The sequence below is a fragment of the Euprymna scolopes genome, chromosome 45 (genome assembly GCF_053919585.1).
Source record: "Euprymna scolopes isolate OS-2025 chromosome 45, ASM5391958v1, whole genome shotgun sequence".
NCBI classification, from domain to species: domain Eukaryota; kingdom Metazoa; phylum Mollusca; class Cephalopoda; order Sepiida; family Sepiolidae; genus Euprymna; species Euprymna scolopes.
The window spans coordinates 67,874,932-67,947,020 of NC_136526.1; the positions used below are offsets into that span (position 1 = coordinate 67,874,932).

General features: G+C 36.5%; 1 protein-coding gene across 1 annotated transcript; it reads right to left on the reverse strand.

The window, feature by feature from the left end:
• Positions 1–3,686: 3,686 nt before the first annotated feature.
• On the reverse strand, positions 3,687–30,416 carry LOC145269874 (protein N-terminal glutamine amidohydrolase-like). The gene is made up of 6 exons (XM_080125620.1): positions 30,228–30,416; positions 16,088–16,187; positions 10,755–10,805; positions 9,129–9,274; positions 7,072–7,196; positions 3,687–3,818 (listed from the first exon to the last, which is right to left on the reverse strand). Exons 1-6 carry the CDS (start codon positions 30,365–30,367, stop codon positions 3,703–3,705), a joined length of 678 nt encoding a protein of 225 aa, XP_079981746.1. The 5' UTR covers positions 30,368–30,416; the 3' UTR covers positions 3,687–3,702.
• Positions 30,417–72,089: the final 41,673 nt, after the last annotated feature.

Genomic DNA, 72,089 nt, shown 5'->3' on the forward strand with positions numbered 1-72,089 from the left:
AGACGTGAAACATGAAGGGGAGATGTATTATCGAGGAGGAGGATATAGTCAACATTTTGGAAGTGTAAAGTTCATTATACTAGATGGGACAGCATGCTGATACATAGAAACTTGAAAGACAAAAACATTAACTTGATCCAAATGACGAAGACAAAGGCTTACAATTTATTCTTCCAGTTGGTGATGGGATTGATGAGAATCCGATGCTCGGCTAAATTGTCTCGTTTTCCTCCTCTTCACTTCCTCGGGAGCTTCGGCCAACTCTCTCTCTCCAACTGAACTCAAACTGAACTGTCTCCCCCTATAGTCTTAACTGTATACTTTTAATTTGTTTTTACATAAGTAATGTGTTGCTACACAGTCATGAGCATGTTTTGGTCTTCTAGTATTTAGTAACTAGAGATCTTCAGGCAATCACGCTTACGTTGCAAGGAATCAGTAATGAATCTGAAAGTCATCTTGCAGTAAGAAAGTTTTTATGAAGAAGGAGACAAGGGTGGGGTTCAGCTGTGCATAAAACAGGGTTTATTGGATTTTGTCCATGTTGGGGTTAGGGAATGAAAGCAAGGTTTGGGGTTAAAAAAAGTTAAGTTGTGGATAGAGTTGGGTTATTGTATGTGGATAGTGTTGGAATCGTACTTAGGGTTTTTGAGAAAGTGAAAAAGGAGGTGCGATTTGTAATGCCTACAATATATTGAAATTTCCTGTTTTTTATTTAGGAGTTTATATCTATCCTTAAATTTCATTTAAGCAGAGGAGACAAGGTGAATTAAGTGATTTGCAAATTTCTTTTTAGATTTCCCTGTTAACAATTGGTGTTACGCTTTCACTAGTTAGTTCATTGTAATATGAAGCTAATGATGTTTTATCCTTATAATTGGGGTTTAGGAAGGAACTTTTATGGCCTGTATATCTCTGTTTAAAAGTATAGCTCGTTTGACCCATGTAGAATCTGCCAGTGGTGGAGGTCCTCCTTAGCCCTAATACTAGCTAGATAAATTATGGAGGTTGTGAGGCAGTTTTGTTTAAGGAGGCATTTAGATTAATCGATACAATTGCAACGTTTTATTATTTTATTCCCGATTGTATTTTGTCATTCTTTAAGAGTTTATATTTTTTAAAAATATTTTTTCCAAATTATTTCTGCAACTATAGCTTAATTTGATAGTGTTTTTGTTTAATATTTTGTGGAGCATGTTGCTTGTGTATGGGGGAGGGAATGCAGCTTAATGAGATTTATGAATTTTTTTTCAAGGTTGGTTTTTACCATTTGATTAAAAGAGTGGGGGGAGTAAACCAAATGATGATTCTTTTACGAGTTTTTCTAGATGTGGGTGCTTTACTTGAGGGTTTTATATATTCTAAACTGCTTTCTTTATATTCACCGTTTACTAAAGCCTTGTAAAAATCCTTATGTTTATCGAAAATTTCCTTGGATGAGGAGTTTGAACTAATTTTTCTACTAATAGATTTGGGGATATGTTTAATGATAGTTTTAGAATGATTCGAGAGGGGGGGTTGAACATACAAAGGGTTACTACTTTCTTTCTTATAGGGTTCATAAGTTCCTTTGTTGTGGTTTAGTGTAACATCTAGGAAGTGGATTATTTTAATATTTGAGGTAATTTCAACTTCAGGGTTAATTCTCTTGAATTTTTATAATTTTTTTCGATCCGATCACACTTGGGGGTCATCAGCATTTTTTAAGAAAAGAAGGTCATTGTCTATATATATGCTGCTCGTGTCAACTTCTATGTCCTTAGTTAGATTGTATAAGATGTATAGTCCTATTAAATCTGTCATTTCTGGAGAGTCCAGAGAGCACATTGGAACATCAAGAGGTCCAGCTTGATTCTTAATCCATTACGCGTTTCTACTAATTAAAAGTGTTCCTGCATTTTCTAATGATTTCCTTGAAGATGTCGATAAGGAGCGAGGCAAATTCCATTGCATCATTCAACAGTTTTTTTGTGATAGATGGGTAGTAATTATCAAATTGTATAAAGGCACATTCATCCTTGTTTTTTATTAAGATTATATGTTTTTGATCTGAAGGTTAATCTTTTCTAAGATTTTTCTTTACTAATTTTACCGATATTAGGTCTTGTAGGGTTGATCAGCCTAGTGGTTGGGTTATTGCTGAAGTCCTGTTTGTGGTCCTTTATGAGGATATATGCTTGCTTATTTGCTAGTTTTTTGACTATTACTAATTTCAAGTTTATCAGTGATGGATTTACTGTCAGCGTTAATTTTCCCTACTAAATCAGAATTTGCTTTTTTGTAATGACTTGTAATACTTTGTTCTCATAATTTAAGGTATTCCGGTTTGCTTACCTTCTAAAAGTTGTGGGTTTTATCCTCCTTAACAAGGATTTCTTTTGTGTTTGGAATTTTTTTCCACTATTTTATCTAATCCCTTTTGAAAGTTGTTTTTTCTTTCATGGAAGGTAATATCCCGACCATTTTTGTCGGATCCACCTCGAAGTAATCCAAATGTTCCACATGGGATGCTGATTCTTGGATTGTAAAACTGTAGGGATCCCTGTGACTTTTATTTACTGAATTGTTGAGAAAAAAATGCGCCTTCCGTCTCATCCTTCTGAGTAGATCTATTTTCATTATGAGGATGAGTTTGTAATTCCATTGGGTTGTGGAATGTTTTTAAGTGAGGTGTTAAAATTGATTTTTTTCATTGCTTATAGGTGGAAAATCCTGCGTTATTATAGTGCTCAACTGATTAGGACCTAAGACAATTCAGAGTTATTTTCCAGAGGTAACCAATGAAGTATAATGTGGTTAATGCAAGAGTGCTCAATACCAATAATAACTGTATATATTGATTCTATATATGTTTGTGATGTAAGAATGCGGCCAAACATGTACATGGAATACATTGTCCCGTTATTCCTGCTTTGACCTAACTGTTTTTATAGTTATTTCTAACTACAATGGATAATTCCACTGCATTCCTGGAATCGCATCTAAATAAAAAATATGTATTCTTTTTTAACTTTCGATCACTATGTTCGATTCCAGAATTCTCCTTTAATAAGAATTATCCAGTGCGGCCACAGCAGAGATTGAACTCACTACATGAATTTGTAGTGTAATTCAAATCTTGTTGGTAGCTGAATACGTGATGGTATTTTTTTAAATTTTTTTTTTTTTTAAAATCGAGGGTATTTTTTATCGTGACGCCATCACTAGATGGGATTCCATCTACTTTTGAGAGAAGGATAGACCGCGCCAGTTTCTCAACCCAGTATTTTATCTCGCAGTACATACACCTCGCCTACCCAAATGGTCACCCATCTGGTACTGCCCAGGCTCAACATTGCTTCACTTTGGTGATCTGGCGAGAACCGGCGTGTCAACGTGATTGAGCCGTATATAAATAATAATTATATACGACCCTAATTACTTTGTTTCTGTAAATACCGGGATTTGTGCCCTTCAGAATACAACAAATGTAATAAAAAGGTAGGATACACGCCTAGAGCAAATTTACAAATTTACGAGAAAAAAAGTGAAGGAACTGATTAGTCTTGTCAACATTTCCGGTAGTGCTGTGCCGGAAATTAGGAAATCAGCTGATTATAACCTAAATATTTTTCTGAGAGAGAAAGCAATAACTTGTTTGAGATAATGCATTTGCACAACGCTTAAAAAAAAAAAGAAACAAAAAATAAATATGCAATATTTTTATGATAACAATGGCTGTGAAAATTTGTGGGTAAAATCTTCCAGATTGAGAACGTTTCCAAAACCAACAGTTGGTTCTTCCATGCTGATAAAGTCTTGAATATTGTCATCGGTTTCTGAAAAAGAGAAAGCAGACAAAGATTAAAAAAACAAGTTTGATGATGTAGCAAATAAGAGAAAGAAAAAAAGATGGAAAATTGGGGTTTAGAGTTAAGTTAGGGATGAGGATGGAGTAGAGAAAATGCAAAAAAATGGGCGACACAAAGTCGGCAGCAAACAGTGTCGGATAAAAAAATTGCATTATACTTAATTATTTTTTGCATAAATATATAAAATGTTATTGTTTCATTGTTTTGAATTTATATTTATTATTTATATATATATTTATAAAATATTTTTTAAATATATATTTATAAAATATTTTTTAAATATGTATTTATAAAATATTTTTTAAATATATATTTAAAAAATATTTTTTAAATATACATTTATAAAATATTTTTTAAATATACATTTATAAAATATTTTTTAAATATACATTTATAAAATATTTTTTAAATATACATTTATAAAATATTTTTTTAATATACATTTATAAAATATTTTTTAAATATACATTTATAAAATATTTTTTAAATATACATTTATAAAATATTTTTTAAATATACATTTATAAAATATTTTTTAAATATGTATTTATAAAATATTTTTTAAATATGTATTTATAAAATATTTTTTAAATATGTATTTATAAAATATTTTTTAAATATGTATTTATAAAATATTTTTTAAATATGTATTTATAAAATATTTTTTAAATATGTATTTATAAAATATTTTTTAAATATGTATTTATAAAATATTTTTTAAATATATATTTATAAAATATTTTTTAAATATGTATTTATAAAATATTTTTTAAATATGTATTTATAAAATATTTTTTAAATATACATTTCTAAAATATTTTTTAAATATACATTTATAAAATATTTTTTAAATATACATTTATAAAATATTTTTTAAATATATATTTATAAAATATTTTATAAATATACATTTATAAAATATTTTTTAAATATACATTTATAAAATATTTTTTAAATATATATTTATAAAATATTTTATAAATATATATTTATAAAATATTTTTTAAATATATATTTATAAAATATTTTTTAAATATATATTTATAAAATATTTTTTAAATATATATTTATAAAATATTTTTTAAATATATATATATAAAATATTTTTTTAAATATATATTTATAAAATATTTTTTTAAATATATATTTATAAAATATTTTTTAAATATATATTTATAAAATATTTTTTAAATATACATTTATAAAATATTTTTTAAATATATATATATAAAATATTTTTCTTAGAACAGAATCTAAAAAAGCTCATAATAAAGTTTGATTTTCTGGTTTATGCATACAAGTGATACCCCCCTCCCACCCATTTTTAAAAAAAATTTTTCAGCAAATTATTATCGAATGGACACTAATCTACCAGATCAGAAAGAAAAAGCATTTTTTTTAAAAGTCATAGATACTAGTCTAGATTATAAAAAAAAAAAATGAAAAAAAAAAAGTCAATATTTAAATATTTGTAGAGGGTGCTCAATTTCTAATGCAACCTTCTAGTAAATCGATCACCCATTTTAGAACCATTCATCGTTTTTAGACTGAATTTTGCGAATTTAGCTTTTTTTTGTTTTTAAAGCAGTTTAGAATTTCGCTTAAAATTTGCGTGTTTATTTTATATACATATTTATCGTTATTTTCAAGTATCGTCACCCAACATTTACAAAAGTTTTGATCGGATTCATTTTTTTTGACCAGATTCATTTTTTTTGACCAGATTCATTGGTGATCTAATGGGGACATCTGCTACCAGACAAAGTTAAAAAAAAAAATCGTCAACCTGATAGTTTGTGCTCTTTCAACCAAACTCCAGTACTTGTCCCATCGACGAAATGTGCCTATTTTGCATAAATTTTAATGGAAAGTGCTCTGACAAACTCCAAGCTCTGATGAATTCCAAGCCCTTATACACCCTTGACGTAAATACCCCCACCAAACCCGACAAGCAACAAAATCCCACCCCTTCACAGTAGAGATCCGTAGATGCTGGAAAGCCTTTTACTCAAATAGTTTCTTCCTTTGAACTGCTAGGCGTTAGACTTCCATCTCGGATATCTGCTTCCCTGACTATATAGACATGCAGAAGTTCAAATGTAATGCAAACTGAGATCTTGCTGCTCAACTCCCTACATAGTGAATTCGCATACTAATTTGTCGTAGTAATGTAACAAATAGCAAATACCACAAAAAGACAAAGGGTGTGTTCTTTCAGCCAGCTGCACATGAAAAGAAGAAAAGAGAAAACGCAAGACGTGTACATAGTTTTTGTACATTGCAGAACATGTAGCCCCCTACATCCAAGTAGCACTGTGCTTCGAGGTGAAACAGCAATTAATCTGTTTCTTCGTTGCCGTTTCTTGCTGTGGTTAACACCTGATTTATAGACGCTGAAGTTGGATAGCATGCGAACGGAACATAAGATACTTTCTTCTTGTAGTTTCGCTTGTGGTAAGCAGAAGTAAACACTAACTTACAGCTTGGAGGGGGGAGGGGCGACCCACAAACATGCACTGTGTTCTCTTGCTTTCCAAAGACCAAAATCTCTCATTGAATGGAAATTCTGCCACAATTTCCAAGTCAAAAAATTCTCTCTTCTTTGATTCGGTCGACCTTTTTTGATACCAGACAATGATGTCATTCTTTGACGTCCGCCATATATATATATATATAGGAAGTCTCGAAATAAAGACGAAACGTTGATGAACACATAATATGGTTTGTTCCTTTTTACTTCTCTCTCTATATATATATATATATATATAATATATATGGTGATTAAGCTACACTGAATATTCCGCGTTTCATCCACTCTAGGATTCTTCAGGCTTAAGCCTGAAGAATCCTAGAGTGGATGAAACGCGGAATATTCAGTATAGCTTAATCGCCATATACATTTTATAACTTACTAACTAGCTCTACCTACGTATTGAGCACTTCTGAAGTAAATACTTAAAGTTTACGCATAAATCTATACTTTCGTATATTAATTTTATGTGAGTAAATTAAGTAGTTTTATATATATATATATATATATATATATATATATATATATATATATATATATATATATACATACACCTAGTTAACCTACTCGCTATCATTGGGCTTTAATCTATCACATAAAAATCCTCCTATTCATTTCACTAAGAGACTGTAGAGATGAACAGGGAGTTGTTCTTTTTTTTTTTTTTGTTAGAGGGGCAGTAGCACTTACCTTCAGTCCTGATACAAGGGTAAGGGGGCGGCTTGCTTCTCCATTGCCCATTTTCATCCAACATGTGTTTACGATTTGATGCAAATTTCAGTAAATATGTTGGAGCATCCACTACTCGAAATTGTCTTGAAACAAAACAAATCATAAAAATTCAAACACATTTCTTCAACAAGATCATGAGGCAAGCAAAACTACTAATCTATATATATATAAAAGGCAAAATGTGTGTGTGTATGTATGTTCGCTTTTTGTGTACGTCTGCAAAAGACTTTTTTTCATCGGCCTTCTAAAACTTTTTATATCACGTCAAAATGATAATATTTACGCCTTAACAATGGGGGTCGTGTGTGTATTTAATTTGTCCAACTTTTCCCAGCTCGTCGATGGAGCGGGGAAAACAGTAACTGGCTTGCAGCGCAAAACTAGGTCAAACATCACGCCACTTCCTCGCATCTGTATATTTTACTTTATAAACCTTAATTTAACATGCTTATCACTTCCTCTCACCTTTTGGCCGAGATAGTTAGATCACCCCCCCCCCTTTCGTTTCCATTTTTGCGTCAAGGTTTCAATCCTACCTTCCGACTAAAACTTTTTTTTTCTTTTACACCTCCAAACATCCGGACAACGTTTTTTTTTTTTTTTTTTAACACACACACCTCCAAACAACCGCGCAATGCCGGGTACCCCCTGCTAGTCTATAAATATGAAGGCGAAAATGTATGTTAGTGAGTGCATTTTTTCTGTATGTCCGCCAAAGGCTTTTTTCACCGGGCTTCTTGCTTGGCTCACTCCTTAAAACTTTTTATATAATGTCTAAATTATAATATCTATGAATTATAACCGGGGGTCGCGTCTATTTTTAATTTGCCCGACTTTTACGCCAGATTTTCAAGATTTTTTCCCCCCCCCACCCAATCGCCGCGTTTTTGTTATGTTTTTCAGTATAAAAAAAAAACGAAAATTGGCTTGCAGCCACATCATGTTTCAAGGTCAAACATCACGCGACGTAACTTTCTCACACCTGTCAATTTCACTTTATAAACGTTAACTTAAGACATTTATCACTTGCTCTCCCCTCATGACTGAGATGTTTAGGTTTCAGGGTTTTTTCCCTTTCGTTTCCACCTTCGCGGCAAGGCTTCAGAGTTCAAGCCTCCCTTCCTACTAAAACTTTTTCTTTTACACCTCCAAACACCCGGCCAGCGTTTTTTTTTTTTTTTAAAAACAGGGTTGTTTTGAACTACCCCTCCCAACACACACACCTCCATACACCCGGGCAACGCTGGGTATCCCCCGCTAATCTATATATAGAAAAGGCAAAATGTGTGCGTGTTTGTATGTCTCGCAAAAACTTTCCACACAGGCCACGGATTGTATAATTTTGAAGCTCGAACCTTCAGCTGACAAATATCGAAAAATTGGCTAAAAACATTCATTCCTTCACCCTCAACTGGGCAGTTTTGTACAAGGAGGGGTAGCAAAAAAAAAAAAAAAAAAAAAAAAAAAAAATCAAAAAAAAAAAAAATCGTTCCTTCATTTTCCTTTTCTACTGCTACTATGACGATGATGTCATGTTTGACCTAGAAAACGTTGACATTAGTTTAAACAACCTGCTGTTTTTTTTAAACATTTACTTTTGTCACTTTTCAATTCTCTGTCCCTTTGGCGTCGGGGTAATGTGTCGGACCTTTTTTTCCGCCTCGAGACTTCAGGTTCGAGCCTACCTCCCTACCAAAACTTTTTTTTTTCTTTTACACCTCCAAACACTCGGGCAATGTTATATTTAAAAAATTTAAACAGGGTTATTACTTCTTTAGGAAAACCATTATGGGAACTGAAATAGGGGAAAATTTATATAGTAAGAAAACTATTATAGTCAATTAAAAAGCAAAAAAAAATCTATTATGGTCAAAGAAATTGGGGGAAAAACTATTATGGTCAAAGAAATTGGGGAAATTTCTATTTAATATATAAGATTATGTGCAAGATGGGTAGAGAATGTGATGAGGAGAATCAGAAGAGAAAAAAGTGTCAAGTGTCAGCAAACCTCTCACCTGTGATATTCGGGCTGTAACAAAGTGTCAGCTCTGATGGCCTCCTTCAGGTACATCTCAAATTGACACGGGAACGGCAGACAACTGTCAAAATCATACACATAACTGCGAGGTCCATTCGTCCACAGGAAGATGACATGGTAGTCCTGCAAAAATCAATAAAGTTTCATTGTCAAAAGTTCATGGAAGATACAGATTTTATGAGGAACATTTTATATATCAAATACGATGTGCTAACCATTATGGGCGTGTGCGAAAATCAGAAGGATAGCTGACTAGCAAAAATATTAGCAACAGCAGCCGTTAAAGCACATATGCAAATTAAGAAAACAATAAAAACAAATAAGGAAAAACAAATATAAAGAAGGAACAAAGAAACAGAACTATAAACACATCGAAAATGCAAGGTTCAAAAGAGAGTCGCCAATCTGATAGGCCCTGAACTGGCATCTAAGCTTCAGCCTCTGTCCCATCGACGAAACGTTGCATCCCTCTGCCTGTTCTACAAGTATTTTAATGGTGAATGCTCTGACGAACTGCAGACACTTGTGCCCCCACGACGTAGACACCCTCCACAAACCCGACAAGCAGCTAAATCCCACGCCCACACAGTAGAGATCCCTAGATGTAAAAGATCTTTCTATTCCAGTAGTTTCTTCCCCAGAACTGCTAGACTCTGCAATTCTATTCCAGGTCCCTGCTTCCCTAACTGTACTGACATGCAGAAGTACAAGTGTAATGTGAACCGACATCTTGCTGCCCAAATCCCAGCATAGTGGCCCAGTAGTTGCTGCCCCTGATAGTTGCCCCCTACACCAAAGTGGCAATGTGCCTTGTTTGGGGTAAAAAACGAGGCATAAAAAAAAAAAAAAATGACTAAGTTCAGGATTCGAAATGAAATGAAAAGGAAAAAACACTAAAAGGAAATATTAGAAAAACAAGTGAAGCATGCATGGTCCCCCGTGAGTTGCTGCCCCTGATAGTTGCCCCCTACACCAAAGTGGCAATGTGCCTTGTTTGGGGTAAAAAACGAGGCATAAAAAAAAAAAAAAAATGACTAAGTTCAGGATTCGAAATGAAATGAAAAGGAAAAAACACTAAAAGGAAATATTAGAAAAACAAGTGAAGCATGCATGGTCCCCCGTGAGTTGCTGCCCCTGATAGTTGCCCCCTACACCAAAGTGGCAATGTGCCTTGTTTGGGGTAAAAAACGAGGCATAAAAAAAAAAAAAAAATGACTAAGTTCAGGATTCGAAATGAAATGAAAAGGAAAAAACACTGAAAACCATAAAACCTGGGACAATCTTCTAATAAGGATACATTTCAGCACATTCCGTTTTCGTTATCTTCAATTGCTATCGACAAGTAACCTAAGGATTATTATCAAAAATACAAATTATGCAAACAAAAATAAATTCCTCATTTTGGTCTTTTTGGTACCAGCATTTTCACAGCCCATAAAAAAAAATTTGAATTCTCTCCCACCCTTAACTGCAAAATATTTGGATAACTAATTTTCCCACCACCATCTCTCATCAACTGTCCTCCCACCATCAACTACAAAATATTTGGATACTTTTTTTTTTTTTTTAAAACGCTTAACATTAAAAGAAAAGATAGTCATACCCAAACAACTGGTCCTTCAGATTTCTGAAGTTTTTGCTGCCATATTGGAACCTAGAATAAAAAAACAAAAAAAAACACTGAAGTAAAAGCAAAAATTAAATGTGCTAAAAATAAATTATGTAAAAGCAATAAAAATTGTTTTATTATTTTTCTTTTTTTAAACATTAAACCATAACCCCCCCCCCAAAAAAAAAACAACAAAAAAGAAACAAATGTCAAATCGGTTGACAAGGTCACTGAAAAAATGGTGTACCATTCTGCCACTTCGGCAACTCAACTGCCAATGCAATTGTCTACTTGTATAAGAACCAAAATGGAGTACTGTTTCCACATCTGGGCATAAGCTGCTCGGAGAACCTATCCTGCCTTGACAGGGTTAAAAGTTAGTTTTGGAACCTAATAGGTGATGTCATTTTCTCTTCCTTGCAAACTATTTCCCATGGAACAGATACTACAAGTCTGTTCTATCACCATTTTCATGACAAGTGCTCATCTGAACTTCAACCTATGATCCCCCTTCCAAAACTTTCACAAATTTTCTAGAATTGCCTGTGGAACCGTTCCGCAAGCCTGCTTTCTGGCTGACTATAATATAATAATCTTCAAGTCCAATGTAAACAAGTTTTTGTTGAGCCGTCTCCTTGAATAATCAAATTATACCCAAGTTTCACCACTAACGCTCATTAAACTGCTGTCCTTGTGACAAACGTATATTCATTAACCCTTATCCTTGAGTGGCCTTCAGGTTTTGATAAGTGGGGAGTTGCTATATAAAAAAAAAACATTCAAGTTTAAATCTACCAACTACTTGTGCATCTGTTAGTACCAAGTCTGCACATCTGGGCAGGAGCTGCTAGAATTGACAGAGTTCAAAATAGACTTTGTAGCCTAGTAAGTAATGTCTTTTCTCTTCTCTGCAACCTTTCCCACAGAAGAGACGCTACGAGCCGGTCTCTGCTTTATCGTTATTTTCAAGGCAAGTGCTCATTTGAACTCCAATCTATAGTCCTCCCCTGGCCTGAATTTCACGGAAAGCACTCGTCTAGCTGAAAACACTATCAATAATTTGACCCACTCGTTATCTGTGCCTAAAGCTAAACATAGATTCCATGAACAAAGCTTCTTTAGAGTTGCACACCTGTGGAACTCTGTTCCATTTTCCTGCTTTCCAGCTGACTACAATATGGTTGTCTTCAAGTCTAACATAAACAAGTTCTTGATGAGCCATTCACTTAAGTAATCCAATTTACCAAATTTCCACTATTTACTACAATATTTTCCCCATTGACTACAGTACACTCATTAACCCTTATCCTTGAGTGGCTTCTGGACTTTGGTGAGTGGTGACTCCTTTTTAAAAAAAAAAAAAAGAAAAAAAAAAAAGAAGATGATCCTTAATTGTTGTCGCCCACGTCTTTAGCTGTCCACAGGCAGAGAGAACATTGTGAATGAGGTCTCACTCCGGTGGATAAGCCACATGTTGAAACCACTGGAGAATCGTTGAAGAACAGACGGATACGTAGGCTTAGTCTTCGGTGGAGAATAAAAACCGAAATGGAATCTCCATGGCGGCAGCGTAAAATACTGCAAAGACAGTTGTTGTTGAAGACCTCCAGTTCGTGAAAATCCACCATTCTTGTAAGCCGCATCTCAAAGTCATAGAGAACTTTCCAGCTGACTACAATACGGATGTCTTCAAGTTCAATGTAAACAAGTTCTCAATGAGCTGTTCCACTTAAGTGAACAAATTTACCAAATTTCCATAACTAACAATTACTATATTGTCCAATTGACTACTGTACACTCTTGAGCCTGTATCCTCAAGTAGCCTCTAGGCCTTGATAAGCGGTGATGCCTATGTAAAAAAAAAAAAAAATCAACGGTTTCCACGATCGTCTGTATCCAAGCATGTTTCCTGTCGAGATCACAGAGATCGGTTGAGATGGAAGAATGCAGACCGTGCTGATTCTATTTGATGCGCAACCTCATTGGCTGCCTGGTTGTCGGTCAATTCATGACGCACCCATTTATCAACTTTTTTTTGTCTTTCCAATCTCTCTCAAGTGGTTGGAAATCATATATGTTACGTCTAATTCAGAAGCAAGTTCTACAAACAGTTGTTAATTGATTGTTATCAACATCCGACAATGGCCAACCAGTACGTGAATCCTCTTCAAGACTCATTGCCGCCACAAAATTTCTTAAACCACCATTGTGCATTGGTTAACATTTGCTCTCAGACAACACTGTAAAATCATTAAATCAATGCAAAATAAAGGTTCTTTATTTTTGTGAAATAGGGAGATCACCAGTTATCAAGGCACAGGGCCATTCTCGGTAAGGATTAAGTGTTAAGTAGATAGTCAGAGTTATATAGGGCCAGATTATCTAAGAGGACGTTCAATAGGAGTTTATTAACATTGTTATAGTCAGCAGGCAAGCAGACCCATGGTATTGCGTTCCACAGATAGACAAACTCTGCTCATGGAATTTTTGTTTAATTTTAGACACAAATAGAGAATGCGGGAAGTTGTTAGTGGTAATTGCAGCTAGGTGTGTACTTGTCACAAACATTTTATGGGGGAGGAACCATAGATTGGAGCTCAGCCGAGTACCTACTATAAAAATAACGATAGACCATAATGTAATGTCTCTTAAGTGAGAAAGAGGGCGGTGAAAAGATCATTGCTCACTAAATTTTGAAGACGGTTTTGCACCCTGCTAAGGCAGGAAAGAGTACTTGACAGAGTTCAAAATAGACTTCGTAGCCTCGTAGGAGATGTCCTTTTCTCTTCCCTGCAACCTCTATCTCACAGAAGAGATGTTGCGAGTTTGTCTCTGATGTATCGTTATTTTCATGGAAAGTGTTCGACTGAGCTTCAATCTATGGTCCCCCCTCGCCAAACTTTCACAAGAAACACTCGTCTAGCTGTAAACACTATCAATAATTCCCCCCACTCTTTATCTGTGCCTAAACCTAAACGTAGATTCCATGAACAAAGCTTTTTTCTTAGAACTGCACGCCTGTGGAATTGTCTTCCGTTTTCCTGCTTTCCAGCTGACTACAATATGGTTGTGTTCAAGTCTAAAGTAAATAAGTTCTTGATGAGCCGTTCCATATAAGTTATCAAATTTACCGAATTTTCATTACTAATGATTACTGTATTGTCCAATTTCTACTGTACACTCTTTAACCCTTATCCTTGAGTGGCCTCTTGGCCTTGATAATGTGGTGATGCCTGTGTAAAAAAAAAAAAAAAAGTACTTTTAGGAGTTGCACCCCAGACGGGAGGTGAAAAGATCATTGTTCACTAAATTTTGAAGACGATTTTGCACCCTGCTAAGGCAGGAAAGAGTACTTTTAGGAGTTGCACCCCAGATGTGGCAACAGTACACCATCAAAGATGTATTTGACTTGTATTGCATCGGGAGTAAGATAGTTTCTGGAGCAATTGAAGATCAAATCATTTTTCCAGTGATTTTGGCAATGCATCCGAGGAAGGTAATGCATCCGAGGAAGGTCTTCCATTTCATGCGCATTCGTGAAACAGTTGACAGAAAGCTTCTTTCTTAGAACTGCACGCCTGTGGAATTGTCTTCCATTTTCCTGCTTTCCGGCTGACTACAATATGGTTGTCTTCAAGTCTAACGTAAACAAGTTCTTTATGAGCCGTTCCATATAAGTTAACAAATTTACCGAATTGATTACTATATTGTCCAATTTCTACCGTGCACTCTTTAACCCTTATCCTCGAGTGGCCTCTTGGCCTTGATAATGTGGTGATGGCTATGAAAAAAAAAAAGATAAAAATCCAATGACCCCCCCCCACCCCCGTACAAACTTTTCAATTTTTACCCCTTCCATCTATCCAGCACGGCCATAGCCAAAATTGAACTCACTATACGAATTTGTAGTGGAATTTGAATCTTGTCGATAGCTATCAAGTGTATTTTTATTGTGACGCCATCACTAGATTGGGTGCCTACCACGGCTTAAGAGAGTCCCATCTACCCTTGAGAAAAGGATAAACCACGCCAGTTTAACTCGTCGTGCATACAGTGCCTAGCCTTCCCAAATAGTCACCCATCTGGTACTGGCCAGGCTTGACGTTGCTTAACTTCGGTGATCTGGCGAGAACCGGTGTGTCAACGTGATTGTGCCGTGTGCAAAATCTCATTGTATTTAAATATTGTGTTTACCCCTTAGCAGCCCTTTTTTTCTTTTACAAGTTTTCCACGTGTCTTAATACCCTATATGCCAAATTTCAATCTGTAGATCAAAAATTCGTTGAGTATATAGGTTGAGAAGTGTTCTCACACAAACATTCTCACTTTTATAGATATACTAGCGAGGGGTACCTGGCGTTGCCCGGGTGTTTGGAGGTGTGTGTGGTTTTGGGTAAATCAAAACTCCGGCGGTGGGGGGTTAAAAAAAAAAAAAAATGTTTTGGTAGATAAGTATGAGGATCGAACCCGATCCCGAACCCTTGAGGCAAAATTAAAGTGTGAAAAAAAAAAAAAAAAAAAAAAAAAGAGTGCGACGGTTTTAACCATTGGGCCACCGCGAGATGCTAACGGAAAGACGTTTGAATTTACTTAATTACTTGGATTTGGCAGGTGCAGGTTTTAATGACTTAATGAAGTCAACTTTTGACTGCGGGGTAGCATTTCATTTAGTGCAGGAATGCTTCCCCCCCCCCCCCCAAGACGTTGGGGGTAGGGGGAAACATTATAGGAAAAGGCTTAACCTACATGCGGCGAGCAAAAACTGTTGAATATTTATCTTCCCGAAGTCGAGCAAATTAAATAGACAGGCGAGCTCCGTTGTTAAATCTGAGATATTACGATTTACATGTGATATAAAAAGTTTTAAAAAGTTGTTAGGCGACCGACCGCTTCTCTGAAAAAAAGCCTTTCTTGGACATAGACAAAAAGCGAACATACATTTTCGCTTTTATATATATAGATAAAGAGACGATACATTGCAAGCTGTAGCAAATTGAGATAAGATGGTGGAATACAACTTTGCAGATAAACAATGGTGAAAAGGGCCAAGATCACAGTGTAGTATCTGTTCTGATACTACACCTCACCTTTTCTGACCTCAATCAGTGGAAGAGAAATCCTTCTAAACTGAGGCAAATTTTATTTTTTGCTCTTATCCAGAGTGCTTCTTTTTTGGGGAGCTGGATTTTTCCCACTTTAAAAACCAACTTTGTGTTTAACTCTGCTCTCGTGGGGAGGCAAGTAAATAGGAAGAATGGTGAAAAAGTCTTTTGCGTATATGAGTGTGCGACCCCCCCGGGGGGGAGGGAGGTGTCAAAGATACTCACGGCTCTGTTTCTGTTTGATATAAATACTGCATAGCACGACGTTAATTCTTCCGGACGATTTGCTTTCACGTGTTCACATAATTTCCAAACGTTCTCTTCACTAACAAAAAAACAAAAAACAAAAACAACATAAAAATTTTAAGTCAACGATTTTAAGCATTACAGGGTGACCCCCCCCCAAAAAAAAAGAAAAGAAAAAAAAACGGGCCCCAACTCTAATTAAGCCCCGTTTCTTAGTGTTTTGTCCGAATGAGATGAAGCTTTGGTCATAACTAGTTTATTATATTCAAAACATCACATCAAAACACTAGGGTCTTTGACCTTTTTTTCTCCGTTCTACAGCATATGTTCTAGATGGCCTCCATTTAGCTTTTGTTTTTTTTGGGTCACCCTATATTTGGTTGGTTGTTTTACGGCATATCAACCCTTTTCGGGTTATTTAATGCCGAATCCAAAGATTTTGAAGAAAAATTTTTTTAATAGAATATATTTGTTGTTTTCACGTCGGTTTCTATTTAACCCATAGTTGGGACCCTAACAGGTACTACCACTCCGGGTCAGAGTGGACCTGGGAGCAATGGTAATTAAAGGGTGGCTCCACACTTCCCAAAGCCCACAAGCTGGGGCCTCACCACTGGATATAGTTTAAGGTCATATCCAGGACCCCCATTGAGGGACTTTTACCCTCTGCAGGGGGGCAGTCGGTGTATTCTAATGCCCCACCGACAGGGCTGCCTATATTTGGATTCTTCGGATGACTATTTTCATCTTGAGCGTTATTATTTAAATGTTTCGGCCGATGTAACCTCCGACCTTCTTCAGATGTGTCATATTGAACTCGGGAATGTTTCTGTCGGAGTAGAAATCTTTCTGGCATTTAGGGACCTCAACAGTGAAGGGGTGTGATTTTGTTGCTAAGCATGAATGTTAAGCCGAGGAGTTTGAGGGAAGAATTCTCAGGTAGGGAGTTATTTGTCAGGGAGTTATCGCCCTTTGTTCAGTAATGAACACATAAAAAACATTTTTTGAAGAGATTGTTTTGTATTTTTATTTTGAAAATGTTTTATCCTAGATAAGCCCTCCCCCCTCCAATCTTTTATGATATATGTATTCATCACTGAATGAGGATGTCATATTCCAAAAATCACGTAAATTAAGTGTTTTTTAACTAAGAAAATTAAATTTTATGACTAAGTGAGCCGTAGTGATTTGGTTCACCATTATGTACAACTAAAAGGGAGACAACTAAATTCGAACTATTGAGATCAAAATCAGCCTTGCACTAGATTGGATTAAATCCTTCCTAATCAATAAAAAGACTACGGAGATCCACTGTAAGGTTACCTATGCGTGAAAAAATTTTTGTGGCAAGAGGTGCACAATCCTCAACCACACCTCACCAGAGTTGACATTGTTAAATGCGAGTGGAGAGAGAGAGTATATATATATATATATATATATATATATATAGCTACTTAATTTACTCACATAAAATTAATATACGAAAGTATAGATTTATGCGTAAACTTTAAGTATTTACTTCAAAAGTGCTCAATACATAGGTAGAGTTAGTTAGTAATTTATAAAATATATATGGCGATTAAGCTACACTGAATATTCCACGTTTCATCCACTCTAGGACTCTAGCGCATAAACCTGAAGAGTTCTAGAGTGGATGAAACACGGAATATTCAGTGTAGCTTAATCGCCATATATATTTTATAAATTTATATATATATATATATATATATATATATACACACGTTTTATTTTTTATTACCGTATCTTTCTGTTAAGTTACATTATTGTTTCAGCTACCCGGACGTTTTTTTGGCCGTCTGTAGCTTCCTCAGACTTTTACAATAATAAAAAAATAATGTAATTTAACAGAAAGATACGGTAATAAAAAATAAAACGCATATTTGCTCTACAACAGTATTGAGCACTTTCTTCAGTTTTTATTAATTACCATTTCTACTAAATATATCCCGCCACATCCCATCCCCCTAAACTGGACACAGTGGGGTGCTTCAGTGCCATATATGTCGGTGTAGTTGGACTGGGCTGGCTTTGCCTAACGGATTGAGGGTACCGGATTGACAGTTCCTGGCTGCTGTTTCCGACTGATAGTACAGGAGCCCTAACTCTTTGGTAGCACTTAGAGCGGCTGCTCCATCAACAGTTGTAAAATATCGGGATGTTTGTAGTGCCATGTCGCGCATGGAAAGGGACCCTGCACTCATTCCCGGTGGGCTTTCCTGAGGCCACAATCCTGTGGGTGAGGACAGCTGATGGTCTACTTGTATTGCATGTCTGGTATTCTGCACAACTACTTGTCCAGCACCCCCTCACTCACTCACCCTAACTGAAACTTTTAAATAAAATAAAATGAAATGACAGCTCAAGTAAAAGTTATGTTTATACCAGGACCAAACTCAAAGAAAACCAACCTGCCTCCTCCCTTGAGGCTTGCATTTACTAATATCCGCGGGCTTAGAACTAACTTAGATTACGTTGAGTCATTTCTCCTTGTAAACACCCCGGATATCTTAGCATTAAGTGAAACTAACCTTCACTCCTCCATTCCCTCTAACCACTTTAACATGCCTGGTTATCTCCCACTCTACCATAAGGACTCGGACAGACATATGTATGGACTTGGAGTCTATATTCGAAACACCCTCCCCCTGACTAGAGAAATAAAACTAGAATCAGAGGACCAGGCCTTTATATGCTTCAGACTAAATATGCAACACAATATTAGCTACTTGTATTTTCTCTACCGCTCTCCCTCAAACCAAGACTGTACCCTAATAAACAAAGTCTCAGGCAGCATAGATATAGTACTCTCCCTCGATACTAGCGCACAAATACATGTATTTGGTGACTTCAATGTCCACCACAGTAACTGGCTAGAATTCTCTAATCACACAGACGTAGCTGGTAGCGCAACACATAGCTTCTCTATATCCCATTCCCTATCTCAGTTGGTTACATTTCTGACACGTTTCCCAGACCAGCAAGATCAACATGCCTCACTTCTAGATCTCTTTATGACAACAGTTCCCAATGACTGTACAACAAATGCCCACAGCCCACTCGAGAATGCTGATCACGCTGTGATAATGGTAGGAATCAGCCTAAATTCTTGCCCTAAAACTGAAGACCCACTACTCAAAACAACAAGGTATTACAAAAAGGCTGATTGGGAAGCCATCAGGGAGCTCATCAGAAATGCCCCATGGCAAAATATCTTTACTCTTCCAGCGGAACAGTGTGCAAATGAGACCACTGAATGGTTCAAAACTGCTATTGAAGCACAAGTTCCCGCACGGAAATTCTATAGCAAGCCCCACTCTCCCCAATGGTTTACTTCTGCTTGTGCAGCTGCCATTTGTCAAAGGCAGCATGCGTTCCGCAGATTCAACCGACATAAGTCCAGCTCAAATAAACAGAAGTTTATAGAAGCTAGAAATAATTGTAAGAGAGTGATAGAGACAGCTAAGACAGATTACTCTGAAACCACCAGAAAACGCAACGAAGCACAGAAATTAGGAACCCGGGATTTTTGGAAAATCTACAACAGCGTAGTAAATAATGGACAGTCAACTATTCCCCCACTAACAAACAATCATGAGGTTGCTTGCACGGCAACTGACAAGGCTAATCTGCTTGCCAGTCGGTTTGCCTCAAGCTCCACACTGAACTCGGTACACCACTCACTCCCTGATTTTCCTCTGCGAACAGACGCCACACTAGACGATTTGAAAATCACCCCTTCTCAGGTACATGCTATTATAAAAAACCTAGACACCTCAAAAGCATGTGGACCAGATCTCATCCCGGCTGTGCTATTAAAAAAATGCTCTGCCGAGGTTGCTCCAGTTCTGTCCAAACTTTACAATAAATGCCTTAACGAATCTTGTTTTCCCGACTGCTGGAAAACCGCCTCTGTGGTACCAGTCTTCAAGAATTCTGGTGAAAGAACTGACCCACTAAATTATCGCCCCATTAGCCTCCTCCCGCTTTTCACCAAAATATTTGAGTCCTTAGTTAATCAAGCCCTAGTCCAGCACCTAACAGCTGCTAAACTCCTGACTGACAAACAATATGGATTCAGGCAAGCCCGTTCAACAGCAGATATCTTAACTGTAGTTTCTGAACGTATATACCGTTCATTGGATAAAACAGGGGAGGGTAGAGTGGTGGCCCTTGATATATCTAAGGCTTTTGACAGGGTATGGCACGATGGTCTTCTAAGGAAAATTAGATCATATGGAATCACTGGAAGAATTCATAATGTAATTAAATCCTTCTTAAGTAATAGAAAAATCAAAGTTGTCCTCGACGATCGTACATCGAAACAATATGACATAAATGCGGGAGTACCTCAGGGGTCTATCCTTGGACCTCTATTATTCCTGATATTCATAAACGACCTCCCTGATAAAATTGTTTCGGAGATGGGTATATTTGCCGATGACACCACTCTCTATAACAGATATGAGGGGAAAACAAATGAACACATATCCAAGGAAATGGCAGAAACACTAGAGGATGACCTCCAATCCGTAGTGGAATGGGGACAAAAATGGTTGGTCACATTCAATGCTGCTAAGACTAAGCTTGTTTCCTTCAATAACTACAAGAAACCTTCTCTACCACCAATAGCAATGGCCAAGAACACATTGTCTGAAAGTACTTCTTTTAAACTCCTCGGCCTAACGTTTACAGGGAATATGAACTGGAATAGATACATTGAGAGCATTGCCAAGGCTGCTGCAAGGAAGGTTGGCTCCCTCTACCATGCTAGAAAACTACTTACGCCTGACAGTATCCTATACCTCTATAAGGCAACCATTCGCCCATGTATGGAGTACTGTTGTCACATCTGGGCTGGTGCATCTGCTGCTTGTCTCTCGCTTCTGGACAGGGTTCAAAAGAGAGTCGCCAACCTGATAGGTCCTGAACTGTCATCTAGGCTTCAGTCTCTGTCCCATCGACGAGATGGTGCATCCCTCTGCCTGTTCTACAAATACTTTAATGGTGAATGCTCTGACGAACTGCAAACACTTGTACCTCCCCGACGTAACTACCCTCGACAAACCCGACAAGCTACTAAGTCTCATCCCTTTACAGTAGAGATCCCTAGGTGCAAGAAAACCTTTTACTCCAATAGTTTCTTCCCCAGAACTGCGGGTCTTTGGAACTCCCTTCTGGGATTCTGCTTTCCCAACTGCAATGATATGCAGAAGTTCAAGGGTAATGTTAACAAACATCTTTCTACTCATCTCCCTTCATAATGACCCTGCTAATTAAGTCCCTAATAGTAGCCCCCTGCTTCAAAGTGGCACTGTGCCTTGTTTGGGGTGAAAATTGTATAAAAATTAAAAAAAAAAAAAAAATGTACACACACACATCTTCAGGACGACTGCAAACAATGCAGAGATAAGCAGAGAGCACATACTGCTTATAGAATTCTCAATTGGTCACTCATCTGGTACTAACCAAGTTCAACGTTGCTTAACTTCAGTGATCTAATGAGAACTGGTGTGTCAACGTGATTATGCCGAATATTCTTACTCAATAGACAACAACGAGTTGTACTGAATGAATCCAAGTCTTCTTGGACGGATGTGACCAGTGGGATTCCTCAAGGTTCAGTCTTCTGTTTTTGATCTTCATAAACAATATTAAAGGTTGTTAAGTGTGGCATGAAAATCTATGCAGATGACACTAAAATTTGCACCAAGATTGACTTGATGATAGACTGCCTGCAATTCCAACAAAATATTGTCAATCTTCTTCAGTGGTCACATCAGTGGCAGTTAATTTTCCACCCAAACAAATGCCAAATACTTCATCGCAGCAAGAAACGGGAGGATCAGTATGAGCACATGATGGGCAGAACCTCTTCAGCAACCACAGAGGTTTGTTGGTTGGCTTTGTTTTACGGCATATCAACCCTTTTCAGGTTATTTAATGCCGAATCCAAAGATTTTGAAGAAAAATATTTTAATATAATATATTTGTTGTTTTCAAGTCTGTTTCTATTTAACCCATAGTTAAGACCTTAACAGGTATTACCACTCTGGATCAGAGTGGACTTAGGAGCAATGGTAATTAGTGGGTGGCTCCACACTCCCTAAAGCCTGCAAGCTGGGGCCTCACCACTGGATATCGTTTAAGGTCGTATCCAGGACCACCACAGAGGTAGAAAAATCTCTAGAGGTACACATTGATTCACGTTTGTGTTTCTAGATTCGTAGTCTAACAAGTTTGGGTTTCTAGACTCATAGTCTTAAAATAACATCTGCGGCTAACAACATAGTCTTAAAATAACAGCTGCGGCTAACAACATAGTCTTAAAATAACAGCTGCGGCTAACAACATAGTCTTAAAATAACAGCTGCGGCTAACAACATAGTCTTAAAATAACAGCTGCGGCTAACAACATAGTCTTAAAATAACAGCTGCGGCTAACAACATAGTCTTAAAATAACAGCCGCGGCTAACAACATAGTCTTAAAATAACAGCCTCGGCTAACAACATAGTCTTAAAATAACAGCCGCGGCTAACAACATAGTCTTAAAATAACAGCCGCGGCTAACAACATAGTCTTAAAATAACAGCCGCGGCTAACAACATAGTCTTAAAATAACAGCCGCGGCTAACAACATAGTCTTAAAATAACAGCCGCGGCTAACAACATAGTCTTAAAATAACAGCCGCGGCTAACAACATAGTCTTAAAATAACAGCCGCGGCTAACAACATAGTCTTAAAATAACAGCTGCGGCTAACAACATAGTCTTAAAATAACAGCTGCGGCTAACAACAACAAGTTGGTTGGTATAAGTTCTTATTCGTTTATATACATGGACCATGTTTTTTTTTTATTTTTTTTTTTTATATCCCATTTTCACCTCAAACAAGGCACAGTGCCATTTTGGTATAGGGGGCTACTATCAGGAACACATAAGTTTCAGAGATACTATGTAGGGAGTTGAGCAGCAAGATATCTGTTCACAGGAACCCGGATGGGAGTTCCAGAGTCTTGCTAGACTCTGAAACTCCCATCCGAGTTCCTGTTTTCCCAACTGTACTGACATGCAGAAGTTACAGTGTAATGTGAACAGATATTCTTTCTAAGGAAGAAACTATTAGAGTAGAAGTCCTTACATCTAAGGATCTCTACTGTGTAGGGGTGGGATTTTGTTGATTATCAGGGGTATTTATGCTGAGGGGGTACAAGGGTTTGTAGTTCGTCAGAGCATTCACCATTAAAATACTTGTAGAACGGGCAGAGGGATGCAAAAGGTTGAAGCTTAGATGACAGTTCAGAACTTATCAGGTTGGCGACTCTTTTGAACCCTGTCCAGGAGCGAGAGACAAGTAGCAGATGCATCAGCCCAAATATGACAACAGTACCCCATACGTGTTTGAATGGTGGCCTTGTAGAGGTACAGGATACTTTCAGGCGTAACTAACTTTCTAGCAGGGTAGAGAAAGCCCACCTTCTTTGCAGCAGCCTTGGCAATGCTCTCAATGTATCTGTTCCAACTCTTGTTCTCTGTGAACGTTAAGCCGAGGAGTTTGAACAAAATACTTTCAGGTAATGTATCTTTAACTATAGCTATTGGTGGTTGAGAAGGTTTCTTGTTAGGCCGAAGCAGTTTAAAGAAAGTACTTTTGGGTAATGTGTTCTTCGCCATTGCTATTGGTGGTAGAGAAGCTTCCTTGTAATTATTGCAGGAAACAAGCTTAGTCTTAGTAGCATTGAGAGACAAGTAGCAGATGCATCAGCCCAAATGTGATAACAGTACTCCATACATGGGCGAAGGGTGGCCTTATAGAGGTATAGGATACTTTGAGGCGTAAGTAGTTTTCTAGCACAGTAGAGAGAGCCCACCTTCTTTGCAGCAGCCTTGGCAATGCTCTCAATGTATCTGTTCCAGTTCATGTTCCCTATTAACGTTAGGCTGAGCAGTTTAAAGAAAGTACTTTTGGGTAATGTGTTCTTGGCCATTGCTATTGGTGGTAGAGAAGCTTTCTTGTAATTATTGCAGGAAACAAGCTTAGTCTTGGCAGCATTGAATGTGATCATCCATTTTTATCCCCATTCCACTACGGATTGCAGGTCTTCCTCTATGGTTTCCGCCATTGCCTTGGATATGCGTTCATTTGTTTTTTCCTCTCATGCCTGTTATAGAGCGTGGTGTCGTCAACACAATTGCTGCCATAAGCATCAAATCTTAAACACTGCAGAATACGCACGTACTGAAATAATAAAATTATTTAAAGACGTTTGGGGGTTTAGCAGAGAAGCCAATAATTGAAAAAAAAAAAAAAAAAAAAAAAAAAGGTAAAACTTTTCGAAAGTGCTCTGGTTTGGGGTGGTTTAAAAAAAAAAAAAAAAAAAAAAAAATGGAATGTTTTCTTGTTTTTTTTCAAATTGGTCTGGTTCAACATTTTATTTAAGAAATGCTTGACAAACATTATAATTTTCCAGTAAGGAAGTTTAGATTTCTCACGAAAGTGTCCCTTTCTCTTACGCCTACCAAAACATCTTTTTCCTTTTATTTTTTATTTTTTGCAACACAATGAACAAACAATTTGCGCAGTACCACATTCGACTTTTCTCCCTAAAAGAACATGGCGTTTGGCACTTCGAACATCTGACCGTTTTAGGCAATACACCATGTTCTATTACAAACTTACCACTTAAATCTTTGATCAATGTGGCCAGGTTGTTCCATTGAAAACTTACCAACAAAGGTTGTTTACTCCAAAGCCGTTCTTAATATGGGGAGGTTGGGGGGTAATATCCCTAAAAAACCAACTCTTTACAGAGAAATCTCCAGTGGGACAATCAGGTCACATTAACCAAATCTTGTTCCCAAAATTTCATTGATATAAAAATTTGGTGCTAGTGCACTTATTGATCCTCGCTATTTTTAAATATTATTTTCAAGTTTTGAGCTGTTTTTATTAAATTGTAAGGTTAAAGTACAGAATAGGTACAAACACCCTCCCCTCCCATATTAAGAATGGCTTTCTAAATAATAACGTTATTTCAGCACGGATGAATAAGTGCACCAGTACTATATTTGCAAATTGTTCACGTATTGGTGATCGTGCTATACATTTTTGTCAATTTATTTTTTTTGATTATTTTCGATTTTGTTGACGCATACACAATTAAAATGGAACAAAATTTAAATTTCCGTTTTTAAAAACAACCCCAAAACGGAGCACTTTCGACAAGTTTTACCAAAATGGAATTCAAACATAAATGTTACCAAAGGCAGGTGGACCTGACGAATCTTGCCCCCATTTTATTTTATTTTTAAAAATTTTTTCAGTGGATTATAATCGAATAGACACTACTCTACTAAATTTAAAAAAAAATAAAGTCAAGATTTAAATATTTGTGGAGGCTGCTCAGTTTCTAATGCAACGTTTTAGTAAAGCAGAACCGCTCGTTTTTTAGGCCAAATTTTGCGAATTTTAGTCTTTTTTAAAGCAATTTTTTTTTTTTTTTTTACATGGGGGGTCACCACTTATCAAGGCCCGAAGGTCACTCAGGGATAAGAGTTATTGCATGTACAGTAATCAAGGAGATAGTATTGTAGTAATCATTAGTATTGGGGGTTTTGATAGAGTGTTTTACTTAAGGGGGCGGTTTGTCAGGAGTTTGTTTATGTTGGACTTGAAGACGTCCAAGTTGTAGTCAGGTGGGAAACAGGCAAGCGCCAGAGAGTTCCACTGGCGTGCAGTTCTAAGAAAGAAGCTTTGCTCATGGAATCTACGTTTGGATTTAGGTACAGATAAAGAGTGGGGAAAATTATTGACAGTGGTTTCAGCCAGACGGGTGTTTCTCGTGAAAGATTGGCGAGGGGGGACGAGGGATTGGAGCTCAGACAAGCACCTGCCATGGAAATAACGATAAAACAAAGACGGGCTCGCAACATCTCTTCTATGGGAGAGAGGTTGCAGGGAAGAGAAAAGGGCATCCCCCACTAAACCACGAAGTCTATTTTGTACTTTGTCAAGGCAGGATAGGCTGGTTTTAGCAGCTCCTGCCCAGATGTGGCAGCAGTACTCCATCCTTCGACGTACTTGGTTTTTATATAGATAGAGAATTGCATTAATAGTGAGATATCTTCTGGAGCGGTAGGAGGATCCCACCATTTTCCCAGCGTCCCTGGCAACAGATTTGATGTACGTGTTCCATTTCAGATCAGGAGTAAAGGTCAAACTCAGAAGCTTGTCAAAACATGGAGCCTCCCCAAGACGAGAGCCATCCATTTCAATTAATGCCAGATGGGGATCAGAGCGTTGATGATGTAAAGATAAAAGCTTGGTTTTAGATGCATTAAAAGTAACCAGCCACCTCTTCCCCCATTGTACAACGCGCTCAAGATCAGAGGAGAGAGAATCAGAGAGAATTTGGTCATTTACAGCCTTTGATGTGTTGCCATAGATGGTCGTGTCATCAGCATAGATGTCAACGAAAGATTTTAGTATGTGTTTTGGGAGATCATTGATGTAGATCAGGAAGAGAGTTGGGCCCAAGATGTACCCCTGGGGGACTCCAGCATTAATACTCTGGGCCTCAGATTTCTGCCCATCAACCACTACTCTTATGAACCTATCAGAGAGAAATGATTTAATGATTGAGAAAACATTTCCAGTAATACCGTAGCTGGAAATCTTGTGAAGTAAGCCCTTATGCCATACCTTATCGAAGGCCTTCGATATGTCAACAGCAATTGCCCTGGAAAGGAAACCTTTGTCAAGAGATTCACTAATCCTGTGTGATATAACCGTTAGCACATCTGCTGCAGATCTTGCAGAGCGGAAACCATATTGCGTGTCACTAAAAAGGTTGTTTCTGTTGAGGTGGTTGACTACTTTAATTAATATGGATTCCAACAACTTACTCATGACACACAGGAGACTTATTGGTCTGTACTGAGAGGGAGATGACTTTTCACCTGAATTCTTAAATACAGGGCATACTGATGAGGTTTTCCAGGGTGTTGGAAAGCACTTCTCCTTAAGGCAACGCTGAAACAGTTTTGTAAGTATGGGGGCAAGTTCTGGTTGGAGCTTTTTCAGCACTATAGCCGGAATGCCATCAGAGCCAGTTACTTTACTGGAATCAAGGTTCTTGATTCACTTGGCGACCTCACGCACAGATATTTGTATGTTACCTAGCGTGTTGTCTGTTATAGGAGGAAATACAGGGAGTTGATGGTCATTGTCGCATAGGGTAGAATTAGCTGCAAAGTTTTTGGCAAATAGTCTGGCCTTGTCTGATGCTGACGAGATGACCTCAGATCCATTGATGATAGTTGGGATAGAACGCACGCTTCTGTTCAAGATCCTGTTTGCTATTTGCCAGAACTGGTGGGAACCAAGCCGCAGCTCAGCTACTTTGGATTTAACAGACTGAGCATATTTTGCATGTTTTAACCTTTTGAGATTATTTTTAAAAGCAAAATTCAAAAAACGGGCAAAGCTACTAAAAAAAAAAAAAAAAGAAAAATTCACAAAATTTGGCCTAAAAACGTTTCGTGATGGGTGACCAATTTACTAGAACGTTGCATTATAAACTGAGCACCACTACAAATATTTAAATATTGACTATTTTTGATAATCTGGTAGACTAGTGTCTATTCAGTAATAATCCGCTAAAAAAATAAACATAAATAAAATAAATGGGAGGGGGGGCAAGATTCTTCAGGTCCGCCAAAAGGCAAGATAACTTACAGTCGGTCTTTAAAGATCTACCAAAAATCAGATAATTATCTAATCAATATAAAAATTTCCCGAATTATTAAATAAAGAATGCACTTTATATGGGTGTACTTTTATCTTTCATATTCGTTGTACAAAATATTTTTGAAGACTTCATATCTCCCTCTTCCTCATTCGCCTCTTGTTTAACTCCTTAAAGTCCAAGCGATCCACTAAGCACACACTCATTTTGTGGGAGGAGGGTGAACGAGCGTAAAAAAAAAAAAAAAGTTTTCACAGGGTGCCTTCCATATCGAAGATTTGAAATCCCAAATTTGAACGTGTTTAATTTTTTGGGTTTGTATTACTGTACACATAGATCCGAAAAAGTTGTCAAAAAACAAATATATAACAAATAAATGTTATCAAAGGCAATATAAGTTACTTTTCTACCAAACTGGATATATTTTTTGTGTTTTTATTCAATGTAACATGTTTATTCAGCTCGAAAAACATACATTGTTTACCAATATATTGGAAAATTCAAAATGGCGCCCGACTCTCTCTTTAACACGGTAAGTTCGGGAAAAAGTGTTATAAATAAACTAGACAAAATACTATTAAAAAACACCGAATATATGTCAACCTATGTCACGGTAACATATAATGAGCGAGTTTCTAACAGTATTTTGTCTAGTTTTATATTTATAGCACCTTTTCCCAAACTTACCGTGTTAAAGAGAGAGTAGAAGTGATGCTTGTTGTTCTTGCTGGTCAGGGAAACGGGTTGGAAACGTAACCATTTGTGATAGGGAGTGAGATATAGTAAAACTATGTGTTGTGCTGCCCGCTGCATCTGTGTGAGTAGAGAATCCAAGCCAGTTTTTGTGGTGAACATTAAAGTCACCAAATACATGTACTTGTGTGCTAGTGTCGAGGGAGAGTGCTGTGTCTATACTGTCAGAGACTTTGTTTATTATGGTGTAGTCCTGGGTCGAGGGAGAGCGGTAGAGAAAATAAAAGGGTAATCTCCAAAAATACCGTTAGGGCTTACAACATGGCCGCCAGAAGAGTCACGTGATCCGGTTGATCCAAAACATGAATCGCCGTATTACGAAACCGGAAAACGCAAATTTAAAGCAAACTTTTGTAAACATTGTTTTTAAAAAATAAAAAATAATACTTCTATTATGTTTTAAACGACTGTAATAGTTTATTTTGGAAGTATATTTCATAAAGAAAATTGACAACCCACTTTAAAAACAGAAATTACGAGTTTTATATATTTTATTTGCAGTTTTTTGTTGGGGGTGTCAAAAATTCCGCCTAAAATTCTGATACACCTAGTCGACCACTTGTTTGTTCTGAATAAAATACTTTTTATAAACACTGTTTTAACTAAAAACAACCTAAGATTGTTTCTCAAAGTTTGCCTATTTTTATAAGAACATTATATCAACAAAAAATTAAATACAAACAAATTGTGATTGTTTGTCAAAGTTTGCCTTCAAGGCTGCGTTTTCCATTTGCACGATTCATGTTTTGGATCAACCGGATCACGTGACTCTTCTGGCGGCCATGTTGTAAGCCCTAACGGTATTTTTGGAGATTACCAATAAAAGTAGCTAATGTTGTGTCGTATGTTTAGTCTAAAGCACATAAAGGCTAGATCGTCCGTTTCTAGGTTTGTTTCTCTAGTCAGGGGGAAGGTGTTACGAATGTAGACTCCAAGTACGTGCATACTGCATATGTCTGTCAGAGTCCTTACGGCAGAGTGGGAGATAGCCAGCCATGTTAAAGTAGTTAGAGGGGATGGAGGAGTGTAGGTTAGTCTCACTTAGTGCTAAGATATCCGGGGTATTTGTTAGGAGAAATGCTTCAACATCAGCTAAATTAGTTCTAAGCCCACGGATGTTCGTGAATGCAAGCCTCAAGGGAGGAGGGGAGTTGGATTTGTTTGTCCCTAGGCCTGGTTTAAGCTTTTTTTTTTATTGTAGTGTCATCATGTTTTTAAAGATTTATATTATAGATGGCTTTCCATGTGGTAGGGGCATCTCCAGAGAAGATCCTAAATTACCCTTTATGTGTTTCCCGGTTGCACTTGCTGCCAGTACTTTTTTTTTTTTTTTCGTGTGTTGGCTTCTCTGTTACGTAAATATTATGGTCCGTATTTTGTATAACTACCAAATAATTCAATTTGTAATTATGAAAGTCAGGCTAACACGAGAACTACAGACAGACACACACTCTTGCGACAACATTTGGAGACAAATTTAGAAGAAATAATCAAAATATTCGAACTTTTTTTTTTTTGGAATTAAATGAAAATTGAAAGATCGTTATAATGGAAATCTTTTTTTTTTTAAGAAAGAAAAAAAAAAGGGGGATGACTGACCAGTAATATTTGACATGCGGACAATCTCTGGCTGGCGGGACTGGACCTCTCCTGACTAATTCGATCGGTAAGCCATCCACGGACGAGCGACCGGCGGCGGTTGGCTCTGCTAAAACTTCTTCTCCTAATCGAGACGACATCTTGCTTTTCTCTTTCGGCTGGAAACCGACCTCTGACGTCAGAGATTAAACGGGTTATCTCCCTTTATAATTAGTCCCGACAGAGTTATTTCCCCTTGCTTAATAAATGGAGCTTACGAAAGTCACGGCTTATCTCCCCTGAACATCCTGATTAACATTATTAGTATTATCCCCCACATCCCCGTCGCCTTCTTTACAAACTAAACTACTCGCTATTGCCCGAGATTTTTTTAAGTTTCATTTTTGGACTTATTTCAAATTGTACTTAATTATTAGGGAGGGGGGAAATTAATGATCATATTATTTGGATTCTTCAAATTTCTGTTCTCATCTTTAGTGTTATTTTTCACTGTGTTTCGGATGATGTAATCTCCGACCTTCTTTAAGCGTATCTTGTCAAACGCAAGAATTTTTCTGTCAAACTCGGGTATCTGTATGAAATTATAAAAGCAAGTTTTTATTTTATTTCATTTTATTTGCTAATTTTCAGCCCAAGCAAGGCAAAGTGCCACTTTGAAGTAAGGGACTACTATCGGGGACATAAGTTGCAGGGGTATTATGAAGGGAGATTAGTAGCAAGATGTTTGTTTGCATTACATTTGAACTTCTGCATGTCACTACAGTTGGGGAAGCAGAATCCTAGAAGGGAATTTCAAAGTCTAGCAATTCCGGGGAAGAAACTACTGGAGTAGAAAGATCTCTTACATCTAGGGATCTTTACTGTGTAGGGGTGGGATTTAGTTGCTTGTCGAATTTGTCTGGGGTATTTACGTCGGAGGGGGGGTACAAGTGCTTGCAGTTTGTCAGAGCATCCACCATTAAAATACTTGTAGAACAGGCAGAGGGATGCTACATTTCGTTGATGGGACAGAGGCTGAAGCTTAGATGACAGTTCAGGATCTATTAGGTTGGCGACTCTCTTTTGAACCTTGTCCAGGAGCGAGAGACAAGTAGCAGATGCACCAGTCCAAATGTGACAAGATTACTCCATACATGGGCGAATGGTTTTTATTTAATCCACAGACATACCATCCTACCATTCCATCAGCCATGACTGGATAGAAGTCCTAAAGACCCGTAGCATAATGGATAAAGTACTTGGTAAAATTCAGCTCTAAGTTACACTCTTCTGGAGATCAAAAGTTCAGTCATCAACACTCAAAATATAATTGTGAATGGCTGACAGAATGAGAACATGCTAATTCCATGGATTAAAAAAAGGGTTCCATTCGACATTCCATGCAAATTCCAAGTTTGAGAGAAAAATTCCACAAATTTGACAAGATACATTGGAAGAAGGTCAGAGGTTGCATCAACCAAAGAAAAACGTGAAAATAACACGAAAAATGAGAGCAACAGTCTGAAGATTCTACATGACATGAATAATCATTCCTTATCTCAAAAAATTCAGAAACATTTTTTTTTTTGATATACATTCTATCAAATTTTATTGTAGCAAAATATGCTGTAAATGTAACCTCCAACCTTCTTCAGGTGTATCTTGTCGGACTCCGGAATATTTTTGCCGAACTCGGGAATTCGGACGGAATTTCAAACGGAACCCTTTATTTACTTGCTCTTGTTTCAGCAACCATGACTGGACAAAGGTCCGAAGTAATTCGCTATTATTCTTCAGGTGAGGCTCGAACTCACGACCTCCAGATAATGAGACTCAATAGAAATATTCTTTTGACTTAGAAAAACTGCAGCTTGAGACGTGTCCATTTTGTGCAGGCCTTAGAAGAAAATATCTAGTGGTAGACACTTTCGATTCAATCTTTCCTAGTGATGATATTCCTAAAATGTGTCTTCTCTCCACCAAGTTGGTATTTTTCCAATATATTTAACTGCAAGTCTTCGACAGATTTCTTAGTTTCCCTTGAAGCGAGATACGAATATGTCATATAACCTAGATGCAATCACTTCAACATTTAAACTTTGTAACTTAGACGATGTAATTTGAATTTTTATTTAAAAATTTATATAGATTATATTTAAAAATTAAAAAATTTAAATGTAGTCTTCGTTTTTTTGGAGGAATGCTATATATTTTTTTATTTTTATTTTTACATAGGAGTCACCACTTATCAAGGCCCGGAGACCACTCGAGGATAAGGGTTAGTGGGTGTACAGTAGTCAATGGGATCATAGCATAGTAATCGTAAGTAGTGCAAATTTTGTAAATTGGATTATTTAGGGGGAACGACTCATAAGGAATTTGTTTACATTGGACTTGAAGGCGACCATATTATAGCCAGCTGGAAAGTAAGCAAACTGAAGAGAGTTCCAGGTGTGCAGTTCTAAGAAAAAAACTTTGTTCATGGAATCTAAGTTTAGGTTTAGGCACAGATAAAGTGAGTGAAAAGCACATCTTATTTTTCTTTTATTAATATTATTGGAATCTTTTCTTCTTTTCCTTGTACACATTTTTGTGAATTATTCCATGGATTTCTCCCTTTGGATTATTATGGACCATCTTCTTCCATTTACGGGATCTCCTTGGATTTTACTTGTACAAATGGAAATTCTTTTAACTTTCTTGAAGTTTTACATTTGGATTTTACCGTCACTGGATTTTTTATCTTCCACCAGACTATCCATTCTTGTGTAATCACCTTTTTCTTTACCATATTCCCTCTGCTTCACTTTTTTTGTTTTCAAGTAAGATCTTTGACTTACTTGTTGTTTCATCAAATACTTCTGCATGCAAAATCCGATCCTGCATTTTGCTAATTCCTACCCTCTGATGAGAAGGAAAGTATTTCTTCGAAACTCCGCGGATTAAGGACTATCCATTTATCTAGAGTTTCCTTTTCAGATTAAATATGTTTTTAACTCATTTCAAAGTGTTTTTAACATATTTTATTAACTGTTTGCTCATATTATAAGTTCTATTTCCTATTTGGTTTTATCAAGCTTTTTTATCTGGCTGTGATAATTTTATAAATATTAATTCTTTAATATTTATAATTTACTTTAATTTTACCATCGTGGATCATTTTGGTAAATTCAATTGTAATTTTCATTTTATATATATATATAAGTTATAAAATATATATGGCGATTAAGCTACACTGAGTGGATGAAACGCGGAATATTCAGTGTAGCTTAATCGCCATATATATTTTATAACTTACTAACTAGCTCTACCTACGTATTGAGCACTTTTGAAGTAAATACTTAAAGTTTACGCATAAATTTATACTTTCGTATATAAATTTTATGTGAGTAAATGAAGTAGTTATATATATATATATATATATATATATATATATATATATATATATATATATATATATATATGAAATTTATTGCTGTGAGTCCAGAATGAATTTACATATTGTTTCCACTAGGAAGATATTCTCAGAAGATGAGGAAATATCCAACCAGCTTCGTCAGAATTCATAGATGGACTGAGTTTTAATATCAAATAAGAATGGAAAAAATCGTAGCAGATGAAGGGGAGTTAGACAAGAAGGGGGGAGTGGTAGGAGGATGATGTTGGAATTTAAAGTAGTAGGAGTGTATATAATGAGAGGGGGGTTTATTATTAAATATTAATTATGTGTTTATGTTTATAGACGCTGTTGTAGTTTATAACGGCTTAAGTTTAAGTAGTGGTTAGAAGTTAATTTAACAGATCGTATGCAACCTGTTTTTTCCTCCTTCCACTACACCACGCCGTCCAATACTGACTTTGCAACTAGTTGCCATGGCGATCTGTTTAATTAACTTCTAACCGCTACTTAAACTTAAGCCGTTATAAACTACAACAGCGTCTATAAACATAAACACATAATTAATATTTAATAATACACCCCCCTCTCATTATATACACTCCTACTACTTTAAATTCCAATGTCCTCCCCCTTCCACTCCTCCCTTCTTGTCAAACTCCCCTTCATCTGCTACGACTTTTTCCATTCTTATTTGGTATTAAAACTCAGTCCATCTATGAATTCTGACGAAGCTGGACTGATATTTCCTCATCTTCTGAGGATATCTTCCTAGCAGAAACAATATGTAAATTCATTCTGGACTCACATCAATAAATTTCCTATATACTGCTCTGGCTAAACATTGAGGACTCTAGTCCGGTTTTTTCACCACTGATGAAATATATATATATATATATATATATATATATATATAAATATATATATATATATATATATATATATATTTATGTATATGTATATATATATCTGTTTTGGGAGGCGGAGATCCGGCATTCGGACAACATGACCAGCACAAGGACAACATCAAAGTAAATTTAAATCGGTTTCACATGGACCTTGAGACATGGGAGGACGTGGCTGGGAGCAGGTTGGCATGGAGGAGCGCTATCCACGAAGATGCTGCGCTTTATAGCAGTGACCTAAATCAAGCTGCTGAGGATAAACGCAAGCACAGAAAGGACAGATTATCAACCAGACACCCCCACCCCCACCCCACCACCACTACCTTTATCTGCCCAAATTGCACAAGAAAAATTGGGTCTAGGATTGGGCTCTATGCTCACCTGAGGACCCACAGAAGCCACAACGGAGGACAGTCTTACTCGGGCATGAGTGACCGCCGATGATGATATATATATATATATGTATATATATATATATATATATATATATATATATATATGTGTGTGTGTGTGTGTGTGTGTGTGTGTGTGTGTGTGTGTGTGTGTGTGTGTTGTTATGAATGCCCCTCCATTGAGAACGACGAAGGAGGATTACATAACAAAAAAAAAAATTTTGGTCCTTGTGTTCGAATGCATGTGGTATATCGAACAAGAGGGAAGGGGAACACCCTTTTCAGACCAGTGATATAAAATAAAATAGACACTGAACAAAGTTAGAGAAAACGAAGGCAAACGTGGTCTTAAATTTTAAATTAATTTTATTACAAAGAAAATAATAGGCTAAGGAGGGGGTGAAAAAAAGGATTAATTAAACAACAAAAGAGAAACAAATTATGAGGATGGTGGGTGGGGGGGGGGTCTTATGCTAGCGTCCAAAAATGGCAACAAAAAAAAAATGGCAAAATAAACAAGTCGCCAATACGTCGCAGGAAGAGATATATATAGAGAGGACTTACAGTTCATATTTGTTTCTTATGTGAGGCTTCTTCGGCAGTCTGTTATTTAGGATTCCTTTTTTTTTTTTTGTCTTTTGGGCAGATGTCTTCAACAATCATTTCCTCGTTAGTCGATAATTCGAAAACCTATCTTTCTTTCTTGCTTTTTTTATTTGTCCCCCAATCTTCGTTTCACCTCCCCCCCTCTTTTGCTTCATCTTTCTGTCTTTCACACTCTGACTTCGATCTTCAAGTCTTCGGCTTCTTTTCTTTTCCAATTTGAAGCCTTCTTCAATTATATCTCCTAAGTCTGACTCGAGAGAAAAAGCATATCAAAGAAATGCGCAATGATTAATTATTTGTACGGTGAACCAAATCAAAATCATTTAGTACTTGCGGAGTCGACAGATCGATTTTTAAAAAAATATGTCGTTTTAAGCAAAACCAATTTTATGTACCCAATTGTCATGTCGAAAATAGTAATATATCCAAAAAGTATGAAAATTCATCAAGTAGAAAGTTATTTATAGTTAAAAGTAATTTTTGCAAAAATTGGATAAAATTGCATTTTTCTTAGACATGTAGTGATCGCTGCATACTGCTGGAACAAATCTTCGGCAGATTTTTGTAGTAATCACTGTTTTCAATGCCCAAGTGTCTTAGAACATGTAGGCACACAATGTTGCGATTTGTCCATCTTCACACACGGAATGTATTACGTTTCTACACGTAGAGATACAGCAAACAGGCTGGAATGTTCGAGAACGTCCCTATATAAAGATTTGTCATGAAAATCAAATCAGTTTTTCCCTCCAAACCCGCAACCACAGCGTGTGCTGAAGGGAACTCCATCTTTGAGATGCTAAATTACCCATCATGGACTTTACGCGTTTTTCTCTATGACACATAAGTACATGATAATGTTTTCACCTGAAATGCGGTGCTTTAAATGATCATTTACTACAGCTGACTTTTAACTCTTCAAATGAATTAGTCTATGTACTAGCAGGACCCGTGTCTTCTTTTTTTTTGTCATTTCACCCCACACAAGGCAGAGCTACTTAGTCGTGAGGGGCTACTATTTGAGATCAGATTTGCAGGGATGCTATTTAGGGAGTTGGGCAGCAAGATGTCTGTTCACATTACATTTGAATTTCTGCGTGTCAGTACAGTCAGGAAAACAGGGGCCCAGGAGGGAATTCCAAAGTACAGCAGTCCGAGGGAAAAATCTGCTTCCTTGACTGTAAAATGAATTAAAATAAACTAGCGGGACCTGTGGAAATTCCACAGGGGACTCATTCACATGTAATATATGGATGTTGTCATTCTGTAGATGTTCAGTGTAAATGAAGACGCTCTGATATTATTGTAGCTTTTTTGTTAAACTGCAAAAGCATTTATCTAAGCTAGCATGAATGCCCGGCAAAGCCCGGCCATAAAGTACGCTTAAATATGATATTTTAATTCTTGCAGATTTCGTATATATTATTATAGAGTTGATGTTCTATTGACTTTTATCTATATAATTATAAAGCTCAAATGACCTTGTAACAGGTGTTGTAACCCAACACCCGGTTTACGACTTCCGATTGCGCATGCGTACATAAACATAGACCCATAACGTAATACGGAAATGAATGAGAAGCAGAAACATAGACCCATAAGGTAATACGGAAATGAAAAAGCAGAAAGTATTAACAATTGTTTATTTGGATAATTTAAATGCAAAAAAAATTGGGACGCTGAAAACGTATACAGTAAAACAATATGTTTTATTGTCGCGTTGATTATTTTTTGTAATATTTTTTACATTGTCCATTTTTGTATTATTAAAGCCAAGTTATTTTAATGCAATTTTCTTACAAATAAATCTACTTTAACCCGTTGACAACCATAAGAGCATTTTACAATGGCGATTTATCCACCACCTTCCTTTTTTTAAAAAATTTATTCTCCATTTTTTAATACACCTTTCTTAAAAAAACGTTCATACATTTTCTTCTACACTACCAACATAAAAAAAACAAAACAAAAACAAACAAAAAAATAAAAATCAACAAATACTTATTTTGTAACGTTTTACATATTTTCTTATGCACATTAAGTATATGATGAATAAAATAGGTTTTGCCGTTTGTATTTCAATCTGAGTATGTTTGCCAAGCCTCTAGCAGTTCAGCCCGGTTTTGTTTAGGCCTTATGTACTATTCGTAACTTTATGTGCATATTTATATATATATTAAAAAGTTTGACTCTTGTCCCAGTAACCTACATCTAAAATTTCAAGTGTTTACACCTAAAATTGGCAGAGGAGTTTGGTAGAGTCTGCAAAAGCCAACTCTTTCAACTTTGACGTCTTGGCAGCCAAATTTTTGGCCAAAAACCAACTAAAAAGCTTCCCCTATGTCGGAAAACACTTTATGTAAAATTTCAAATGTTTAGACCAAAAATTGGCTGAGTAATTTGGTAGAAACCGCAGAGATCAAATTTTTAAAAACTTTGACCCCAATTTTAACCTCTTAACATTTATTGTTTTGGGCTCAAATCAAGTTAAAAAGTTTGATCTATGTCCAAGTAATCTACATTTAAAATTTCAAGTGTATTGACCCAAAATTGGCGAAGGAGTTTAGTAGATTTTTCAAATGTCAAATCGTTGAACTTTCACCCCCTGACAGCCAAATTTCTGTCCGAAAAACGATTAGAAAGATTTTCCCAACTCTCAATACCCCTTATGTCAAATCTCGAGTCTGTAGATTAAAAATTGACAGAGTAGTTTGGTAGGAGAATGCACACACACACATACACACAGAGACAATTTCACTTCTATAGATATACTAGTATTTCAACCTGGCGTTACCCGGGTATTTGGAGGTGTATGTTGAGCAAAAAAAAAAGAAAAAAGCGGTCAATTTTTTAAAACTTTGACCCCTATTATGACCCCTTAAATTTTATTGTTTTGGGCTCAAATCAAGTTATTAAGTTAGATCCATGTCAAAGTAGAGTTCTCAAAGGTCAAATCGTTGAACTTTGACCCCTTAACAGCCAAATTTCTGACCGAAAACCGATCACGTCGATTTTCCCAAAATCTCAGTACCCTGTATATCAGATTTCGAGTCTGCAGACTAAAAATTGACAGAGTTATTGCGTAGGGAAATGTACACACACAGACACACAGAAAGACACTTTCACTTTTATAGATATATAGATAGATAGATTTAAATATCGATTTAATCAGATGAGTCATTTAACACATTCAAATCTTCTACCTTTAGATTTTATCAGTCTCTCATTAACACCATCAACAATATTTTTCAATTGTTCTTCTGGAACTTCTCTGCAGGCTTTGCAAACAGCTTCCTACAGGACTAGTACTTGCCATTCTCATAAACCTTCATCTTTATCAGCGACTACATCATTTCAGTTGGGTTCAAATCAGGGCTATTAGGTGGCCAGATCATTAGCTTCAACCCATCAATGCCATGAGTGCTAAACCAAAACCTGGAAACATGTGAAAGGTTTGCATGAAAACCAAGATTTCTATTTCCTCGTCCGATAACTTTTCATACCACATGAAGAAGTTTCTTGTTAGTAGTTTTCATTTTTACATTTTTTGTTGAACTCTAAAAAGGCCAACAATAGTGTTTCCAAGCAACAAAACATGACACCTCCATCATCTTGTTGCCTTCTCATCTGAATCCGGGATTAAGTTTTGAGACATTGTGTTGAACAAAGATGGAGGCGTAGTTCAGATCAGTAACCAAGATGGCGGCCAAGAATCAAATGCGGTCCGGGGCGTAGTTAACCTGTTAAGTTCTGAGATATTGTGTTGAACAAAGATGGCGGCGTAGTTCAGATCAGTAACAAAGATGGCGGCCAAGAATCAAATGCGGTCCGTGCCGTAGTTAACCCGTTAAGTTCTGAGATATTGTGTTGAACAAAGATGGCAGCGTAGTTCAGATCAGTAACAAAGATGGCGGCCAAGAATCAAATGCGGTCCGTGGCGTAGTTAACCCGTTAAGTTCTGAGATATTATGTTGAACAAAGATGGCGGCATAGTTCAGATCAGTAACAAAGATGGCGGCCAAGAATCAAATGCGGTCCGTGCCGTAGTTAACCTGTCAAGTTCTGAGATATTGTGTTGAACAAAGATGGCGGCGTAGTTCAGATCAGTAACAAAGATGGTGGCCAAGAATCAAATGCGGTCCGTGCCGTAGTTAACCTGTTAAGTTCTGAAATATTGTGTTGAACAAAGATGGTGGCGTAGTTCAGATCAGTAACCAAGATGGCGGCGAAGAATTAAATGCGGTCCGTGACGTAGCAAACAGCGAACTGATTGAATCCAAAATTCAACAATTTTTATAATAATTTTGCGACGTTTTCATTGGTTGTTTATAAAAATGATTGGCGAATCCATTCGTCTCATACCCCCATTACAAGTCAAAAACTTTTTACAGTCTTCCATTCAAAACTTGCATTTATGAAATTCACCAGCTATGACAATTAGGCTTTAGTAGTGTGTATTCCAGTTCCTGCTGTAGCTGTTCATTTGAACATGAAATCATAAAAATTTGTCAGTCATCTCATAAGATGTATAGCAATAACATAATGAATTTTCAAGAGTCTATGATAATTTTAAATGCTTGTACAAAAAAAAAAAAATCTGGAAACTTATGGAAGGCACATCGTATATATAAATTTTATGCCTTCATAATGTTGAGCTTATCTTGATAAGTTTTGCTTTGTTAAAGATTTATTCTTTGCTAACATAATTGTTTTATAAACCTTCTGTAAGAATTCCAGAATATTGCAAATTAATTGCTTCCATTTATTTATAAATTAAAATAGGGTTTGCCAAACTTCAGGACAGCATGAAGCTGGAGCAGAGCAAAAATGTTTTTACGGAGCACTAACAAGACAAATTTCTAAACTAAATATGAAAAACATTAATTTAAAATTTTAACTTATATTTGTTCATTAATTGTTCGTAATTTTATTATAATTTTGTGTTTACAGCCATTTTTTTTGATTAATGAAAAATTGCGGCATTTTTTTCTAACTTATTTTTTATTTTCTTTTTCATGAACCATTCTAAAACTCTTTACACCTGTAGTTATGTATCATATCTTTTTCTAGTAAAAAAAAAAAATATTAAATGTCTGCAGCCATTTAAGTTTTTAATATAAAGCATGTGGTTCTCTTTAAGAAAGAAAAAGTTTCTGGAACCCTTCAGCCTCGCTTAGAGCGATCCGTGAAGCTCTGAGTTAAAAAATACCCCAAACTGACTGTATGTATTTTGAAATTGTAACTGAAGTGTTACTTATTGGAGTGCTATTTATAGGAAATAAAGCCGAACAGAGGAGCGAGTAAATCGACATTTATTTTGGCATGAGAGCTAGGCCGGTAAGGTTACGTCTGGGCCTATACAAAGGGAGGTAATTGGTTTAGTGCATTACTACAACCCCCTCCCCTGTTTAGTTCATTGTGTATATTTGTGTGCGTGTGTGTGTGTGTGTGTGTTTTGTGACAGTTCATATCATTGGTTTGTGAAGTGGGGGTCAGTCTTTATATTGTGAGGGTGTTCTTATAGTTCTGCCAGATTTGCTTTGGAGTAGGCCATACCTGCTTTTGCCCCGTAGGGTTGTGTTACTGTTTCTTTCGTTGGTTTTGTACTCAGCCTTTGTTTCCTCTGGCTTGGTCATATCATGTGGGATATCAGGTTCAGGGATTTGAAAACATGCTTTCTTAGTTGCTGGTATGGCACGCAGGTGGGTGTAGCTGCGACGGAGTCTTGCGCGATTAGGCATTTCGACTATATAACTAGTGGGTCCCTCATCATTTTTGAGGATGGTCCCCGGGTGCCATGTGTGATCTGTTCTGTTGAGTATCCGCACACATTGGCCTGGATATAGTGATGGTAGCGGTCTGTCTCCGCTGTGCTGATCATGGTGGGTCTTCATGTTTGACGACCTTGCCTGTAGTTGGTCGCGATGGTCTTCTTTGCCTGGTTCTGACCGGTTGGGTAGAGTGGTAGGTATTGACCTGCCAAACAGCATTTCGGCTGGTGAAGGGAGTTTACTATCTATTGGTGTTGCCCTGGCTTGAAGCAGAGCAAGGTGGATGTCAGTTCTCTCCCTTTTGCACTTCTTTATGATCGACTTGATATGTCTCACATGTCTTTCCACAAAGCCATTGCTTCTGGCATAGTGGGGTGAGCTTGTCACATGTCTTATGCCCCAGGATTTTATGAAGTTTTGGAAGGCATGTCCAAAGTACTGGGGGCCATTGTCGACCAAAAAGTGAGGCATAGTATTTGATTTTGTCTGCCACTGCCTTGCTGGTTATAGGCAATGTTATTTCATCGACGATGGGATATTTAGAATATCTGTCAATGGTGAGTAGGTATTGTTGTCCATCAATTTCAAATATGTCGGATGCGATGAGCTTAAATGGCTGGGATGGAATGTCGTATGGGAGTAGTGGCTCATGCCGGTGCGCATCCTGGTACTGTTGGCATAGTGTGCACGACCTGCACATCCTTTCAATGTCCTTATTGATATTGATCCAGTACACGCATTCTCTGGCAAATCAGCGTGGTTTTTCAATAACTTGGTGGGCTTGGTGGAGCTGGTGGAGAATGTCTTCTCTCATGGTTTCTGGGATGAGAACTTGTCTGCCTTTAAATAAAATTCCCGATTCAACAGCAAGTGCATCGCAGAAAGACCAGTATGGGCGGATCTCTGTAGGTAAATCACGGATGTTGTCAGGCCATCCTTGGTGTATGCCCTCCTTGATGAGATTTATGGTTGGGTCTCTGATAGTTTCCATCCATAGCATCTTCTGCTTTTCCTGTGAGAAGTTGATGGTGGAGATGGTTTGGTCTTTGTTGACCTCTGTGTTTAGGTTGTCAACCCTCTCAGCCAGCTCAATTGATTTGTTGTTGTCAAGGTTGGGTAACCGGCTTAGGGTGTCAGCGAGGATCACTTCACTGCCCGGTCTATACATGATGTTGTAGCTGTACCCTTGGATCTTTAGCAGTATGTGCTGTAACCGGTGTGGCGCTGAATGCAGTGGCTTGGCGTAGATTGTTACCAGTGGCTTATGGTCCGTGATGATGGAAAAGGCTTTTCCGTGAAGGTATGGATGGTACCGTTGAATACCATGCACCACGGCCAACATTTCCTGTTCAATGCTGCTGTACTGGGTTTGGGCATCGGTAAACGTCTTTGATCCAAATGCAATCGGTTTGCCATTCTGGATCAGGGCTACTCCCAGACCCTTCTGCGAAGCGTCCACCTCGAGCGTTATAGGCTTGGCCTGGTCATAGTATGACAGGCATGTGTCCTGGGAGATCATCACTTTAAGCTGGTTGTAGCACCTTTGGTGTCCAAGGTCCCAAACCCATGGTGCTTGGGATTTTAGAAGACCGCGTAGTTGGTGTGCCTTCTCAGCATAGTTGGAAATGGTCCATTTTTGCTTGGAAAATATCCTGGGAGATGTTAAGGCCAAATGGTAAGCATTTCCAGCATACCCGTCCAAAAGGTGTCCTGCAGGTTGTCAAGAGCTGTGACTCTTCATCCAGGTGTATCGACCAGTATCCAGCCTTGGCATCGAGTTTGCTGAATACTTTGGCTTTTGCAAAAGCTGGGTTCAGTTCCTCCATGGTGGGTATTTTGTGTGGGCACCTCTTGAGACTTGCGTTAAGCTTCTGTGGATCCATGCATATTCGAAGTGACCCATCTTTCTTTGTGCTGTACACGAGCACCAATCTGTGTGTTCTTCGACCTTCATGAGTACATCTTCCTCAATGAGTTTATTGATTTCCTCCTTTATTTTGTCCTTGAGGTGAATGCTGCATTTCCGTGGAGGATCAATGAAAGGCTCGGCACCTTCCTTCAGTAGGAGTTTGGTAGTCCCACTAAAATTTCCTATCCTGTCAAACTGATTTGGGAAATCGGACATCAGTTGGGCGATGGACATGATGGGTTCAGCTGAGCATCTTTTGAGGGTGTCGACATGAATTGTGATAAATCCTCCGCCTTTCACATGTTGGAAGCCCCACAACTGTAGGTCCTGGTACTTCTACAATGTAGAACAATGTGTTCGTCCATTCCTAGTCCTTGTGTTGACATGGGAAGCTAATAGTTCCGAGGCATCAGATATGCTCGCCTCCGTATGAGGTCAGTTAAAGATGTGGATAGGGTTTTCAGATGGACAGGGCTTCTTGAGATTTGCCATACATCTGCTGAAAAGTTTGCAGTGGCAGAGTGTTGCCCGATGCCCCAGAATCGATTTTCATTTGTAGGGTGTGGTGCGTTTTACACTTTAGGTGGAGTGGCCTGATGTTCAGGGTTGTATAGGCCTCATCCCTAGGTCTCTTAATGATGCTGTGCATGCATTTTGCACTGACGGTGATGTAGTGGAAGTGCTGCAGGTAAGCGTCCTCACCACTGCCGGTATCTATATGATCAAAACTTTTCCCATATGTCCTGCCTTCGGTTCTCTTGGGGTTTGGTTTCGGTGTCGGCGAGAATTGCTTCGATGTTTGCCTTTTCTTCTGTGGTCTTCGGTTTTTACCTTTCTGCAGCATCTCACACATGCAGAACACTCATCATTGCCGGCGCTTGTGGCTGGTATTGCAGTTCCCACACTTCCTGCCTCGGTTGACGTTGTCGATTCTTTCAGTTTTCGGTATTCCAAGCTGGTTTAGTTGCTCGTTCCCAGCGGTGAGGGCTTCGTACTTCCGACCCTCGGTTAGGATGTTGGCTATGCTATACCTCTTTGGTTTGCTATAGAGCTCATTTCTGAAGGCTTCGTATGGTGTTGAGAAAATAATTAGTTCTATTAATCACTCGCTCAGCTCCTTGTCTATAAAATCACATTTATGTGCTAAGGTTCTGGCTCATGTAACAAAGTTGTCCAGCATCTCGTTTTGTTTCTGACGGTACTGCATTAGGTGGAGTCTGTGGATTCAGAAGTTTACATTCACTCGGAGTTGACTTTTGAAGAAATTCCACAGGTGTTCTGATGACTTCTTTTCCTCGTCAGTGAGTCCACTGGCGTTTAGGCGTCTAAGGCCTTGGTCGCCTATACTGCAACATATTTTCCTAGTTTGCTTTGTGCATTCAGTAATTCCTTCATCCTCTATATAAAGGTTCATTTTCTGTTTGAACAGGGACATAGCTTCTCTGAGGTCTGGGTCTGACCAGTTCATAGTCAGTAGGAGGTGTGCCATAATTTATTGTTTGTTGATGTTTTCGACGGCAAATAATAATATTATTATTGTTATTATTTCTGTTTTTTTTTTTTTTTTTTTTTTTTTACAAGAGTGGGACTCTAAGAGGTGTAAATAATACGTACTCACACTTTTTTTTTTCCAATATGGCGTCGTTCGTATCCCCATGCAGTCACTGGCCGACTGTGCATGTGCAAAGTTTTTTTTTTGTCTGTTATTTTCTTTTCTTTGTTGCCGTCGTAGTGCTGTTCTTTCTGTATATATTTATTCATGGCTATTTAATCCCACCGCTGCCACCATGAAGTGTTACTTATTGGAGTGCTATTTATAGGAAATAGAGTCGAACAGAGGAGCGAGTAAATCAGCGTTTATTTAACATGAGAGCTAGGCCAGTAAGGTTACATCCAGGCCTATACAAAGGGAGGTAATTGATTTAGGGCATTACTACAACAGTAACAAAACCAAATAGTTCGTTTTCAACAAAGAAAAAAAAAAATGTCCAAATTTCATACAAAAACACTTCTCTCCTAATTGCATTACCCTCTCTTTCTTTCTCTTTCTTTCTCTTTCTATCCTCTTCTCTCACCTTTCCTTTTCGCACGTATCTTGACAGGTACAAGATAAATGTGACATTCTATGGCCTTTTACCTGAGATTAAAGTGTAGTATCTGCTCTCATACTATTGACCTCCATCTTTTCTATCTTCGGTCACTGAAGCAGAAATACATCTATGCATGTCGTGGTGCGCTCACATCGTAGCTTGTGTTTTTGCCGGCCATTTTTTTACACCCTTCCTTGCCTACAGGAAGCTTCAACATATTTTGACATATTAAAAGAAAAAAAAAAAGTTTTATATTTTTTTTTCAATCTGGGGGGAGTATTTGTACAGTCACTCACGCACACACACACACACACTCACACACACGCACACACACTCACACACACGAAAACACATACACACTCACGTACGCACACACTCACAGACACACACACACACACACACTCTCACACTCTCACACACACACACTCTCACACACACACTCTCACACACACACTCTCACACACACACACACACACACACTCTCACACACACACACACACACACACTCTCACACACACACACACTCTCTCTCGCACGCACGCACACACACACACACACGCACACACTCTCACACACACACATACACTCTCACACACACACACACTCTCACACACACACTCTCTTTCACACACACACACACACACACACACACACACACACACACACACACACACACACACACACACACACACACACACACAAATAACAAAAACTATTCATTCCATTTTTCTTCGCTTTTTTAGAAAAAACATATTCTCTCAGCAACGGCTCAAATTCAAATACGCCCACACACTTTGCTCAAAATAACAAAAGTAAAAAGAACATATTTTTGGCGGACGTAGTTGGAAGCACCATCACGTGACACAACCAGCCAATGAGAAAATTTAGAATATAATTTCTTTTACAATTTTCAGAAACGCCAAAATATCAGCAGAAGCTAATGTTCTCTGGAGCCGGTCGGGGAGGTATAAAAAGGGCATTTTTGTGCTTAAACAGGAGTTGACCTTTGAGCACCGTGGCGTAAACATAAACATCAACCTGTCCACGTTTGGACGTTAAACATGCACGTGCCCTACGGTTAATTCCTCCACGTGGATACGGACTTGCAACCCTAATGGACTTTTTATTTTTACTTTTTTCTATCTCTCCGCTAAGTAAGCAGTGGACTTTTTTATATATATATATATTTTTTTTTTTTTTTTACACAGTGATCACCACTTATCAAGGCCCGGAAGCCACTCAGGGATAAGGGTTATTGCAAGTACATTACGTTAGTGTGGAGATTTGATGAAGTGTTTACTTAAGGGGGCGGTTCATTAGGAATTTGTTAACATTGGACTTGAAGACATCCAAGTTGTAGTCCGGTGGGAAGCAGGTAGACGGAACAGAGTTCCACAGGCGTGCAGTTCTAAGTTTTACGTATATGTGCTTCGGTCAACAAACTCAAAGAATAAATAAAAACTTTACCAGAATCCAAACAGCAGTTCTTCCTTCAGTGAGATTTTTGTTTTTTACGGCCGTTATGAGGAAGCCGGAATTCGGACGTTGGTTGCCGATGTGTACATCCCAAAAATATGTCACGAACTGACTTTACCCACCAATAGCGTTTCTTTTATATGAGTTTTTTAAGAATTTCCTGGAACCTTCTAGAGACTCCAAAAAAGAACAAAAAGGCGTTCTACGCCTTTTTATATTTATAGACGCCGATTATTATTTATTTTTACGAATAACGACATTCTAGAAACGTCTTTATGTTTTAATTAATATATCAATAAACATATTTATATTATGAGAAATATTTATATATTTCTTAATCCAATCATAGGAGAAAATATGTTCTCCCATGACATAAGAAAGAAGCTTTGTTCATGGAATCCACGTTTTGATTTAGGCACAGATAAAGAGTGGGGGAAATTTTTCACAGTGGATTCGGCTAGATGGGTGTTTTTCGTGAAAGATTGGCGAGGGGGGACCAGAGATTGGAGTTCAGACGAGCACCTGCCATGGAAATAACGATAAAACAAGGATAGGCTCGCAACGTCTCTTCTGTGGGAGAGAGGTTGCAGGGTAGAGAAAAGGGCACCCCCCACTAAGGCACGAAGTCTATTTTGTAATTGTTTAATTCTTCGTAAAAAGACTGGTTATTTCTAACCCAAAACTTTCACTTTTCTACATCTTTTCATTCAATCCCCTCAGTCGCAGGAAGAGACTTTAATTAAGAAGAAACTTTCTTATTTTCTCTTTTCATTCATTTTCAATCTTTTAAAATAATTTGTATTTAATGTATCCATCTGCCTGCAGTCATCTCTATATTGGTTGTCAACTCTCCATATTTTTATCTTTGTTTCCATTTGTTGCGAGACTGTGGGTGTCAACGTTAGCTACGCAACGTGCATAAAAAAAAAAATGTTTATTGTTGCTTTTCGAGAAGTTGAATTTTCACCCGCATTAAAATCGACTTTGTGTTCAATTTGCTCATCCTGTGGAACGAAGAAAATAAGGGCAACTTGGTTTAAATATTTAATAATACCCTGCCCGCCCCGAAAAAAAATCTTTAAATCTCGATTCTCATATTTCCCTTTCACTATTTATAAATATTGGCAATAATAAACGGGAAAATATTTGTTACTTGTTAAGATAGCGTCAACAGAGCGATTTCTAAAAATATATCGTTATAAACAAAATCAATATTACTTAATTGTCATGTCGAAAATAGTAATATATCCAAAAATTACGAAAAATCATCGAGTAGAAAGCTATTTATAGTTAAAAGTAATTTTTACGGAAAATTGGGTAAAATTGCATTTTTCTTAGACGTTATGAAGTAGACAATAGTAGTCTAAACACAGGGGAAATAACTCCGAAAGGAATAGTTTAGATTATTTGTTTTATGACTGCAATGGTTGCAATATTTGTTGTGTATATCGATATATATATTTTTTTTTCTCATAAAAACACATAAGCAGTTGTTCTGTATTTTCGTAATTTTTGGATATATCACTATTTTCGACAAGATAATTAAGTACGTAATCTTGTTTTTGCTTAAAACGATATATTTAAAAAATCGATTTGTCGACTTTATCTTAACAAGCACCAAATTTTTAATTCCTATGTTTCTCTTTCACTCAGATTCCGTTGTCTTCTTACTTCCAACATCTTTTAATGTTTCTTAAATTGTTTATTTCTTATTATACGTTCTTTAGTCAGTAACGGGCAATGATAAAAACACCAAATTTACATAAGAAAAAAAAAAAAAAAAAAAAAAAAAATTAGAATACAAGGGAGATAATAGCACTGTAAAAGATGCAGAATTACCTCCCTTGAAAACATCGAAAATATTAATTGAGAAAAAAATTGGATTAAAACAGTGAACATCCAACATTTTTTTTTTTTTCATCTTGGGTTCATTTTCTGCACTAACGTTCAATAGGTACCTCCGACGCGCGCCACAGTTTTAACCCCCCCCATGTGTAACACGATGTAATTGTAATTTAATATTATCATCCTAACTTTTTTCAAAAATAAACTGCTAATATTTTTTAAAAATATTTTACAGCATACAAAAATAAGGAAAATGCGAGACAAAAATCGTGTTTACATTATCGACGCTTTAAAACAACGTTCCTATGTAGTGACGTTTTTTAAGCCGTAGGCATACCCATGTTTTAAAAATCTGGTAAAAATCAAATAATAATCATATTTTCCTGAAATTTTCGATATTCAATCATTATTAAATAAACTTACATGTTAAAAGTAGGTTTCGATAAATATATTAGCTGAAATATATTTTTTTCGGTGTTCTACCTCCCTATATTTCATGGTCCGAAAACTAAGCAAAATAAATGTGGGTTGATAAAAGTTTCAACATTTTTTAAAGCTGAAAACATCAAATAATTAAAAAATAATAATTTATATATATATATATATATATATATATATATATATATATATATATATATATATATATATATATATATATATATATATATATATATATATATATATATATATATATATATATATATATATCCTGTTATTTATTTCACTTACCTCAAAGTTGTAAATATAATTGGACATGAATTCAATATTATGTTAAAACAAAAACAAAAAAAAACTTTCTTGATAATTTTTTTCTCGGTAACATAATTATTCGAATTACAACAACAAAAAAAAAAAACAAACAATTCTAAAAATAATTATTTTTAAACAAGCTTTAAATGATATTAAATTCAAATATTACGCGATATGAAGTTTTTTTGGTGTTTTTTTTTTTACACAGGTATCACCACATTATCAAGGCCAAGAGGCCACTCAAGGATAAGGGCTAAAGAGTGTACAGTAGAAATTGGACAATATAGTAATCATTAGTAATGAAAATTTGTTAAATTTGATAACTTATATGGAACGGCTCATCAAGAACTTATTTACGTTAGACTTGAAGACAACCATATTGTAGTCAGCCGGAAAGCAGGAAAACGGAAGACAATTCCGCAGGCGTGTAGTTCTAAGAAAGAAGCTTTGTTCATGGAATCTACGTTTAGGTTTAGGCACAGATAAAGAGTGGGGGAAATTATTGATAGTGTTTTCAGCTAGACGAGTGTTTCTTGTGAAAGTTTGGCGAGGGGGGACCATAGTAGGAGCTGCTAGAAAGGACTTGTCCTGCCTTGATAGAGTTCAAAATAGACTTCGTAGCCTCGTAGGAGATGTCCTTTTCTCCTCCTTACAACCTCTATCTCACAGAAGAGATGTTGCGAGTTTGTCTCTGATGTATCGTTATTTTCATGGAAAGTGTTCAACTGAGCTTCAATCTATGGTCCCCCCTCGCCAAACTTTCACAAGAAACACTCGTCTAGCTGTAAACACTATCAATAATTTCCCCCACTCTTTATCTGTGCCTAAACCTAAACATAGATTCCATGAACAAAGCTTCTTTCTTAGAACTGCACGCCTGTGGAATTGTCTTCCGTTTTCCTGCTTTCCGGCTGACTACAATATGGTTGTGTTCAAGTCTAAGGTAAATAAGTTCTTGATGAGCCGTTCCATATAAGTTATTAAATTTACCAAATTTTCATTACTAATGATTACTATATTGACCAACTTCTACTGTACACTCTTTAACCCTTATCCTTGAGTGGCCTCTGGGCCTTGATAACGTGGTGATGCCTTTGTAAAAAAAAAACAAAAAAAAAAACTGTAAGTTGAACTTAACAATCAAAATTTATTGTTCGACTGAATACTCCAAAAAAATAAATTTTGATTATAAACTTCAATTTACACTTTTAATTTTCTTTCTCTTATAATAAACTCTACTTTCTTTGCGTATTGAGCTTTGTTATTCGGTTGGGATTAAATTCTCTCTATATAAATACTGTATTTATATTAAATTGAACTTAGCCATTGCGTATGTCAGGTAAACACTACATCCTTTTGATTTCATTACTATATATATATATATATATATATATATATATATATATATATATATATGTACCCGTTCACATAGACCTTTCATGATAGAGCTAGAACCCAGAATTAGATAGAATCGAGCAATTGCATCAACAACGGACAACGTCAGACTCAAAGTGGGTTTCGATGTACTGCATCTCATCAGTGACATGCTCCGACATAGGTTCGAATCCAGGAAATCGTGTCTGGGGAGTCGGCTAATTTCAGTTAATGTTTGTAGATGTGATATCTACCGCCTGCATACCAGCAGTAACTATCTTAGTTGTATAGGACGCGTTGCTTGTCACATCGTAGAATGTAGAACTGGATGAAAATATAAGAATTTAAAAAATCGAGGCATAGCCAATAGATTGCGCCGTAGCCCATATGGTTAGGTCGTCAGTATTGCACACTTCATGAGTGCGACGACCTGGGTTCGCGCCTATGTCGGAGCACGTCACTGATGAGATGCAGTACATCGAAACCCACTTTGGGTCTGGCGTTGTCCGTTGTCGATGCAATTGCTCGATTCTATCTAATTCTGGGTTCTAATTTTATCCTGAAAGGTGTATGTGAACAGGTATTTATATATCTATCTATAATCTCCTCTTAATGTCTAATATATATATATATATAGTTTACAGAAAGTTTTTAGATGAGACGTCATTGGTACCGTCGGTTTCAAATCCGATAATTGATACTCATATCAAGATACCCATATTTTAGATGCCCATACTATGAGTATTGGTTGAAGAGAGCTTTATATGGGTATCTAAAACGGTCTTAATTATCGGGTTTGAAACCGACGGTACCAATGACTCGTCTCATCTAGTGCGCCATAATTATTTGTATGATGAATTAAATTAAATTAAATCAGTTTGAACAAATCAATATAACTATTTGCAATAAAAAATGTCAAAATCTTTCAATTCCAATTCTTTTTTTTTCCTTTCAATCAGACTCCGTTGTTCTTTTTACTTTCATCATCTTTTATTGTTTCTCAAAATTGTTTTCATTATTGTCCGTGCATTCGAACAATAGTATAAGCGTCATTTTAAAAATTTCTTTCCCAGAACTGCTAGACTTTGGAACTTCCCAGCTGTACTGACATGTAAACGTTTAGGTGTAATGTGAACAAACATCTTGCTGCTCAACTCCCTATATATCATCCCTACAACTTATGTTCCCGATAGTAGCCCCATACATCAAAGTGGTGCTGTGCCTTTTTTTGGGTGAAAATTGAATAAAGCAAAAAAAAAAAAAAAAAAAAAAAAAAATTGCATAAAGAAAGAAACGTAACAGAATACAAGGGAGGTAATATCACTTTAAAACGTAAAGAATTACCTCCCTTTGAAATATCTAAACCATGAGAAAAAGTTTTGCTCACAAGTCGAAGAACCATACGTATTACTCAGAACATCTTGAGGTGAAAAATTTGCATACCGAATCTTTGATTGTACGTGTTGTTTCAAACGAAAATCCAATCTTCGGATGTTCTGAGTATGGTTCTTCGATTTGCGATCACCTCATAAATAACCATGTGTGTGCCACAAATTTCAGTGCTGACATGTTTACGATCATGATAAGTCGCACTCACCCTTTCATCTAAAAATTTTAGAAACTATTTTTATTAAGTCTTTGAGACCTTCTCTTTGACAGCAAAAAAAAAAAAAAAAAAAAAAATCTTTTAGGACTTAATTTATTTTTTATGTAATTTTTTTTACCGGGCTTATTTTCTGTTCTTCTTTTTTTTCTACCCCGTAATGACTATTTTTTTCCCTCGATTCAGCTCTGTTGAGCGAGGAACGAAACCTGGTTAGCTAACCTTTATTCTCACTTTTAATTTTTTTAATCATCATGTTGATTGGTCTGTATTAAGCCATAATTCACCCCCCACATATATATATATATATATATATATATATATATATATATATATATATATATATATATATATGTATGTACGTATGTATGTATGTATGTATATATAATAAGCTATAAAAATATATGTGGCAATTAAGCTACACAGAATATTCCGCGTTTCATCCATGCTAGGATTCGGCAGGCTTACGTGAAGAATTGTTGTAGTCTCGCGTTTTTATATACGCATATTCTATTGAGATTTTAATTAGCCAATCAGCTTCCTAGTTTCCACCGCTCCCTTCCTAATCAGCCAATGGGCAGGCACTTACAGAACAAAGGCTCAGTTGACCTTATGTTGAACCCTTGCTTTGTGTGTGCATTTTTAGCAGGGAGTGTAGATATCTAGTAATTGACCTATTTGAAACCTATATGTAGTTAAATGTGTGTTATTTTGGTATTATGTTAGTTTATATATATATATATATATATATATATATATATATATATATATATGTATATATATATATATGATAAATTATGTATATGTATGTCTATTTTATTTATATATTTTATATTGTTATTGTTAATTTAAAAATTATTTTGTATCACTATCTGGATATTCTTACAGGACAAAGACCCAGTTGACCTTGGGTTCAACCCTTCATTTGTGCGTGCTTTTTTAGCGGGTAGCGTTGATATCTAGTGATCTGACCTATTTTAAACCTAGGTGTAGTTAAAAGTGCTTTTTTATTATTATGTTAGTTAATATATATATATATATATATATATATATATATATATATATATATATATGATAATTTATGTATATGTATGTTCATTTAATTTATTTATTCATACTGTTATTGTTAATTTTAAAATTATTTTGCATCGCTATCCTGGAGTATAGCTTATCCTGTGAACACAGTTGTTCGCTATTTATCTTCTACAGTTTAATAGATTTTGGGGTTCTTTAAAGTATAGGATAGCAAACTTTTCATGAAAGCATAATCTACATGGATCGTCAAAGTCTCTGCACGTGTTTGCTTGTCTTACTATTTTCCATTTGACTACCGGCGAACCTCCGCTTTCTTTTAGTCCCCAGTATTTGTTTGCTAATGCTGTTTTCATTCGGTGTTTTTTTATTTTTTTATTATTGAACGTACTTTTGTGGTCATACTATCGGGTTTTGAAATCTAAGGAAGTCATACCTACGTAATATTTCTTGGTATTCGGGTTTTCTTTTTTTTTTTTTTACACAGTGATCACCACTTATCAAGGCCCGGAAGCCACTCAGGGATAAGGGTTATTGCAAGTACATTACGTTAGTGTGGAGATTTGATGAAGTGTTTACTTAAGGGGGCGGTTCATTAGGAATTTGTTAACGTTGGACTTGAACACATCCAAGTTGTAGTTCGGTGGGAAGCAGGCAGACGGAACAGAGTTCCACAGGCGTGCAGTTCTAAGAAAGAAGCTTTGTTCATGGAATCCGCGTTTTGATTTAGGCACAGATAAGGAGTGGGGGAAACTTTTGACAGTGGATTCAGCTAGACGGGTGTTTTTCGTGAAAGATTGGCGAGAGGGGACCAGAGATTGTTCTTTCGCAAATATTGTGGCCTGGTAAACTATGCTTTTGGTTAGACATTTATTTTGAAGTGGGCAAAGAGTGTGCTGTTTACAGTTGCATTTATCTTGTTCATTATTAGTATTTTTATGTATGGTATGGTTGTTCTTGTCCAGGGTTGGTTTGTTTTATTATTATTATTATTATTATTATTACTATTATTGTTATTATATTATTGTTTTTGTTATTATTATCATTTTTACTAGTTACATATGTGTTCTTTATCTTAGTTTTATTCTTACCCACCCAGCAGCCATATAGCGCAATGTTGAGAAGCCTTGACTGTCATTTGGGTGGTCGGGTTTCGATCCTGGCTTGAGGCAGTTGCCTGTCTAGTCGCACTGAAGAGCTGTGAAACTGCAAAACAGTACTGCATGTGGATGACGATATACATAATTTTTGTGTCCCTTTCTCTCTCTCTCTCTCTCTCTCTCTCTCTCTCTCTCTATATATATATATATATATATATATATATATATATATATATATATATATATATCGTTCAATAGCGGTAGTGTGCGAATATATGGTTTTACTCATTTAGAACTGCTTTGAAGCTTCATTGCTCGCTCATCTTATGACCTAATTTTAAACTAATTTCATATGTAACCTTCTCAGCTTGAAATGAAAAAAAAAATTCAATTTTCGTCCATTAAAACAAAAGTTATAATAAAATTTCTGGTGTTCAAAAGTCCTCAGAATTAGTAAAGAATGTGAGAGACGGTTTCTCCTGATTGGCTGTTGGTTACCATGGCAACTTTTTCGACATTGACGTTTTAGAGACGATAACTTCTGACTGACTGTTAGTTACCATAGCAACTTTTTCGTCGTCGACACCTTCATATTATATATAGTGGGAATGCCGCTTGCATGCTATCTTACGTGGGTTATATATAGATGTTACATGCAAGTAAGAAGAGAGACTAGATACGTGAAAATGATATTAGGAAAAGGCTAGAATCGAACCCTGTAGGCAAGTGTTAAAAGATAACGGATAATTGAAATCTTAGGAATGCAGTCCATTGTTAATTCTTTTAGAAATAACTAAATATTATTTATGTAAGAAAAAGAGCGATTGTCCATTTTTTTGAAATAACTGGATATTAAATATGTCAGTTAATAGAATGGACAATAACAAAGTTGAAAAATTATGTCACAAATAGGTTACATGATACAATTTAATTTACATATGTCTTTTGTTTATCAGAGGTATGTTAGGTAAATGGAAACGTGATAAAGTCTCGTTGGTTGTCAGCAGGCCTCTGACGTCATAAACAAAGGAGATTCTCAATATATTGAAACAGGTTCGAAGTAAGAAGATAATCAGAGAGTCACACTCACAGACAGAGAGAGGGGGGTCAGAAAGTAAAGCTGATGCCTTTAGAGGCGAAGGGTAGAAGAGTAGACCATGTAGTCGAAAAGGTTTGAATCCCCGACATCATCAATCGGCTGGCAGGGTAATAAATAAATCACCATCTATATTTTGTAACAGTTTGAAAGGTAAATGTGTTTTATTATCATCATTAACGAACTTTGTATAACCCTCCTCCAAGTAATATGTCCCGCCATCATCAATAATGGATTTCCCCTCTGTGTTAACAAGAATTGTTGATTAATACCTCAGCTTTTACTTTTCTAAGTTTAATCTTAACCATATCACTTTTCATGCTCACATTATTTATGTAACACACACACACACACATATAAATATGTACATATATATATATATATATATATATATATATATATATATATATATATATATATATATATATACTTTTTATTTGTTTTACATACGGGAGGGGCGTGCAATAAGTAATGCCCCTGACCTACTTCCAGTAGTCTGATCTGGCTGAAATTTTGCATGTGCAATGATTTATATCTCTATGGGTTATGTGGCAAATTACAGCTCTGAACTAATTGGGATTTCTGTTTTACAGGTGTTTGAACTGAGTCAGGTGTGAAATGGAGCCTGTTGAATGCCGAGCAGTTATCCGGTTTTTGTATTTAAAAGACGCACACCACAGGAGACTTTTGATGAAATGAAAGAAACTTATGGTGATAATGCCCCATCATATGACCTTGTAAAACGTTGGCATAGTGAATTCAAACATGGACGGAAGTCTGTGGAAACAGCTCCCAGATCTCGTCGCCCCCCCTTCTGCCATTGGTGAGGCATCTGTCTGTCAAGTTAAGGCTGCCATTTTGGAAGATCGGCGCATTACTATTTGCCAAATAGCCCAAGATGTCAAGAGAAGTACAGGGTCTGTGGAAACTATCATTCATGACCATTTGCATATGCATAAGGTGTCTGCGAGATGGATTCCTGGGTTGCTCACACTATTCCAGAAGCGAGAACGCGTCAAGTGCTCGAGGATAAATTTGGAGTTTTGCCAAGAAGATGAGTCAAAGTTTTTCAAAAGACTGATTACACAGGATGAAACCTGGGTCCATCACTATGATCCAGAGACCAAAGCCTAGTCAATGCAGTGGAAGCACTTGGACTCACCACCTCCAAAGAAGGCAAGGGTGCAGCCCTCCGCTGGCAAGGTCATGCTCACAGTCTTCTGGGACCAGGACGGAGTTGTGATGACAGATTTCCTGGTAAAGGGTACCACAATTCCAGGAGCCTATTATGCTTCACTTTTGACGAAATTAAGGGAAGCTATCAAAATCAAGAGGCGGGGCAGGATCAGCAAAGGTACCCTCCTCCTGCAGGACAATGCTCCGGTCCACAACTCGCATGTCGCCAGATCAGAAGCACGGGCGTGTGGTTATGAAATCCTCCCCCATCCTCCCTACTCTCCTGACCTTGCACCCTTTGAATTTCACCTCTTTTCAGCCATGAAGTTATTTTTGAAAGGAAAGCGTTTCCCAGCTGATGCAGTCTTGATTTCTGAAGTCACGTCATGGTTGGACGACCAACCTGGGGTGTTCTACAAAAACGATCTCCAGAGCTGCATCAAACGATGGGAGAAATGCATAACTCTGGGTGATTCCTATGCAGAGAAAGACTAATAACTGTGCCAAGTTTTGTTGCTCTACTGCTATGGGAAGTGGGTCAGGGGCATTACTTATTGTATGCCCTTCGTAAGCATCAATATGTCGCCACACAATCATGAGAATGTTTTGGTCAATCAGCTATAAATAATTAGTCTTCTACAAATATTAACCTCGAATTATATATATATATATATATATATATATATATATATATATATATATATATATATTCCTTTAAATTCGGTTTTCTTTTGTGTGTATCGATATTCATATTAAAACCCCCTCTTTTCTATTTATTTAAAAAGAAAATACCATTTTCTTATACATGGGTTGTGGAATTGCATTCACTAGCAAACGATCTAGCTAATTTGAATATTCTTTTAAACATTAATTTTAATTAATTCTCTATTAGTTGCTTCGGATTTTTAATGGGATGATCATCTTTAGTTAACTATTACATGCAATTATATTCATGCAGATATTCTACATGATTTATACTTGCATAATATTTGCGTAAAACATTTATAGTAAACACAAAATTGTTTCCATATATATTATGTATACATATATATTTTTGTTTATAAAAGTGAACGTGTCTGTGTATCTGTTTGTGTGTCTGTCTGTGTGTCTGTCTGTGTATATTTCCCTACGCAATAACTCTGTCAATTTTTTGTCTGACTAGAAATTCGATATACAGGACACTGGGATTTGGGAAAATCTATGTGATCGGTTTTCGGCCAGAAATTTTGCTTTTAAGGGGTTCAAGTTCAACGATTTGACCTTTGAGAACTCTACCAAACTCCTTCGACAATTTTGGGTCTAAACACTTGAAATTTTAGATATAGGTTCCTTGGAGATTGATTTAACTTAATAACTTGATTAGAGCCCTAAACAATAAATGTTAAGGGGTCATAAAAGGGGTCAAATAAAAAAAAAATTGACCGTTTTTTTAATTTTTTTTGGTTGCTCAGCATACACCTCCAAACACCCGGGAAACGCCGGGCACCCATGCTAGTCTATCTATCTATAAAAGTGAATGTGTCTGTGTATCTGTCTGTGTGTTTGTGTGTGTACATTTCCCTATGCAATAACTCTGTTAATTTTAAGTCTACAGTCTCAAAATTTGATATACAGGTTACTGAGATTTGGGAAAATCGACGTGATCGGTTTTCGGCCATAAATCTTGCTTTTAAGGGGTCAAAGTTCAACGATTTGATCTTTGAGAACTCTACCAAACTCCTCCGATAATTTGAATTCTTAAATACAGGGCATACTGATAAGGTTTTCCAGGGTGTTGGGAAGCACTTCTCCTTAAGGCAACGCTTAAACAGTTTTGTAAGTATGGAGGCAAGTTCAGGTTGAAGCTTTTTCAACACTACAATTGGAATGCCCTCAGGGCCAGTTGCTTCACTGGAATCAAGGTTCTTGATTAGCTTGGCGATCTCACGCACAGATATTTGTATGTTGCATAGCGTGTTGTCTGTTATAGGAGGAAATACGGGGAGTTGATGGCCTTCGTCGCATAGGGTAGAATTAGCTGCAAAGTTCTTGGCAAATAGTTTGGCCTTGTCTGATGCTGACGAGATGACCTCAGGTCCATTGATAATGGTTGGGATAAAACGCACACTTCTGTTCAGGATCCTGTTTGCTATTTGCCAAAACTGGTGGCAGCAGCACATTCAGGGGAGAACCATGGCTGTCTGTTAGGTTTTTGTTGGAATTTTTTGGATAGTATGAATCGGTCTATGCCTACAATTAACCATTCGGTCAGGTCTGATACTATAGAGGACACATCCTTTTTAAACATGGAATGCAGAGGTAGATCAGATATAAATGTACGGAAGCTATCCCAGTCCGCCATAGAGTATTGATATATAGTACGGTGGAGAGGTACATCTGAAGACTTATTGCATTTCATTTTTATCTTAACTGATACAACCGCGTGGTCGGAAGATCCCAGAGGAGATAGAACTGAACATGAACATAGCTCAGGGTCAAGTCCAGTTGGATATTTGTTTTCGTCTGATTCCTACGTTCATTCATTTGTAAAATAATGGTTGGTATTTGCCGTCATCATCATTATCTACAGCAGAAGTGTGTGTCTTGTAAACAAACATTTTATTAAAAAAAAGAAAAAATTCCAGGCGTTCAGTTGGATGTTTGTTTTTGTTTGATTTCTACGTTTTTTTTTTACATAGGCATCACCACTTATCAAGGCCAAGAGGCCACTCGAGGATAAGGGTTAAAGAGTGTACAGTAGAAATTGGACAATATAGTAATCGTCCATTTATTTGTAAAATAATGTGTGAAATTTGTCGTCATCATCATCATCATCATCATCATCATCATCTACAGCAGAAGTGTGAGTCTTATAAACAAACATTTGATTTAAAAAAAAAAGTCCGGCCGTTTTCGTACTCATCTGTTGGATTTTGTTTTCATCTGATTCCTACGTCCATTCCTTTGTAAAGTTGCACAAACTCTTCAACGAGTGACTGTCTCTTCTACAAATTGTTTGTTTTGGATTCTTTTTCTTTTTTTTTAATTCATATCAAACTCATGTATGTGTGTACGTGTGTGTATGCATATGTAAGTACATGCTTAGATGTGTGCCTTTATGTGTGTGTACATGCATATGTATGTTTGCGTGCATTCTGTGTGTATGCATGTATGTGTGCATGCATGTGTGTATTTCCATGTGTATGTGGGGTGGAGAAGGCTCCCGTAAGCCATGGTGAAGGCAACCCCTCTAGAAGAAGCAAATCTCTTATTTAAAAACCATAAAGCGGGAGACCAGCACCCGTATTAAGCTGGTCTGCAGATTAACCTGTTGCTGGCTATCTTGCTCTTGCTTGTTGCTGGATCTCAACATTTTGAACTGAGAAAGAGAGTTATCGTACAAAGCTAAAACATGTAACATCATCTTTGTATAGATACTCCCTCAGGCATTTGGGCTCATGGATTTTAAATGTCTGAGGGAGTAGCACTCGTCTGACAAGACGTTGTAATCATCATATATGTATGTATATATATGTATGTATATGTATATATATGTATGTATGTATGTATGCATATATATATGTATGTATATATATATATATATATGTATATATACTCTCTCAGGCATTTGTCTATAAAAATAGTCCTGTGGCAATGGAAAAGTTGTGACACGTGTAGGCTTGAAATGCTGGAAGCATGTAATAATTGATCTGTGTCATTATATGTATCTGTGTGTGTGTGTATGTATGTATATGTGTATATATGTTTATTTATGTTTATTTGTGTCAGGTCATGTTATATGCTACTGGTACCATGTAACCCAGTACTACCTGCCTCATGGTTGGGTCACCGGCGACTAAACTGGTTCCCCCACCAGACTTGTTTGGTGAGGAGGGCGGCTAGTTTCCCTGAAGGATTAAAAACAAGACCTTTCAAAGGGCGAATGAACCCTTTTTCGGGGTCAACGACCAACTAGCACCGTGTGTATTTGTGTGTATGTATGTGTGTGTTGGGGTGGAGTGGTGAAGGCAACCTTTCTAGGAGAAGCAAATCTCTGATTTAAAAACCATAAAGCGGGAGACCAGTACCCGCATTAAGCTGGTCTGCAGTTTAACTTGTTGCTGGCTATCTTGCTCTTGCTTGTTGCTGGATTTTGAACCGAGAGAGAGACTTAGCTGTTGTACAAAGCTAAGACTCTGTAACATCATCTGTGTATAGATACTTCCTCAGGCATTTGACTATAAAAATGGTCCTGTGGTGATGAAAGTCATTTTTGGGCTGATGGACTTTAAGCGTCTGAGGGAGTGGCACTCGTCTGATAAGACGTTGCAATCATCATGTATGTTTATATATGTACATGTGTATGTATATGTATGTATATCTATGTGTATATGTATGTACATATGCATGTGTGTATATATGTTTATGTGTGTTTGTATGTATATATGTATATATATGTTTGTGTGTGTATGTATGCATATGTATTTGTATATATGCATATGTGTATGCATGTGTATAAATGCATATATATGTACGCATATGTATATGTAGTTAAATGTGTGTGTATGTATATGTGCACATATGTGTACATATTTGTATGTGTGTATGTGTGTATTTGCATGTTTGTATTTGTATATCTGTGTGTATATATGTTTATGTATATGTGTATGCATGCATGTGTGTATGTATATGTATGTATGTGTATTATATATTGTGTATGTATGTATATATGCATATATATGTGTATTTTTTATAGATTTAGGTGTGTGTATGTGTATATATGTATGTGTGCGTGAATGAATATATATGTATGTATACCAACGACCGTCTTAAGTGTCATGAGTGTATGAATTTGCTGGTAGGACTAAAAAAAAGTCATTTTTGAGCCCATGGACAATAGTCCCAGTAGTGTCTGAGGGAGTGGCACTCGTCTGACAAGACGTTGCAATCATCATAAATATGTATATGTATGTATATATATCTTTTCAGTAAGAATTGCGCCACTTGTTTTAAAAGCTTACATATGTTGATGCGATAACAACATTTACCATTATTATCCTCATCTTTTCGGAAATGTTTACGCATGTGAGCAATCAGGATGCGAAACGTCAAAGAGTGTGTGATTTGCTGAATGCACACGTCTCACCGAAGGAGATATCTGGAATAGTGGGAGTGTCCGAAAAAGCAGTTTACAATGTAAAGACGAAAATGACTATGAGCAAAACTATTACTAGAAAGACTGGAAGTGGAGGAAGCAACAAAAAACGTAATAAAAACATTTATCAAAATTCTCGAATCTAAGATTCCAAAAGATCCAACGAAACCCATGCCAAAAATGTCACGTGAACTTTAGGTAGACAGCAAGACAGTTAGAAATGCAGTAAAATACGATTTGAACTTAAGATCATATACAAGAATGCCGAAACAATTGTTGACAAATAAGAGAAAAAGACTTGAAAGGTGCAAGAAAATTACTACATGGCTTAAGAAAATTACTACATGGCTTAAGAAAATTACTACATGGCAAGAAAATTACTACATGGCGTAAGAAAATTACTACATGGCGTAAGAAAATTACTACATGGCTTAAGAAAATTACTACATGGATAAAGACAATTACTACATGGCTTAAGAAAATTACTACATGGCTTAAGAAAATTACTACATGGCTTAAGAAAATTACTACATGGCAAGAAAATTACTACATGGCTTAAGAAAATTATACATGGCAAGAAAATTACTACATGGCGTAAGAAAATTACTACATGGCTTAAGAAAATTACTACATGGCGTAAGAAAATTACTACATGGCTTAAGAAAATTACTACATGGCTTAAGAAAATTACTACATGGCTTAAGAAAATTACTACATGGCTTAAGAAAATTACTACATGGCGTAAGAAAATTACTACATGGCGTAAGAAAATTACTACATGGCTTAAGAAAATTACTACATGGCTTAAGAAAATTACTACATGGCTTAAGAAAATTACTACATGGCGTAAAAAAATTACTACATGGCGTAAGAAAATTACTACATGGCTTAAGAAAATTACTACATGGCGTAAGAAAATTACTACATGGCTTAAGAAAATTACTACATGGCTTAAGAAAATTACTACATGGCTTAAGAAAATTACTACATGGCAAGAAAATTACTACATGGCTTAAGAAAATTACTACATGGCAAGAAAATTACTACATGGCGTAAGAAAATTACTACATGGCGTAAGAAAATTACTACATGGCGTAAGAAAATTACTACATGGCTTAAGAAAATTACTACATGGGTAAAGAAAATTACTACATGGCTTAAGAAAATTACTACATGGCTTAAGAAAATTACTACATGGCTTAAGAAAAATTACTACATGGCTTAAGAAAATTACTACATGGCTAAAAAATTCTACATGGCAAGAAAATTACTACATGGCAAGAAGATTACTACATGGCTAAAGAAAATTACTACATGGCTTAAGAAAATTACTACATGGCTAAAGAAAATTACTACATGGCAGGAAAATTACTACATGGCAAGAAAATTACTACATGGCAAGAAAATTACTGCATGGCTAAAGAAATATCCTTCTATTGTAATGATCTTTTCCAATGAAACGATTTTCACTGTCGATACTGTTCTGAACGGTTAAAATGACAGCTACATCACAGCATCAACAGCTGAGGTTAAAGGGAAATTCAGGACAAAACATCCTGCTCAAGTTATGGCTTTTGGTGTTGTAGCTTCTGATGGAAAGAAGATGACCATAAAATTCTCCAAACCTGACGAGAAAATCAATGTTGACACTTACTATAAAACTTTGAGATATCAGGTATCGCCATGGCTCAAAACAAACTATCCAAATGGAATTTATGTATGGACACAGGATGGTGCTCCGGCTCACACAGCTAGAAAAATACAAGATTTCTGCAAATCAAATTTCAGTAATTTTTGGGAGTCATGTTTATGGCCACCTTCTAGCCCAGACCTAAACCCTCTGGATTATTCTATTTGGAGCGTCTTGAAACATATTATCAGTAGAACATCGCAAAGCAATGTCGACTTTCTCAAAGATACTATTAGAATAAGTTGTCTCCCGAGTATTTGAAGAAGATATGTGCAAGTTTCAGGAGACGTGTGGCAGCAGTTATTGAGAAAGAAGGAAGCCGCATTAAATAAATCATTTTCTCTTATCCATTTTTGTGTGGCAAATTAATTGTCGTAACCATCTAAAAACGTAATTAGTCATACTTTGTTGTTAAGGTCTTGTCATAAAATATTGTAAATTTTAGTTCCCCAACCTTTATATATATATATATATATATATATATATATATATATATATATATATATATATATATATATATATATACTAGCAAAAGTACCCGTCGTTGACTGGGTTCAAAAGCAGCCTACATCAAAAGGGACTCTGATTTATGAAAGTATGATAGGTTATGAAAAGGAAGGGTTGTAAAGAGATAGCTTCGAATTTGGGGGTATCAAAACCAAAGCAAAATATGATGAAAGTAAAAATAAAATAGATAAACCCCATAATTTATTATACCATACCTGTTCACACTGAAACACTTATCACAATATTCTGTGGATCTATATTAAAAAACCTTGTTAAACTTTGTGACATATTTCCATTCTATGGAGGTCAGGCGCGAACGAACACCCCATAATTTTATTATACCATATTTCTTCAAACTGAAACATAATTATCAAAGTATACTTGCGCAGATAGATATGAAAAGTCTTTATTAAAGTTTGTGCCTATTTTCATTCTACGGAGGCCAGGCGCGAATGTAGACCCCCACAATTTTATTATACCATCCCTATTTAAGTTGAAACATACTTATCAAAGTATTCTTATGTACATCTATATAAAAACCCCTGTAAACGTTTTTTTTTAATTTTTTAATTTTTTATTTCCATGCTTTGTGGACCAGGCGCGTATGCAGACCCCACAATTTTGATGAACCACCGTTCTGCCAGATCAAACATACCCATTCCTGTGTCTTGATACATCTTCTATCATTATATGTAATCAGTTTTTTAAAATAGTCAACCATATAGGAGCCTATTCGTGACCAGACACACATACACACTCAGAAATTCAGCTTTATATATATATATATATATATATATATATATATATATATATATATATATATATATATATATAAATTTAAAAGAGATTAGAATAATAGTCTAAAGAGCTAAGTGTATTTTAATGTAATAGTGAAATTACTAGTTTAATTAAAATACAGGAAATGCTCGTTGTAATTTAGATATATAATAAGCTCGATAGTTAAATGTCCTTGAGCTAATTCAATATTAAATAATGTGATTTATAATTTAAAAATGTTAAACATTTTTAAAAATTTAAAAATCAAAATTTAATTAAATTAAAAATCAGTTTCATAAGAAGGAACAACAACAAAGTCAATTATCTGTACGATCGTTTCGGAAATCCGTGCTTTTTATTTGTGGTATACATGAAGTCACGTAGAACAATTATACATAGTTTTTTTGGTAAGCACGGTCTCCTCATCAGCAAATTTAGGAGGATTTCTATTGAATTGAAAAGACACCAAAAATAAACCTAGCATTAAAAGTAAGGCAGATGAATCTGAAAAATTGAAGTAAAAGGTTTGGATTTAAAATTTATAAGAAAATTAATAAGAAAATTGGTATAGGTTAGAGATAGAAATGAGTAGAAAAAATATATATTTTTTTGAATTTACATAATAAATTTGATTTAAAAATATATAGATATATAATTACCTTTTGGTTTTTCTTTTTTTGAAATCAGGAACTGTATTTAAAGAAGTCATTTAGATGTTTGCTATAGCTTTTTATTTTATTGAATGATGAATTTTAAAAGGGCGACGCTCGTGCAGTAAATTGTTTCCGTTAGCGTATTTTAATTTAAAGACGTTACAGTTAATATCTATAGAGAGAGAGTATTCATTTTGCAAGTTATTAAGGGGAGATAATTGTCATGGCTTTATTTATTATTTGATTTACGAGTCTAAGGGCGGTAATTGGTTTAACTTAATTTATTTAAAACTTCTTTAAATACAGTTCCTGATTTCAAAAAAAGAAAAACCAAAAGGTAATTATATATCTATATATTTTTAAATCAAATTTATTATGTAAATTCAAAAAAATATATATTTTTTCTACTCATTTCTATCTCTAACCTATACCAATTTTCTTATTAATTTTCTTATAAATTTTAAATCCAAACCTTTTACTTCAATTTTTCAGATTCATCTGCCTTACTTTTAATGCTAGGTTTATTTTTGGTGTCTTTTCAATTCAATAGAAATCCTCCTAAATTTGCTGATGAGGAGACCGTGCTTACCAAAAAAACTATGTATAATTGTTCTACGTGACTTCATGCATACCACAAATAAAAAGCACGGATTTCCGAAACGATCGTACAGATAATTGACTTTGTTGTTGTTCCTTCTTATGAAACTGATTTTTAATTTAATTAAATTTTGATTTTTAAATTTTAAAATTTTTTTAACATTTTTAAATTATAAATCACATTATTTAATATATATATATATATATATATATATATATATATATATATATATATATATATATATATATATATATATATACGGGTGTATAGATAACAATGTACGGCACAATCACGTTGACACACCGGTCCTCGCCAGATCACCGAAGTTAAGCAACGTTGAGCCTGGCCAGTACCAGATAGGTGACTATTTGGGAAGGCTAGGCGCTGTATGTACCATCTGGGAAGGTTGGGCGTGGGGTCAACACCCTCACCCCATAAAAAAAGAACTCAGTCGCTACAAAAGCATCTACAAAGTTGAAGATGGCCTATGCCCCTTAGGGGCTCAAGGCTATGGATAGATGGATGGGTATATAACAGATGTGTATTTCTATAATGAGTCACTTTTAATTTATGAGTGTATTCTCTATTGTGTGTTGATGTGTGTATGTATAAATTAACAGTTTTATAGACATCGTTGTCGGTTGGAACACCAGCAAAAATGTACCACAAATCTTCCTTCCATGCGTCCATATGAGGTTACGATCAGGATTCGGTTCTGGGGTTCGGGAAGGAGTGAGTCTACTCGCTCGACAACAGCACGTTTCTGCTTTTCCAATCTACCACACCTGGCCTCTCGCCACCAATGTCAGACCGCACAATCTGAACGCCAGCAACACGAAATACTTTTCAAGAGAAGATGTTGACGACTCTTTTCTTTTTGTGTTTTTTTGCAGGGAATATTTTCCGGCTTTTATATCCTCCTATCAAAAAAAAAAAAAAAAAAAAAAAAAAAAAAGGAAGCGACAAGAAAAAAATAGCTTCTCTCATCATGCCCTGCCTTCCCAAGATGCCCTTCGGGTATATAAATGAGCTAGTCATCCTTTCCTTCTTCTTTCCCAAAGAGCCTTTTTTCCCCTTTCGCATATACCCCACACGCCCCCCTGATCTTCAAGATCAATAAGACACTTCATAATCCTTCGTCCAAGCAGGCCTCCTTCTCTCACGTTGAGGCCTCTGGGGGACAACTTCTTGGGGGTTGACGTTTTCAGGTTCATTACAGACATTCTCGTCCAGTTGTAAAGAACCGCAATGTGGGGCTAAGTCGAATTGGGGTGCATCGTTAGCTTCTTGGTGGATATCGACTTCCTCCTCTTCACTGCCATCACTGCCCACCGCCAGGGTCACACGACGCAGGTCTAGGATATACTGGGGAACGCCATTCACCATCACATTGTTCTTGTACTGCATTCCCGTTACGACTCCGCTCCCCCAGCGAGTGGTACATTTTTCATTGGAGGGATTCACTCACACCTCATCACCCACTTTAATGGTAGCCTCTTCACCCTCAATTCCTACCGTTTTGTTGCACGGATGCCGCCTCTTATATGCGAAGATGGCTCTATGAAGCACACTTGTCTCATCTCGTCTGGTTTTCGGTGAGATGTTGTACCAAAACACCGCCTCCATGGGTGAAATGTTGTTCTTTTCTGCAGCAGCCTTGATGGTGCGATGATTCCTCTCCACTATCCCATTGCTACTCGGCCGATACGCTGTCCTAAAAAGTTGCCTTACTTCCAACTTATCAGACACCTCTTTAAAGGCTTCTGATCGGAAAGCGGGGCCATTGTCCATTAACAGTTCCTCAACCGGCACTCTCTCCAAAAATATTTCTTCGATGACCCCTCCGATCGCCCATGCAGTTTCTGCCCTGATCTCTCTCCATATGGCAAATTCCCCGGTCCACAGTCGACCATCGAGAGATACAGCTTATGGCGATAATGGGTCACAACAATGGCCAATCGCTTCCAGTCCTCTGCAATGTGTAACTCTCCTGCTTCATGTCTGGACGATCCGGGGTCTATCGAGTGGCACTCATGACTGTGCTCCACTACCTCCATGACCTCCTTCTCGGTAGTTTCCGGGTTAACCTCTCTTGCCAGGAATAACGTCTGTTCTCGACCAAAGTGGTGCATTTCATGTAACTCTTTAACTTCCTCCCTGCACAGCATACCGAGGAAATCTCCTTTCCTTCTTGCAGCCAGGCCTTCTTTACCCGTGTCATCGAATCCGCCTTGTTCTTTTCTGATGGGACCAGCACAACAGATACCCTCAACTGGAATTCTGCTATCAGATCTGCGAGTGCTCCGAGCTTGCACTTGATCAGCATTTCTGCAGCACCTCTGGTCCTAACTCCCTTATCGCCAGTCACTGCCGACCTGATCCATGAAACTACCATTGGATTTGATTTCAATTGTTTTCAATCCCCACTTAAGTGCCAGATTGATTCCTTTCATAGCGGCCTCCAGTTCGGCTACATTGATATGGGAATAGTCGTTTTTCTTTCTTAGCCACGCTGCATCTTCCACAGTTACACCTCCCATCTAATACGACACCCAATGCCAGTCTGCTGGCATCACACCAAATCATCCTTTCTTTCTTCTTTCCTAAAGAGCGATGCAGATACGCCCGGTACGTCGTATATTATTTATTTATTTTTGTTTTTGTTTCTAACCATAACCCTAGCCTTAAACGGTACTTTTTTTTCCTTTCGCATATACCCCACATTCCATGCGTCCTGAAATTAAAGATGCTTCTCCCCGAAAGTGAAAACGCTCAGATGGGAATTATATTCTGACATAATCATTTATTCTTTGTTGGCTTCTTTTTCAGAGTTGGCACGCTTTGTATGAAATTACATTTTTTTCTAAGTCGCCCCCTTTCTGACTTTCATGAGCGTCCAGTCATAAACCCCATCTGTCTACTAACGTGTTGTGTATCGAACTGATCTCCCTCGTAACTACCTAGACATCTCAAACTCTATATTTTTATGACGTCATCTCTACACGTAGCCTAAAGATCCTTGTTGGGTTTTTGTCACGTATATTTGCTTATATTACGGTTAGCTTAAATTCCATCTGTGAAATTAACATCAAATTAACGTCCCTGACAACTATTAAATGTAAATATTTCAAGCTAACATGACTTTTCATTCATAAATATTTCAACCTAACATGACTTTTCATTCATAAATATTTCTAACTAACAATTATACTTTTACCAACCATAATAATCGACTATTATGATTTTACCATAGTAATCGACCAGGAACAACATAACATTATTGATGGAGGTAAAAAAAGCTGCGTAAGAAATCCAGTCATGGAAATTTTGAAATGATTCTTAATAACGAACTCGTGTTACGAACAATTGGAACCATATATGATTTTGTACAGTTGAATGTAATAATCAAAGAGGAAAGCGACCCCGTGTGTGTGTGTGTGTGTGTGTGCGGTCATACAACTTACCTTTGGATGGGATCTGAGAGAAAGAGAAATTAAAGATGGCAGCCATGGATTTATAAGGTGTAGTCTCGTGGAATCTCACGAGATCTCATCTTCCACTGCACATGTATGCAAATGGAATGGGTCAGTTTTCTGATAAAATGTCTGTTGGCAGAGGCAGTGGGGAGAGACGTGCTGGAAGTTGAGAGAGAAAGTTGTCAGTGACGAATTCTAGCTGGACCTTTGCGTATTGTATTTGGTTTATTTTGTTTTGCTGTTTACCAGCCCATTGAACGTCAGATTTTTTAATGTGTGAGAATTCCCAGCCAACGGGTGATCAGACACAAAACGGTACTCCCAGGCTAACTCGATTGTCGCCCTTTAACTCTGGTAACCGGAGAGCGATACAACCACGTCATTTCCAGTTTCTTATATTTCTGTCTCTTTCACGCTGGACCATCAACCAGTCAACATGTAACAAAGAGCCGCTCCAGTTGACATGGCCACTCAACCAGCCCTCCTGACCTATCGTCAGCCTCTCATTAATCGAAAGTAACGTCACTTACTTCCTTTTTCTAGCTAACGAACTCTTATTCTTTCTATATTCATTTCTTTACATGTATATTTATGTAAATGAATCTACATTCTTTCACTATCACAAAGTTGCTATGTTGGTACTTTGTCTACATATTGTATACTCCCCTAATTTGGTTTTATACCTGGGCAAAATACTAGTGGCGCCATATTTATGTGGGGATTGAAATTCCCAGCCAATGGATACGCACACAAAACAGTACTCCCAGGCTAACTCGATTGTCGCCCTTTAAATCTGGTAACCGGAAAGCGATACACTCACGTCACTTCCCGTTTCTTATATTTCTGTCTCTTTCATGCTGGACCCTCAACCAGTTAACATGCAACGAAGTGCCATCCTGATTGGCATAGCCACCCAACCAGCCCTCCTGACCTATCATCAGCCTCTCATAAATACTAAGTAACATTACTTAATTCTTCCACTCATTAACGTTTTCTACTTTATCCTTCTTCTCTATATATTTGTTTTTATTACATTTTCACCCCAAACAAAGCACACTGCCACTTTGACGTAAGGGGCTACTATCAGGGGCTTAAGCTACAGGGGTATTATGTGAGGAGTTGTGCAGCAAGATGGCGGTTCACGTTAGACTTGAACGTCTACATGTCAATACAGTTGGGGAAGCAGGAACCCGGAAGGGAATTACAAAATCTAACGGTTCTGGGGAAGAAACTACTGGAGTAGAAATCTCTCTTACATCTAGGAATCTCAACTGTGAAGGGGTGGGATTTAGCTGCTTGTCAGGTTTGTCGGGGGTATTTACGTCGACGGGGTACAAGTCCTTGCGGTTCGTCGGATCATTCACCGTTAAAATACTTGTAGAACAGGCGAAGGCATGCAACATTTTCTCAATTTCTATTATGTATATTTATGTAAATAAATCTACATTCATTTACTAGCATAAATTGGTATAATGAAAACGAAACATACAAAATTATGACAATGAAAACGATACATACCAATTTATGATAATTAAAATTATGTTTCGTTTTAATTATCATAAATTGGTACGTTTCGTTTTCATTATCATAAATCGGTATGTTTCGTTTTCATTATCATAAATTGGTATGTTTTGTTTTCATTATAATAAATCGGTATGTTTCGTTTTCATTATCATAAATCGGTATGTTTCGTTTTCATTATCATAAATCGGTATGTTTCGTTTTCATTATCATAAATCGGTATGTTTCGTTTTCATTATCATAAATCGGTATGTTTCGTTTTCATTATCATAAATTGGTATGTTTCGTTTTCATTATCATAAATCGGTATGTTTCGTTTTCATTATAATAAATTTGTATGTTTCGTTTTCATTATCATGAATCGGTATGTTTCGTTTTCATTATCATAAATTGGTATGGTTCGTTTTCATAATCTTAAATCGGTATGTTTCGTTTTCATTATCATAAATCGGTATGTTTCGTTTTCATTATTATAAATCGTTTCGTTTTCATAATCATAAATCGGTATGTTTCGTTTTCATTATCATAAATCGGTATGTTTCGTTTTCATTATCATAAATCGGTATGTTTCGTTTTCATTATCATAAATCGGTATGTTTCGTTTTCATTATCATAAATCGGTATGTTTCGTTTTCATTATCATAAATCGGTATGTTTCGTTTTCATTATCATAAATCGGTATGTTTCGTTTTCATTATCATAAATCGGTATGTTTCGTTTTCATTATCATAAATCGCTATGTTTCGTTTTCATTATCATAAATCGGTATGTTTCGTTTTCATTATCATAAATTTGTATGTTTCGTTTTCATTATCATGAATTGGTATGTTTCGTTTTCATTATCATAAATTTGTATGTTTCGTTTTAATTATAATAAATTGGTATGTTTCGTTTTCATTATCATAAATTGGTATGTTTCGTTTTCATTATCATAAATTGGTATGTTTCGTTTTCATTATCATAAATGCGTATGTTTCGTTTTCATTATCATAAATCGGTATGTTT

Bases quoted from the DNA above. Each gene is read 5' to 3' on its own strand.
- LOC145269874 (XM_080125620.1), bottom strand. From the start codon at position 30,367: ATGTCGTCTCGATTAGGAGAAGAAGTTTTAGCAGAGCCAACCGCCGCC. The intron at 10,806-16,087 runs GTGAGTATCTTT...TTTTTATTCTAG, and splicing joins TATCAAACAGAAACAGAGCC to GTTCCAATATGGCAGCAAAA. The intron at 7,197-9,128 runs GTGAGAGGTTTG...TTTTGTTTCAAG, and splicing joins TTACAGCCCGAATATCACAG to ACAATTTCGAGTAGTGGATG.